We start from the raw sequence: 72,089 nt of genomic DNA on the forward strand, positions 1-72,089 counted from the left end.
AGTGTTAATTAAGAGAGCTAGAGAGGGTACAGAGGGAGTGATTGGTGATGAGCAGTGTGGCTTTAGGAGAGGGATGGGATGTGTGAATCAGGTGTTTGCTGTGACAGAAGTGTGTGAAACGTATTTAGCGAAAGGCAAGGATGTGTTTTGGGCATTCATGGATTTAGAGAAAGCGTATGAGAGAATTGATAGGGAGGCTTTGTGGACTGTTTTAAGGTTGTATGGACTTGATGGTAGGTTACTAAAAAGGGTGAAAATTTTTTATGTAAATAGTTGAGCATATGTAAGACTGGGAAATACTGTGAGTGATTGGTTTCCCGTGAGCGTGGGGCTGCGGTAGGGATGTGTGATGTCACCTTGGTTGTTTAATAATATTTTGATGGTGCTGTAAGGGAGGTGAATGCAAGAGTTTTAGGTGAAGGTCTGAGTCTGGTCAATGTTGACAGTAGAGAGTGGAATCTGAAGCACCTGTTGTTTGCAGATGATACTGCACTGGTGGCTGATTCAGAGGAGAGATTGAGACAGTTGGTAGAGGAGTTTGGAAGGGTGTGTGAGAGGAGAAAATTGAAAGTAAATGAGAATAAGAGTAAGTGATGAAGTGCACGAGGTCGGTAGATGGTAGGAGGATGAATATAGTTTTGAATGGTGAGTTGCTCGAGAAGGTAGATTGTTTTAAGTATTTAGGGTCACATGTTGCTGTAGATGGAAGAATAGATGCCGAAGTGAAGTTTAGAATCAATGAAGTAGGAAAGGTGCTGGGAGGAACGAAAAAAATGTTTAGATGTCTTTCGCTTATAATGGATATAAAAAGAAGGCTGTATGAGGGTGTTGTGGTGCCGACTGTGTTATATCGGGCTGAAACATGGAATATGGGTGTAGCAGAGAGGAAAAGTTTGAATATAATGGAGATGAGGTGTCTGAGGAGTACGTGTGGAGTGACACGTATGGATTGAGTGAGAAATAATGAAGTGCAAAGTAAAACAGGAGTTGTTCGGGATATGGCTGATCGAGTTGAGCAGAGGGTGTTGCGATGGATTGAGCATATGGAGAGAATAGATAATGAGCGATTAGTGAAAAAGATAACTAGATCTGATGTGAGAGGTGTAAGGCTGAGAGGGAGACCACGAATAGGATGGATGGACAGCTTGAAGAGAGCGTTGGATGCGAGAGGGATATCTGTTGAGAAAGGAAGAGTGGCTATGCGTGATAGAAATGAATGGAGAGAAATTGTGAATGAATAAATGATGACACAGCCCTGAGGGAATATTCTCCTGCATTAGGTCTGATCAGCTAGTCAGGTCAGGTGCAGGTAAAAGGATGGGTGTATTATGAAGTGGTATGGGTAAACCAGCTTTGCTGTTGGGCCCGGCTGCGGATGTCACTGATTGCACTGCACAGTTGACCCTCGTGCGGTGTGGTGCGGTGAGGAACTGTCCTTTCTCCCCTTTGGGGCTAAGATATGATTGAATGTGTTTGAGTGGATGAGTAAATTGGGAGTGTGTCATCCTGTCTCGGCTACCTCCCTTTCATTGAGGGAAGCAGCCTAGGTATATAAATAGATAGTTATATAAAATTATTACCATCATCATCATCTAGTCTCGTGTTGTCCCACGAGGAGTGTAGGAGTCGGGGACTAGGGAAGTTGCTCGTGTCATTTATGATGAGAGTGACCAGCCTTACTCATCCCTGAGTAGCACTACGTGAGCAATAAACCTCAACCACTCCATGGATATAAACCTGCACAGGCTCAATTCGCTTGTAGTGCGTTAATTACCCACTAAACCACCAGGCACCATAATTTAGTTATATAGTTACCACCCAGCGTAGTAAATGGTTTCTTGGTAATCAGTTAACACAAGGGGTGCTGTGGTTGAACAAGTGTCGCTTATTGTAAAGTATGCTTGCACCCAGTCGGCTTCCACAGGCCGATTACACTTGGTTCATAGACTACACACACATCCAAAGCCACTCGAACACTACAATTACACTTACAAGCACTTCTCACCCTACAAACAATCTCTACTAGACAGCGTAAGCCACTTGGTAGAGATACATTGGCTGTATCGTCCCTACTTCGGTCGGGATAGGCCGGTCCTGCAGTGGATACTCAAACGGCAGATGATGATGATGATGATGATATATAAATATATGGATATATAGATATATAGATAGATAGAAATATATAGATAGAAATATATATATATATATATATATATATATATATATATTTCAGTACATCTATCTGTCTATCTATCTATCTATCTATCTATCTATCTATCTATATATATATATATATATATATATATATATATATATATATATATATATATATATATATTAGCATATCTATCTAATTCTCCATATATATATATATATATATATATATATATATATATATATATATATATATATATATATATATATATATATATATGGAGCCTCCCGGATACAGTGGTAGAGTGTGCATCTCGCACGCAAGTGGACGCGGTTTCTTCTCCCGCCAGAGTTTAAAACCTTTGGGAAGCGTTCACCGAGCCACTTTCCGCTTTGCCGGACATGAGGGGTGCTCTGATTGAACCAGTGTTGCATACTAGTATGCTTGCACCCACTCGGCTTAAGACAGGCCAATTACACTTGGTTCACATACTCCACACACATCCAAAGCCACTCCAATATCACAGTTACACTCATAAGCACTTATCACCCTACATACAGTCTGCACCATTGAACCTAAGTCACTGGGTGGAGATACAATGTCTATATTGTCCCTGCATCAGTATGGATAGGCCAGTCCTACAGTGGACACTCAAGAGCTGTTGCTGATATATATATATATATATATATATATATATATATATATATATATATATATATATATATATATATATATATATATATATATATATATATATCATTGGGTCTATGAATGTTTGTTGATGTAGTACGATTGAGGCTAAAAGGGAGGAGATTGAGAAAATGTTTGTGAGAAGAAAGTTGGATGTGTTAGCTTTGAGTGAAACGAAGATGAACGGGAAGGGTGAGTCTATGTTTGGAAGTGTGAATGGAAGATTGTCAGGTGTTGATAGAGAAAGGGCATGAGATGTGGCCTTGTTAGTGAGTCCGGAAGTACAGCATCGTGTGATTGAATGGAAGGAAGGGTCATCGAGACTAATGTGGGTGAAAGCGAAATTTGAATGTGAGTTGTGGGTGTTTATGAGCCCATATTGGTCCGGTAGTGAAAGGGATGAAGAAGAGAGGGAGTCGTTCTGGAATGATGTTGATGAGTGTCTGCAGAGTTTTGGAGCGAATGTGAATGTGATAATGATGGGAGATCTGAATGCTAGAGTGGGAAATGTAGCAGTTGAAGGTGTAGTTGGTATGCATGGTGTGCCTGGAAGAAATGAAAATGGGGAACGAATAATAGGAATGTGCGTTGAGCGAGAGATGGTGATTGGAAATACCCTGTTTGAGAGGAAAGATATTTATAAGTATACATGGGTGAGACAGGATGGTGGAAGGGTTGTTGATAGAGCATTGATAGACTATGTGGCTGTGTCCAGGAATGTAATAGGAAGATTGTTGGATGTGAGAGTTCTGAGAGGGGAGGGTGGAGGTGTGTCTGACAACTACCTGGTGAAGAGGACGTTAAGAGTAGGTAAGAGATGGGTGAGAGCTAGGAGAGTTAGGTGTGGCAGGGAGGTTTTGAAAGTGAGTGAGTTGGATATAAGAGAGAAAATGATAGAGTTTCAGGAGAAATTGAAAGATGAGTGGAATGCAGTGAAAGATCAGAAAAATGGCAGTGTGGAGGAGGAATGGCAGGTTTTGAAGAGTGCTGTGGTGGGGCATTTAAAAAAGGTGTGTGGTGTGAGACGTGTGGGAGGTGGTGTAAGAAAAGGAAATGAATGGTGGTGTAAGGAAGTGAGAATGCCTGTGGCAGAGAAGAAACATGGATATGAAGTGTGGCTGCACAAGAGGAAGGATGAGGTGTCATATGAGAAGTATAAGGAAAAGAGGAATAGGGCGAGAATGGCTGTGTGTGATCCTAAAGTGGCAGCAGATGAGAGGTGGGGTAGGCGGTTGACTGAGTATTTTGAACAGAATAAGGAAATGTTTTGGAAGGAGGTGAAAAGGGTGTGCAAGGGAGAGTCTGGGACGGAAGAGCGAGTAAAAGCAGAGGATGGAAGGATGTTAACTGAGATGGATGCAGTAAGGAAGAGATGGGCAGAGTATTTTGAAAGATTGTTAAATGTAGAGGAGGAAAGGGTGGCTGAGATTTTGGCGGATGGAAGGGTGCAAGGAATTAATGTGTTGGGAGAGTTGAAAGATTCTTTGATCTCGAAGGAGGAAGTACAGGAGGCAGTGAAGAAGATGAAAAAATGGACAGCTGCTGGTATGAATGGGTGTGCTGTAGAATGGCTGAAGGGTGGTGGAGCAACTATTGTTGACTGGTTAGTAAGATTGTTGAATGTGTGCTTTGTGAAAGCTATTGTGGCAGTTGACTGGGCAAGTGCTTATGTGGTCCCGTTGTATAAAGGTAAGGGTGATAAGTATGAATGTACTACCTTTAGGGGTATAAGTCTGTTGAGTGTTGTAGGTAAGGTGTATGGCAGAGTGTTAATTAAGAGAGCTAGAGAGGGTACAGAGGGAGTGATTGGTGATGAGCAGTGTGGCTTTAGGAGAGGGATGGGATGTGTGAATCAGGTGTTTGCTGTGACAGAAGTGTGTGAAACGTATTTAGCGAAAGGCAATGATGTGTTTTGGGCATTCATGGATTTAGAGAAAGCGTATGAGAGAAATGATAGGGAGGCTTTGTGGACTGTTTTAAGATTGTATGGACTTGATGGTAGGTTACTAAAAAGGGTGAAAATTTTTTATGTAAATAGTTGAGCATATGTAAGACTGGGAAATACTGTGAGTGATTGGTTTCCCGTGAGCGTGGGGCTGCGGTAGGGATGTGTGATGTCACCTTGGTTGTTTAATAATATTTTGATGGTGCTGTAAGGGAGGTGAATGCAAGAGTTTTAGGTGAAGGTCTGAGTCTGGTGAATGTTGACAGTAGAGAGTGGAATCTGAAGCACCTGTTGTTTGCAGATGATACTGCACTGGTGGCTGATTCAGAGGAGAGATTGAGACAGTTGGTAGAGGAGTTTGGAAGGGTGTGTGAGAGGAGAAAATTGAAAGTAAATGAGAATAAGAGTAAAGTGATGAAGTGCACGAGGTCGGTAGATGGTAGGAGGATGAATATAGTTTTGAATGGTGCGTTGCTTGAGAAGGTAGATTGTTTTAAGTATTTAGGGTCACATGTTGCTGTAGATGGAAGAATAGATGCCGAAGTGAAGTTTAGAATCAATGAAGTAGGAAAGGTGCTGGGAGGAACGAAAAAAATGTTTAGATGTCTTTCGCTTATAATGGATGTAAAAAGAAGGCTGTATGAGGGTGTTGTGGTGCCGACTGTGTTATATCGGGCTGAAACATGGAATATGGGTGTAGCAGAGAGGAAAAGTTTGAATGTAATGGAGATGAGGTGTCTGAGGAGTACGTGTGTAGTGACACGTATGGATTGAGTGAGAAATAATGAAGTGCAAAGTAAAACAGGAGTTGTTCGGGAGATGGCTGATCGAGTTGAGCAGAGGGTGTTGCGATGGATTGAGCATATGGAGAGAATAGATAATGAGCGATTAGTGAAAAAGATAACTAGATCTGATGTGAGAGGTGTAAGGCTGAGAGGGAGACCACGAATAGGATGGATGGACAGCTTGAAGAGAGCGTTGGATGCGAGAGGGATATCTGTTGAGAAAGGAAGAGTGGCTGTGCGTGACAGAAATGAATGGAGAGAAATTGTGAATGAATAAATGATGACACAGCCCTGAGGGAATATTCTCCTGCATTAGGTCTGATCAGCTAGTCAGGTCAGGTGCAGGTAAAAGGATGGGTGTATTATGAAGTGGTATGGGTAAACCAGCTTTGCTGTTGGGCCCGGCTGCGGATGTCACTGATTGCACTGCACAGTTGAGCCTCGTGCGGTGTGGTGCGGTGAGGTTCTGTCCTTTCTCCCCTTTGGGGTTAAGATGTGATTGAATGTGTTTGAGTGGATCAGTAAATTGGGAGTGTGTCATCCTGTCTCGGCTATCTCCCTTTCCTTGAGGGAAGCAGCCTAGGTATATAAATAGATAGTTATATAAAATTATTACCATCATCATCATCTAACCTCGTGTTGCCCCACGAGGAGTGTAGGAGTCGGGGACTAGGGAAGTTGCTCCTGTCATTTATGATGAGAGTGACCAACCTTACTCATCCCTGAGTAGCACTACGTGAGCAATAAACCTCAACCACTCCATGGATATAAATCTGCACAGGCTCAATTCGCTTGTAGTGCGTTAATTACCCACTAAACCACCAGGCACCATAATTTAGTTATATAGTTACCACCCAGAGTAGTAAATGGTTTCTTGGTAATCCGTTAACCATTTGGCTTGTCACTCAGTGTAGAGTCACCCATAGAGGGAAGGAATAGGAAAAAACGAAGGAAAGACAGAAGAGGTAGGAAGGAAAGAAGGAAGGAAGAAAGGAAAGGGCAGTCACCCGAGAACAGCGCTACATCCAGTGAATGGATGGTGAGAGTCCCCACCTACCATATATATATATACATACCTAGGATGTTTCCCCCAAGGAAATGGAGGTAGCCGAAACAGGACGACACACTCCCCATTCTCATCCATTCAAACACATTCATTCGCATCTTAGCCCCAAAGATGGAGAAGGGGCAGATTCTCACCGCACCACACCGCACAAGGGTCAACTGCTCAGTGCAATCAGTGACATCCGCAGCAGTGCCCAACAGCAGAGTTGATTTACCCCTGCCACATCAATATACTTCGTAGACCCATCTCTCTTACCTGCACCTGAACTGACTAGCTGATCAGACCATATGCGGGAGAATATCCCCTCAGGGCTGTGTCATCATTTATTCATTCACAATTTCTCTCCATTTATTTTTGTCACGCACAGCCACTTTTCCATGCTCAACAGACATCCTTCTCACATCCAGTGCTCTCTTCACACTGTCCATCCATCCTATTCGTGGTCTCCCTCTCACCCTTACACCTCTCTCATCAGATCTAGTTATCTTTTTCACCAATCACTCATTATCCATTCTCTCCATATGCCCAGACCATCTCAGCACCCTCTGCTCAACTCTACCATCCATCTCCCGAACAACACCAGTTCTCCATCGCACTTCATCATTTCACACTTGATCCATACGCGTCACTCCGTACATACTCCTCAGACACTTCATCTCCATTACATTCAATCTTCTCCTCTCTGCTACATCCATGTTCCATGTTTCAGCCCCATATAAAGCAGTTGGTACCACACCACCCACATACAACCCTCTCTTTACATCCATTCTAAGCGAACAACATCTAATAACTTTTTTCATTCCTCCCAGCACCTTTCCTACTTCATTCATTTTAAACTTCATTTCTGCATCTATTCTTCCATCAACAGCAACATGTGACCCTAAATATTTAAAACACTCTGCCTCCTCAAGCAATTCACCATTCAAAACTATATTCATCCCCCTTCCTTCTACCAACATCGTACACTTCATCACTTTACTCTTATTCTCATTTACTTTCAATTTCCTCCTTTCACACACCTTTCCAAACTCCTTTACCAACTGTCTCAATCTCTCTTCTGAATCAGCCACCATTGCAGTATCATCTGCAAACACCAGCTTCTTCAGATTCCACTCTCCACCATCAACATTCACCAGACTCAGACCTTCACCTAAAACTCTTACATTCACCTCCCTTACAACACCATCCATAAAAATATTAAACAACCAAGGCCACATCACACATCCCTGTCGCAGCCCCACTCTCACGGGAAACCAATCACTCACCGCATTTCCCACACTTACACACGCACTACTATTTACATAAAAAAATTTCACCCATTTTAGTAACCTACCATCAAGTCCATACAATCTTAAAACAGTCCACAAAGCCTCCCTATCAGTTCTATCATACGCTTTCTCTAAATCCAAGAATGCCCATAACACATCCTTGTCTTTCGCTAAATACTTTTCACACACACTTGTCTCACAGCAAACACCTAATCCACGCATCCCTTCCCTCTCCTAAAGCCACACTGCTCATCACCAATCACTCCCTCTGTACCCTCTCTAACTCTCTTAATTAACACTCTACCATACACCTTACCTACAACACTTAACAGATTTATACCCCTAAAGCTAGTACATTCATACTTATCACCCTTGCCTTTATACAGCGGGACCACACAAGCACTTGCCCTGTCAATTGGCACCACACCTTTCACGAAGCACACATTCAACAATCTTACTAACCAGTCAACACTAGTCACTCCACCATTCTTCAGGCATTCCACGGCACACCCATCCATATCTGCAGCTTTCCCTGTTTTCATCTCCTTTACTGCCTTCTCCACTTCCTCCTTCGTGATCAAAGAATCATTCAACTCTCCCAACACATTTATTCCTTGCACCCTTCCATCCGCCACAATCTCAGCCACCCTTTCCTCCTCTACATTTAACAATCTTTCAGAATACTCTGCCCATCTCTTCCTTACTGCATCCATCTCAGTTAACATCCTTCCATCCTCTGCTTTTACTCGCTCTTCCTTCCCAGACTCTCCCTTTCCCACCCTTTTAACCTCCTTCCAGAATATTTTCTTATTCTGTTGAAAATTCTCAGTCAGCCGCATACCCCATCTCTCATCTGCTGCCACTATAGCATCATGCACAGCCATTCTCGCCCTATTACTCTTTTTCTTTTACCTCTCATCTATCTGTCTATCTATCTATCTATCTATCTATCTATCTATCTATAGCATTTCCTGTGGCACCCCACGGGATGCATAGGGCCTCGATGAACTCCCTCCACCAAATATTGTCTCTTGCCATCTTCTTCAGGTCCCACCAACACTCCTCTCCCGCTTCTCTTTTCATTGTCCTCAACCAGGTTTCCCTTGGCCTACCCCTTCCTCTTCTTCCTCTAGCTTTCCACTCTGGCACATCCTGTATTAAACTGTCTTCTTTTCTATATATGTTCCCCAGCCACTTCCAGCGAGACAGTCTCACATATTCATCAACTTGTTCCACTCTCATAATATCCCTTACTCTTTCATTTGTAACTCTGTCTTGCCACTTTACCTCAAGAATCCTTCTCAGTATTTTATTCTCAAATCCTAATACTTTCTGATCTGTTGCAATTGTACTGCACCATGACTCATGCCCATAAATTAAAATTGTTCTAACCATGGACTTATAAGTTTTTACTTTAGTATGCACCGAAAGCATATTATTATTCCAAACAGATATCAACACTCCAACAGCTCGCCAAGCCTGTCTAATCCTCTCCTCAATTTCATTGTTTAATGATCCATTAGATGATACAATCGTTCCCAGATATTTAAAATTTTCTACATTCTTCACCACATTATTTCCAATTACACAATCGATTTGGTTCTCCACGTTCATACTAATAATTTCAGTCTTTCCACAATTTATTACTAATCTAACTTTTTCTCCTTCCTCCACCAGATAATCAAGCACCCTCTGCATCTTATAAATACTTCTATAAATCAGTACAATATCATCAGCATAGTTCAAATCCATCAGCCTCTTATTTTCATTCCAGTTAATTCCTGTACCTGTTCTCCTTACAACCTTTCTCATAACATAATTCATAACCAAAATAAACAGCAAAGGCGAAAGAACTCCCCTTGAATCACTCCTGACCTAACTTCAAATGGATCACTCAAAGAACCACCCACCATTACCTTATAAAATGTACCTTCATGCAGGTTTCTAATAATATTTACAAACTTTTCTGGTATACCGTAGAATCTCATAATTTTCAACATAGCTCCACGTGAAACACTATCAAACGCCTTTTTAAAATTAAGAAAACACATACTAAGTGGCATTTTCATCTCATTAGCTTGTTGCATTAGATGCATTGCAATAAATATTTGATCATTACAGCCTCGACCAGTTCTAAATCCCGCTTGTTCTTCTCTTAAAATTTTATCAATTACTGGCTCTATTCTGCTCAACAAGATTTTGGAAAAGACTTTCGCAACTATAGGTGTCAAAGTTATCCCCCTCCAGTTTCCACACAAATTTAAATCTCCTTTTTTTTTTTGTATTTTTATAACCACTCCATTTTTTCCACTCTTCTGGAATTCCACCATTATCCCAAGCCACATTAAATAGTTTCAAAAGTGCATTCATCATCTCATCATTTTCCACCTTAAGCATTTCAAGAAATATCCCATCCTCTCCTGGGGCCTTAAAATTCTTTAACTCCTTTATACATTTTGCTACCTCTTCCAAGGTTATATCCCCTATTTCTATCTGCAAATCTCTCTCGGCTGGCAAAATGTCCATTTCAGCTAGGATTGGTCTGTTTAGAATCGACTCAAAACGCCCCTTCCACCTTCCTTTTATATCTAAATCTTTAGTCATCATTTTACCATTTCTATCCCGTACAGGTAATTCCTTCCTTCTCTTTTCAGTCCCAGTTAACTCCTTTATGGCCTGATAACGCTGCTCTTGTGCTCTGATCGTCATTTTTACTTAATTTCTGTCTCTTTTGCCTTTTCATCATACAGCCTTCTCTTATCACGTCTAATGAGTCTTTTTACTTCAGAATGTATACTCCAGTACTTTGCTCTAAGTACTTCAACTACCTGGCCATCGGCATGCTGTTCTTCACTTCTCAACGTCCCCTCTTTCCTTTTCTGAATCGCATTCCATGTTTCATCTGACATCCACTTTTTCCTTCTCGCTTTTCCCTTTTTCTTAATAGTAACCTTAGCACTCTCATGCAATACCTCTTTTACCTCTCTCCACATTTGATTAATATAATTGTCTTCAGATTCCATCAAAGTCCGCAGGACCAGAAACCTGTTCCTACACTCCCACTGAAACTTCTCCTTCGTGTTCTGATAATTTCTCAGCTCATCAAAATCATATCCACCACCTCCTGTACAATTACCATTAATATTTCTCTTAAGTTTTATTTTAATCTTTGACACAACAAGTTGATGATCACTATCTATATCTGCCCCCTCCCTACATAAACATCTTGCAAATAACTCCTATGCCTTTTGCTAATTGCAGTGTGGTAAATTTGATTACAATATTTACCACATGGTGAAATCCAAGTACTTTTATTTATTTTTCTATGCCCAGAGATGGTTCCATCAATTATAAGGTCATTTGCCAAACAAAAGCTTCCAAATCGCTCCCCGTTATCGTTTCTTATACCAAAACCCTCCTTACCCATACAATCTTCAAAGCAATCCCTACGACTGCCAACAATCGCATTAAAATCACTAATGGAAACTAAAACATCATGTTTTGCCACTCTATTCACTACATCCTGCAGCTTCTCATAAAAGTCATGCTTCATTTCATCAGCAGCCTCATTCGTTGGAGCGCACCCTACCACCATACTGATATTACCATGGTCAGATTTTAAACGTGCATAAAGCAAGCGCTCATTAACTGGCTCAAACTCATAGTGCCTTGCAAGCATCTCCTCTCAACAATAAGCCTACTCCTTGGTAATGATTTCCATCATTCCTACCAGAAACCAACAAAGTAATACCATCTTCCAAATTCATTCCAAGCAACCTCTTTTCTGTAAGAGCACAAATATGTTTATTGTATTCCTTCAACTCTGAAATAAGTTCTTCCATTTTACCAGCCTGATTGAGAGTTCAAACATTCCAATTTCCTATTCTTAAGGTTCTTTTTGGATGTATAAAGGTACTCCTACGCCATGGGTTTCTTAGCACCCCCTGCCCACTTAAGGACTGCACATGGGGACATCACACAACCTTGTCACACGGCCATACTGATCATCAGTCATTCACTTAGCTGCCCATTTATTCTTACACCTGCCTCACTACCATCATAAAAACTTGATGGCACCTAGCAGCTTACCATCTACACCGTTCATGCACAAAACCGTCCACAATCCATCTCTGTCTACTTTGTCATATGCTTTATCCAGATTCAGAAATACCATAAACACCTTGTAGTCCTTCTCATAAGTCTTCTCCACTGTCTGTCTCACTGCAAAATATTTCATCCACACATCCTCTGCCACTCCTAAAGCCAACTTGTTCATCACTCATTAGGAATTCTGATATCACTATACCTTCCCCTGCCTTCCCTACAACACTCAAAAAACTTATGCTGCGATAATTCTTGCACGCACTTCGCTCACCCATAATTTTGTACAGGGGTACAATCACAGCCTTTTTCCACTCTGCTGGCACAGTTTCACTCATCCATGCCTTCTTACTTATCTCCAACAAGCACTTGATTCCGCTCTCTCCACCACACTTAATCATCTCTTTATACACTTCATCAACCCCAGCTGTTTTCCTGTTTTTCAGCCGCTTCACAACCTTTTTCACCGCTGCAAGTGTTACATTTCCACGCACTGCATTCCTTCTCTGTACACCCCCCAAACCGATGATGTTTACAGCGGCTTTGCTCTCTCTATTCCCAGTCATCAGGCTTTCAAAACATTCTTTCCATCTGATCCTTACTTAATCCCCATGGGTTAATAATCTATTTCTTTCTGCTGTCATTTCTGCATTTCCGCACCTCTTTCCTGAATAACCTCCTATTTCCAGAGAAATTTGCATATATTTTTCTTCCTAGATCATCATTTACTTTCTTCTTTTTCCTCTTCACTAGTCTCTTTACGTCTTTCTTGCTCTCAATAGATTCAGTTATTTCATTTGAATCCCTGTCCTGTAACCACTCTAGCCACGTCTTCCTCTTTTCCTCCACTGCTCTCTTAACCTCATCCCACCATGCCATAACTTTCTTCTTCTTTGTTACTCATGCCACACCACATATCGCTTTAGCTTTCCTAACTATGGAATCCCTATATGCATTCACAGACTGTCCAGATTCATTTCATTCTAATTGATTGATTCCAACTCCTCCACTACTTTGGTCCAGTATTCATAAGCCATTTCTTAGATCCTCAGCTTCTTTCTCCTGGTCCACCTCATTCCTCTCAGCTTGATCTTCCATACCATAATCACGTGACCTGACAGACCTCCACATCGTTCTCTCACGGTCCTTGTGCCAGTAACCATTCCCAGTATCGACCTCTTTACGAGCACATAATCATGCAGGCTCCTTTCAGCACGATCTCCGTTCCCTCTATGCCATGTATGTTTATGTGCATCTTTGTGTCTAAAATACGAGTTACAAATGCTCAACTTCCTTTCCTGACACATATCCTTCAGTCGCTTCCCATTATCATTTTCTCCAGGTACTCCATTACAACCCATTATGTCATCCTCAGGACCAGTGCCTACTCTTCAGTTCATATCCCCCATCATGATCACCTTATAGCCCCTGGGCATTTCTCCCACTGCTTCACCCAACTCATCCCAAAACCTGTCTTTCTCTCTCACACTCATGTCATCACGCGGTGCATACACTACAATCACTGCCACTTTCATCTCAGATTTGAACATGGCATACATACATCTCGAGCTGACACAATCGTAATCTCTCATTCCACAATGCCACACCTCATTCATCTACAAAGCAACTCCTTCCTTGCATCTTCCTTTCCCACTCATGCCTAATCTTACACATTTCACACCCTTCCACTCCTCCACTTCACACCCTTTCATCTTTGTTTCACACAATGCCATCACGGCATGTCTCTCGCTCTTGAACACATTCACCACTTCCACCCTCTTGCTTTCCTCATTCACACCTCTCACATTCCACATGGCCATGATAATCTGCCCATTTGGTTGGGGCCCTGGGTAGGTACTCAACCCCCCGAGGCTCTCCGAAACTTTTGCCAGATCAAATAATTTTAGATAGGGGAATCTGGGGAACACTTAACCCTGCCAAAAACCCCGGTTATATGGTTACCACTGGGCGTAGTAAATGGTTTCCTGGATGCAGGAATCTATTTGGCTTGTCATTCAGTGTAGACTATAAGGCATATCCACACTGAGTGAGTGGATGATGGGCGCCCCCTCCTACCGCTCTCTCTCTCTCTCTCTCTCTCTCTCTCTCTCTCTCTCTAATCATTTATGTAAATAAATGCATATAAGTATTGCGCATTCTAATTGATTATCTTATGACATGCATATACAGTATCTTTGGTGTATTATGTTAAAAGACAGCAAAAGAGTTCAGGAAGTAAAAAGAAAGAGAAAATTGGGAGGTAATAAAGAGTTGGTGAAAACAAAGAATGGTTTAAGGGTTGAGTTTGACAGATGACAGTCGCACCGACATCTAAGCCCCGCCCAGGTCAGCTCTGAGGGAGAGGGCAGAGCATCGTCTATGCCATGACGCCACTAATCTGTGCAGTAGACAAGGGTGGAATGACTTTGTAGTCGTTTGGCTATGATGTTTACATACACGCTAATGCTCCACAGTCACAAGGTCATAAACAGAAATACAGTCAGAGGAGTTTATCGATCCCAAGTTTATAGGCAGTGAAATTAAGGAAGTAAACCAGAGAAAAATAACTACAGCCTTGTACTGTACCTTAACTTGCCCCAGATTTTCGTCCTTTTGCAGCCTATTTCACTTACTGTCACCTCAGCTAGAGAACGAGGAGACACTACTGCTGCTCTACAACTTCCAATAGCACTTCTTCATAACTAGCACCATACTGTAGTTCAAATCTGTTATTACAACTTAGCATTCTACATAGAGGAATAGCAGTTTTAGGCCATGTTAGAGTAAAAAGGATATAGTACATATGAATATCGAACTCTACCAATACATGCTAAACTTAACACTTTAGCTGGGGTGCAAATATGTGAGATGATGAAAACCGCTTATCGTAACCAGGAATAAATTACGAAGCTCTATAGTGCTAATAAGAACATAAATCACACCAAATTAAACATTTTTGGTGCTCCAGGGTTCTCTTGAGTATCCCAAAATTGTCTGATATTAAAGAAAAAAATGCAGTACAATGTAGTTTTTTTTTTTTTTTTAAGATGGCACAGAGCTAACATTGAATAAAACTATTGAGCTTTTTATTTCAGGTTAGGGACTGGGTTGCAGACTCTCACTCTCTCTCTCTCTCTCTCTCAAAATTACTGTTGTACTTGAGGGAAAACTCTGTTACTGAGAGGGTTAACAAAGTTCTAACTTCTTCAGTAATTGCTTTATTTTGGAAATTTCATGAGATATTCTGCTCAGAGGGATATTTAGGAATGGAGGAGTTATGTTGTTATATTTATTACTTTTATTTGGTGAATATAAAGAGGTCTTCATGGGGTTAAACATAAATATAATTACAAGTACACTGCAAACAAAAAACAAATGAAGCACCGCAAGTCAACCAACCCATAGTGCTCCCGTGCTATTTTAGTGTGCTTCACCCTGCTTCAGTAGACTTGACACAACCTTCTCCAAAACCAGAGCAAGGCAGGATACCCCACAGCCTAGGCCAAACACCACAAACATCCCCTGAAAATGTAAAGAATAACACATGTGAATCTCTCTCTCTCTCTCTCTCTCTCTCTCTACTGCCTACTTTATATTTTTTTTCGGCTAATGTCATGTTCTTTCAGTAGCCTATATCATAAAGAAACCAAGGTACAAAAAATAACAAGAACCCTATACAGATAGATAGACAGATAAATAGATAGATAGATAATGTGCTAAAATAATTAATTGATTGACTGATAGACAGATAGATAGATAGACAGGTAGATAGACAGATAGACTGACAGACAGAAGTGAGAGAGAGAGAGACCAATAGGAATCTAGTGCCAAAATGCAGCACAAAGCCTGATCATCGGCTACAGGCTGTGTACGCTGGGTGGGCCGGGAGCACAGACAAGGCGTCGTGAAAGAAAAGGGTCAATGAAAGAAGTATATCATATCTCAGATAGGGTTACTGAAAGGAACGGAATTTCATGTCGGAAAGAAGACCAATGGAGTTAAGGATGGACAATATTATGGAAGGAAAAATGCGGTGATTCTTGGAGAAAGTCTGCAAGAAGGGGGGGGGGGGCGTTGGAGGTGAGATAGAGATGGAAACGAAATACGTCGCTGTACAATGTAAAAAGGACAATCAAAGAAAATATGGCGTACAGAGAAAATAGTACTGCAACGAGTACAAAGTGGGGGGCGACCACCAGACATCAAATATGGGTGGGCAAGTCTAGTATGACCAATTCTAAGACGAGCTTAAGCAGTCTCCCACCCCCTATTACGGTGGCAAGGGATTAACCATGGAGAAATTAACGGTTTAACAACTATTATTATTAGTGAAAATTCCCAGTTAGACTGCCACCGATGCTGAAGGAAGGAAGATAACGCAGGAAGAATATCAGAGACTGGAATGAGGAATGAATGAGAGGCATATCTGGCAACAGCCGTGCGAGCCAACTGATCAGCACGTTCATTGCCCACGATGCCCACATGCCCTGGGACCCAACAGAACTGGACTGTTTTACGACGAGAGGGTATACGGAACAACCATTCTAAGATACGAAGGACTAAAGGGTGAGAAGCAGAAGGTGACTGAAGAAGGGACAGAGCAATATATGAATCACAGCTTGTTTGTTTGTTTGAAATATTCGCCCCGCACTAATGGGGCACGGGCAAACTAAGAGCCCGTCAGAGTTATGGTAGTAATAAAGCTCCCAGACGGGAGCATAGCTCGGCTGACAAACCAATTGGTAACGAGCAAAAGGCGGCAAAGGCAGGGGAAGGTGCGGCGATGGGTGGTGGGGTGGTTGTCCGATGGTAAACGAGGCAGGGCGGGGCCGACGGTGGATGATCAGGCCAGGCTTCACGATGGTCTAAACGAGGGTAGAGCGGGACGAAAGCCGGGTAGACAATGCGGCGCCGATGGTCGAGGCGCCGACGAGCTCAGGTAGACAACGCCCCGACACTGCCCTCAACCCCCTTGCCCATGATGGAAAGGGCGAAACGACTCGCCCAGCTCTCCAACAGCAGCAGGTGGAAGCGTAGAGGGGAGGCCCAGTCCAGGTGGGCACAAGGGCACAACCCCGGTCAAGGTATTGGCGGAGGAAGGGTGGTCGGCCAGGTATAGGGCGAACGAGCCTCAACCTCCTGGTGGGCAAACCGGGGCACTCCCTTAGGTGGAGAGGACAGGCCCGACCCTCGGCTGATACAGCTGCTGTGGAGAGCTGGTCCCGCCGGGAACAGCGGTGGAGGTGTTGCCTAGGCGAGAGGTGGGCTGCGAGTGAATCACAGAATATCACAAATGAGGGAAAGAAGGCACGACAAATATACAGCAACGCAAACAAGAGGGCATACAACTCTGCTGGTAGAAAACTTGCATAAGCAGGAAGGCTAATATGATAAAAAGGTGTCATGAAAGAGAATCGCGAATCCAACACCCGTTGGGGTTCTTGAACCATCAGTGTATATAGGGACTGCAGAAGAATGGTGGGTGACATGGTCAGAAAACCGGGAACGGAGAATGAATGAAGAAGAATTGGACTTGGAATAAGAGAAAATGGAAGGACAAACGTGGGGTTGCAGAAGTAGCCACAGGGTAAAAAGACATATGCAGAAAGAGAAAACATTACTAACAGTAATGGAGGAGTGCGAGAGGAGAGTACGAGTTTGAACTGCAAAATGTGGCTTGGTCCTAGGAGTGGAAAACATGTCTAAGTCAGGACTGGGAGGAAGTTGAGAAGGAGTATGAGGATAACAGTGCAACTTAGCTTAGGCACGAAGAGAAAGTAGAGCACGCTGGTGGAAAAGTGATGGAACTCCTGATTGAGTATACAGACTCACAACTGGGGAGGACTTGAAAGCACCAGGAGCCAGATGCAAATCGTGATAATGCACAGAATCAAGTTGCTGGAGGACAGTGTCCGAAGCAGAACAATAAACTTGGCAAGCTTAATCAAGTTTGGTAAGAACGAGAACAATATGGAGACACAGGAGAGTAGTCCGATCAGCACCCCACAGCACATGAGACAAAGTTTGTAAGAGACGGAGGCATTGCAAGGCTGAAATTTTTAGTGAGGTAATATGATCCTTCCAAGTAAGACGGGAGTTGAAATGAAGGCCAAGAAAGGAAGCGGAGGTTTTGTATGGAACAGGAGAGCCATACAGAAAGAGAGTTGGTTGAGAAATAAAGTAAGAACGAGTAAAAATAATAGCATGAGACTTACAAGGAGAGAACCGAAAGCCATGAGAAGTAGCCCAGTCTGAGGCACCGGAAACTGCACGTTGAATAAGAGCACCAAGGGCAGAGATATCAAAATTTGAGGCATATATTGCAAAATCATCTACATATAAAGAAGAGCAAACACCAACTGGGAGACAAGAAGCAATCCCATTAATTGCCAATAAAAATAGAGTAGGGCTAGGAACACTGCCTTGGGGGACACCTTCATATTGTGGGAATGGATCTGAATATGTATGCTGAACAAAGACTCTAAAGAGACGAGCTGATAGAAAATTCTTTAAGAAAACCCCAAGATTACCATCAATACCACAAGAGCGAACTGTGCGTAAAATATGGTAGCGCCAGGTTGTGTCATAAGCCTTCTCAAGTTCAAAGAACACTGCGACAAGAGATTGCCGAGTGACAAAGGCCAAGCAGATGTAAGTCTTGAGATATAGGAGGGGAGTTAAGGTGCCGTGAGCTTTTCAAAAACTAAACTGTGAAGATGACAAAAGCTGTTTGGATTCTAAGAGCCACGGAAGACGATGATTTATCATACGCTCGAACAGTTTGCAAAGACAACTAGTAAGAGCAATGGGGCAATAATCTTGAGGGGCATGGCCTTGCTTTCTTGGCTTAAGAAACGGGAGAATGACAGCGTCACTAAAAGAGGGAGGAAAGACATCCTCCATCCAGATACGATTATGAATAGTTAATAATAAGGCCAGGGCCTGGGGGTGAAAGGCTACGGAGCATATTATAGAGTATGGCATCAGCACCCTTGCAAGTATTCTTACGAAGACAAAGAGCAGAGGACAATTCATGGAGCGTGAATGGCGCACTATACGACTGACTAGACGTCTGCTTGAAGACAACCGGTGTACATTCAGTAGCAGCTTTAAGGGCATGGTATTCAGGTGAAAGATGAGAGCCGCTACTAACATTACTAAAATGAAGACTTAAGCCATTAGCAACTAGATGAGCATCGGCAACTGACTCCCCATCCAAATGAAGGACAGGGGAAGGCATGGGAAGATGCTTACCGGCTATTTAGCGTATACGTTTCCAGACGGAAGCAATGGGTGTATTAGTAGTAATGGTGGACACGTATAATGTCCAGCTATGGCATTTAGCCCATTTAACAATCTTACAAAGAAGAGCGCGGGCCTTTTTAAACAGTAGAAATGCGTAGGTAACTCTTCCAACGAGCACGTTTAAAGTGGAGTGCCACAGTAAATTCCGAATCCCACCAAGGTACACACTTAGACGTAAAAGGACGGGATGACCTACGAATCACAGTCAAAGCTGCACTTAGAATTAACAAATTAAAAAAGGTGAGCATATCTAAAACAGTAGAGAAGGAAGAAGGGGGTATCGATGAAACAGTTAAAGAAGTACATAACGGCCAGTCAGTTTCCGAAAACACCATCGAGGGGGTCTGGGTACGAGACAATATGTATTAAGAGTACAGTAAGTTTGAAAGAAAAGTGATCACTGTATACAACGTCTGAAAGAAAAGACCAATGGAAATCTAAAGAAAGAGAAGGGGAGCACAAGGAGGAATCTAGACAGGAGAAAGTACGAGTTTTAGCATCAAAATGCATTGAAGCTCCCGTATTCAATAAGAATAAATCATTATTAAAAATAAAAGACTCGAGGCCGCGGCCATGCCAATTAGTAATATCATCGCCCCATAAGGCATTGTGACAGTTAAACTCTCCCCTCAATAAAATTAGGGTGGGTAACTGTGATAATAAAAGAGATTAGGCAGGGAAATCAGTAGGCTTGGAGAGAGAGAAATATATAGAAAAAGCCGTAATCTAGTGTCCAAGAAAAACACAAATAAAATGACATGTAACCGTGGTGTGAAGGGATAGATGTTCTAGAGGGACTGTGTAGTGAACTCAGATAGCTGAAACAGGAAGAGAAGGAGGAGAAAACAAGAAACAATAGTCATGTATGGGTACTGGAGGGAAGACAAACGGGGTTCTTGTAAGCAGGCTAAGGAAGGACGGTGAAGCCAAAGAAGATAGTGAAGGTCATTATGATGGGCCGTGAAACTTCGAAGGTTCCACCATAAAGGAGACATACTAAGATTTATAACACTATTAGTAAAAAAAAAAAAAAACTACAACAAATTACAAAGGATAAAATAATATAATACATAGGAAAATGAATTTACAACAGACGAGGATCATACATCACCAAGTTGGTCTGATAGTAGGAATAGGAGCAGAGGGTGGAAGAGGCAGACGAGAGGGACAGTCATTATAGCCCGGTGGCATAGGGAGGAATATAGGAGAGGGATTAGAATAAGAAGAGAGGGGGGTGGGAGGGGAAGGAGGGATGGAAGTGGGAGGGAGCTCAGAAGGAGCCGAATGGACTTCAGCCGTATGAGGCACTTTTTCAGGACCCATGGGTTCCTGTAAAGGAGTTGCCAGAAACTCCATGATGTCTGTTAGGGTTTCACTCTCAGCAACTGCTGGGAGTGTCGTCTGTGGTGTCGACAGGGGAGTTGGAGCAGGTTGTAGAGTGGCCTGTGGAGTTGAGATAGGGTTGGGACCAGATCATGGAGTTGAGACAGGTATCTATGTTGGAGTAGGTGTCATGGAGAGTGAGGGACAGGCAGTACACATCTTGTGAGTAGGGGGAGAATATGACGGTTTTGTGGAACCCTTGGTATCCGATGCAGTGGAGGGCAGCCCACGTTTGCCACAGGGAGGCGGACAGTGGGCACCACACTGTGGCGGAGGGAGTAGTCGTTGGTGGAGAGAAGTGGAAGAGCGAGGGGGAGCAGCAGAACCTGAAGGGCGATGAGGGGAAGAGAGAGGAGTGGACAATAAAGGTGACAGGGAGTAGGTAGGAGTGAAAGAGTCTAGAACAGAGAAAGAGGTGGAAAGAGAAACAGGAGGGGCCTGAAAGCAGGAAGCAGAACAAGAAGGGGGAGAAGGGAAGGAGGATGAGGGCAGAACAGAGACAGAGGGAGAGGAGACAACAGTGACAGTCAGAGGGTTGGTGAGGAGGAGGTATGAGTAGAGACAGAAAATGAGGCCGAGACAATAGAGGAACTGGAGACTGGCGATATCAAGGGGGCAGGTGTGTCAGATAGGGGGGTGATTGCAGAAAAGGAATTAGAGGTTGTAACAGTTGCAGTGTAACCGGACTGAGAAACAGCAGAGGTAATGGGGACAGGATGGGCTACTCGAGCGTAAGTGAAATGGAAATTGAATCCCAAGTCCCGGGCACGTTGGTGGGCTGCATGGAGGGAGAGACCTTCTTTCCAGCGGATCCTGGAGACTTAAGTTTCAAATACGTATTTCCAGGACGAGGCAGCATGAGAGCCTTGGCAGTTTGGGCAAACTTGTATCTCTGCTACTCAGGCTGAGGTGTAACCGGGTTGGGCGCAGGTAGGGCAGACTGCCTCTGACCTACAGTATTTGGCTGGGTGGCCATAACACCAACAGGAAGAACACTCGAGGACGAGGCATGTATTCCTTGACCCGGAGACGTATGCCACCAATAATCACAGAGGTGAGAAGATTGAGGTTCTTGAATATGATTTTGGCAATGTTAGCTGAGTATTTGCAACGCCCCTGAGGAGGAAGCATGTAGCACTGGACAGAAAGTACTGCGAGGTGTTGGGCAGACAAGATTGCTTGGAGATCAGCAGAACATTCTGAGAAATTGTGGTCTCCAATGAATATATATGATGGGATCAGAACAGTTCCAGTGGTAGAGTTAGGGTGGACATCTGGAACTGCCGAGATAGGGTGATCAGATGGGTTAGTAAGTGACAATGCCTTCTCAGCCTGTGCAGCAGTTTGAACTGTTAAGAGGCGGTCGCCATTAGGGCATGACGAGAATGTGACATCAGGGCCTATTTGTCGGAGGAGAGGGAGATGGAGAGTGGGGTCGTTCGTTGTCGGCTTTATGTTGAAGTACTTGCGCCATGTCTGGCGGCCGAGAATTGATGATATTGATGGAGGATTCGGAAAGAGGGGGGAGGAAGGAGATGGGGGGTAGGGGAAGAAACAGAAGGATAGGAAGAGGAGGAAAGGGGTTGAGAAGTAGGAGAGGGGGGATCTGCCTGACCAGGAAAAGCTTTTGGAAGAGAATCACCCGTTGCTCCCTGGATGAGAAGAGAAGCTTCATTACTGGCCATGGTGAGCCTAATTGTACAAAACGGGAATTAAACTGGTCCGCTCCTGAGAGCCCGAGTCAGGAGAAAGGACGAAAGATACAAGGGCTACCGTACCCATGGTTCCCTGAGGCCGTTCGCGACTGACACAAAAGAGAGAGTCTTGCATCCCATCAGCACGGCTTTCACACCTTAGGGAGGTGAGAAGCAAAGAAGATAAAAGAACAGAATGGAAGAAAAAAGATCAAGCAAAATCAGTAGGGTCAAGGACTGGGACCAAAGGGCGGGGCAAGAAGTACATAATGACACCACCCACGCCATTAGGCCCCAGCCAACGACCCCAGAGCCCACCACGACTGCAACGGGCTTGGTAGTGGGGGAGAGAGAGAGAGATAGATAGATAGATAGATAGATAGAGAGGGAGAGAGAGAGAGAGAGAAGTAGACAGACAGATAGATAAATAATAAGATAGATATAAAATGAAAAAGTGAGATGGATAGACAGATCGATCGATCGATAGATAGATAGATAGGCAGACAGACAGAGAGGTAGACAGATGGATACAGAGATGGATAGATACTGAAATAGTGGGATAGATAGACAGATATAGATAAATGCATAATATACATACATACGTAGGCTACGTACATACATACATGTAATCAATGCATCTCGCATCAGTAACACACAAGAAACATTACCTTACCTGGTACACATACAAATCAAGAAGGATGATCTTCGAGAAAGGCTCTTGTGGGTGCATTCTCGTCTCTTAAGAAGGCTATATAGCATTTCTGACATACGTGTTCTTTCGGCATGCAGCGTGTTAATAACTTCGTATGTTATGTCTAAAAAAAAAAAAAAATACAACTAACAAACAATAACCTAGAAAAATAGGTTTAGTTGTAAGGTTTTCTCAAATGGAGAGGTTAGAAAGCACACAAGTTTACTGCACAAGCTGACCATCCTTTTCACTTGGCCCAGATTTTCGTCCTTGTGCAACTTATTTCACGTAGCTTCATGGCTAAAAAAACACAGTGCTATGACTCTATATCCCGATCCCTAGCGTTTCTTCGTGATTAGCATCTGATTATTACAACTCAGCATTTAGGATGAACAGATGGCAGTTTTAGGCCAAGGTAGAATAAAAAGAGTATCTAAAACATCTGATTCTGGTGCTATTCTGTCGCAACAACTCGGCAGTCAGGATGGAGATATGACAATTTTAGGCCAAGTCAGAGTAAAAACAAACTCATCCCATTTCTCTCCAACTCTCAGATCCAAAAATCAACCGTTACTCCCAGTCCTTCATGTATGCAATATATCAGCTCTTGAACTGTCTCCATCTGTCTGTATTTCCTACTGCCTATGATCTCCAGCCTTTCAAATGCAGTGCGTCCAAGCATCTCGAAATGATCGGATCTTGAATTTGGCTCTTTGTTATCATGTTTTTGGTTTTTGCTTGGAGTGAATGATTATGCGGGCTCCTGGCCTTTGGTTTCTTCTTTCTTCCAAAAAAAAAAAGGGGGGGGGGAATTAATAAGACGCTCGCCACTCACCCTGAAATTGGTGAGGGAGAGGACAGTAGTGACGGTGATGATCATGGGTGTGTTGATGCAGGCCGTGGTGTTAGGCAGGGAGTACTTCATCCACTTTTCATATAAACCCGATTCCACCAACACCATGGCACTGCGAAGAAGACCAGGAAGAAAAGAAGCGGAGAAGAAGAAGAAAAGAAACACCATCAGCAGCATTAACCTCAAGATCATCATCGTCATCATCAATATCAGCATCAATATCAGCATCAATATCAGCATCAACATCAACAAAAAGTAGAAGACGACCACAGTTATCATCATCATCATCCATATCAAGATAAAAAAAAAAGTAGAAGAAAGATGAAGAAGAAAAAGAAAATGAGAGAAAAAAGAAGAAAAATGGAGAAAAAGAAAGAACAAGAGCAGGAGGAGGAGGAGGTGCAGGAGGAGGAGAGGAGGAGGAGGAAGAGGAGAGAGAGAGAGAGAGAGAGAGAGAGAGAGAGAGAGAGAGAGAGAGAGAGAGAGAGGGAGTACACAAATCAAGTAATTCCTTCACTGCAATGACATTATTCATTTCCACATGATACTACAAAGCGACCTGGGTTATATATGATCTTTAAAAGTGAATGAGTTGATGATGATTATCTATCCCTACAATTTCGAACAATCTATTGAACGGTAAATAAAACATCTTGGGGCAGCGAGAATATAACAGTCATCATAGTAGTGATTAGAAGACAGGTACACCTCCGGACAGAAATTCGTGATACACGATAATCTGCCACTAAAGGTCAGGTTAATCGCACATGTCTACCCCCCCTAACTCCCCCTCTGTACCCCAACCAAAACACTGATTTATTAGACGGATGGATCGGAGATATGAAGCTTCGCTCACTTTCACGTCTTGCCGCATGTAATGTTACTTTCATTTATCTTACTATTAGGTGTATTATCAAGTGCATAGATCCATCTTCAGTTCCATGAGAAGTGATTATATCGAAGTTTTAGCAGATTTCAATATATTGACCTTAATGTATAGAGTCTGGTTTCCAAATAGTTATCCAACGTGTTCTAAGCGATACACTAAAATCCAAGTAACAGTTAAAAGTTCTATGGCCAGATAAGTCCTTCTCTTGCCTTGTCATGTGGACAGCCACATATACACTTACCTACTTATCCACCTACTCATTCAACCCACGACCTCATCCCTGCCACCCACCCAGCCCATCGTTCCCTGCTATCCATCCTGCTAACCCACGAGTGCCACACACGAAGTTCACCCAACAATGACACTCAACTCATTTACTCATTCACGTCTCCACCCGGAACCCATCCAGCCATCCAACCCACCTACCCAATTAGATCATCACGACCACTCAATCGTCTCAGCCACCCTGGCGACCAACGGTGCCCACTCACCCTGGCGACTCACTTTGCCTCACATCCCGACAACCTAGCTTGCCCACCGACCCCTACCACCCACTCCCACCACTCACAAATTCCACCCACCGTTCCCACTCATGAATTCCACCAACCCTGGTCACCCAACAACCCCATCCATCTCATCCATCCACACAACTCTCCCACCTCTCCCTGAACACTCTCAGCCCACCTCACCCTGCACATCCACCCATCCTGTCCACCCACTCCTCTCACCGATCCATCCGCCCATCCACCCTTGTTACCAAACGCCATTCTCTCCGCCACCCCATTCACCCATCGGAACCCGACTTATCCATCAAACTCATCATATCCAAACCTAACGTACCGACCCCTCTCCGACAACCCACACATCGAGCCACCTACCCACCTAGCCCACTAAACGCATCCAGTCACTAAACAATTACCCCTACAAGCCACCCAAAACCACTCCACACACCACACCCAACAATTGCCCCCCCCCCCCTCCACCATTACCATTGTCCACTCACCCTGGCGATGCACGGAACTAAAACACCCACCAACTCAATCTCATCAACTCCAACCACCCAACCAACTGACTCACACACACACACACACACACACACACAAACTTTGTTCCCCTATTCAAGAGAGGAAATAAACAGAATCTACTCAACTATAGACCAGTATCTCTATCAAGTGTTGTATGCAAGGTACTAGAAAAACTAATGAGAAAACTTTAGGTAAACCAACTGCAATAATACAATATGATAACAGAAAGACGGTTCGGTTTTAGAAAAAGAAAATCATGTGTTACAAATCTATTAAGCTAGTATGATAGAGTTGCAGAAACACTACGGAAAAGAGAATGATGGGTGGACGGTATCTATTTTGATATTAAGGAGACATCTGACGGAATACCGCACCAAATACTTCTATGGAAGCTGTACCATCAAGGAGGAATCCAAGGTAATCTGTTCTGTTGGATGCAGGATTTTCTCAGAAAAGGAAAATGAGAACAGTACTAAAGAGTAATTACTCATCATGGAGAGATGTGACTAGCAGATTTCCACAGAGCTCAGTGATGGCACCGATTATGTTTTTAGTATATATTAATGATATAGGCTAGAGAGGAACATTTGAATGGGATGCTATCTAAATATGGTTGGTGATGCAAAAATACAAAGAAGAATTAGAGACTCTTGGAGAGAGCTACAAGAAGAGTTAAACAAGCTTCATAAATAGAGCAATAGATGGCAAATGGAAGTCAATGTGGACAAATGCCATGTAATTAAATTTCGTAAAAGTGGAAAAGGACCAGATCAGGATTATAAGATAGGAAGTTCAACCCTACACATATCATAAAAGAAAGAGGACCTAGGAGTGCTTATGAATAGCAGACTTTTTCTCCGGAAGACCACATAAATGAGAAGGTACGAAACAAGCACACACTGCTTGACAATATGAGAATAGCACTCACATATATAAATGAAGGCATGACGAGAAAGATAATTACCTCATTCATCAGACGAACCCTCGAATTTGCATCAGTGGTCTGGAATTCTCATCTCAAAAAACACATAGATAAGATTGAAAAAGTACAATGGGCTGCTAGAAGATGGGTACCAATCTTAAAGGATCTAAGCTATGAAGAAAGACTAGAAAAACTGAACCTACCAATACTACAAGAGAGAAGGAAGAGGAAACATGATGACGTTATATAAATACATCTCAGGGAAAGAAAGAATAGACAACAGTGAGTACATAACCTATGGGGAAGCATCAGCAAGAGGACAATGAAAAAAAAATGCATAAAAAGAGAGGTGAGAAAGACGTAAAATTCAGTTTTCCAAATAGGGCAATTATTGATCGGTGGAATGAGCTACCGAATGAAATAATGCGTGCCAAAACTAGTAAAAAATTTAAGGATATGTATGACAAAAATGGTTTAATACACGGGACAGTACGAACTTGACTCTTTCCTATAGACATACAATTAGGTAAGAACAATTAGATAAGAACAGATATATGCACACACACACACACACACACACACACACACACACACACACGTATGCTGAAATGGTGAAAGTAAAGAAAGACTTAGAAACAAGGGTGGAGGAAAAAAGCATTAAACAGGAAGTGAAAAGAATAATCCTAAACAATCCAAAGTTAGTCAGAGATTCAGTAGATATAAACAAATCTATAGTAATCACTGGTATAGAAGAGGAAGAAGTAAAAAACAAGATCACAAGAGACAAAAAGAAGATGGCAAATGTAATGAGCTTACTGAAAGAAGTATCAGAGGAAATCTGTAGTAAAGACATAGAGGAACACAAAAGGTTAGGGAAATACGAGAAAAGCAAGACAAGACCTCTAAAGGTGACTTTCCAGAGTGTAAACACTGTGGAGGAGATACTAAAAAATGCAAAGAATCTTATGGAAAAAGAGGAGTTCAAAAATGTATGGATAAAAAGATGCCTAACACCAGAGGAACTGGAATTACTGAAAGAGAAGAGGGAGGAAGCAAAAACAAAAAATGAGGGAAGATCAGAAGAGTAGAAGAACACATTTTTTTACAAAGTAATAGGATTGCAGGTACGAATGTGGTACACAAACAGGAGGGAATAAAAAGGAGGAAGGTAGTAGAACCATGTCATGACAAGTATATAAACAAGATGATAAAGTTGATGTACTCAAATGTGGATGGAATGGTATCTAAATTATTAGAGATGAATGATTATGTCAGAGAAAATGAACCACAAATAATATGCCTAACTGAAACAAAATTAACACCAAGGATATCCAATGACATACTAAACTTAGAGGAATACAATATATGGAGAAGAGACAGAAATTTAAAAAAAGGAGGAGGAATTATAATATTAACTAAGAAAAATCTAAAAGTCAATGAAATAAAACTAGATATACCATCACAAGTAGAACTGATTGCAGTAGAGATCAACACATCTGAAGGGAAAGTAATTGTAGGCAATTTGTACATGGCACCCAGATCAAACACATGGGAAAGAGACGAATATGAGGACCTGGCAGAGAGTATAATTCAGAGTATAAGATCATTACTACATAAAATGGAAGAGAAATCGGAAAGAATTATACTAACTAAAGATTTTTATACAAATATAAATTGGAATACTTTAGATATAATTAGCCAAGAAAGCTGTTGGGACCAAAAGCTCCTGGATCTCGTGCAAGAGTTTTTCCTAACGCAACATGTGAGGGAAACCACCAGAAAAAGAGGACTCGATGTACCTTCAATGCTAGATCTAATATTTACTAGGCAAGAAAATGATATTGACAGTTTAATATATCACCCTCCACTCGGTAAAAGCGATCATGCAGTACTAAATTACAACTTCAGGATTGCATATGACATAGTTAACAGCAATGAAAGTTACAAAAAGAGCCTAAACTATAAAAAGGGAAATTATCAAGACCTAAAGAAGTATTTCTTAGAAGTTGATTGGGAAAATGAGCTTAACGGACAAGATTTAAATGCTGTATATAAAAAATTCTGTGAATTTTATGAAATAGGTGTCCAGAAGTACATCCCACAGCACAAAGAAGCAGATAAGAAAATACAGAAATGGTTCAATACAGAATGTAAAAATTCAAAAGAAAGAAGAGATTTGTTGTGGAATAGATACAGAAGACAGAATAGTGAAAGGGCGTATAATAATTACAATCAGGCAAGAAACGATTATACAAGAATAAGGAGGGAAGCCCAAAAACAGTTTGAGGAGGATATAATAAATAAAAGTAGTGATCAACCAAAGCTGTTTTACAGCTACATCAGAAGCAAAACCATGGAAAAGATATAATACAATCCATTACAGACGAGGGAATCACTTACACACAAGAGAAAGATATTTGTGAAGCACTGAATAAGAATTTCCAATTAGTTTTTACAGAAGAACCAAATTTTGAGAGGGACTATGTGGAAAATGCATGTCCACACATACTACCAGATATACAAATATCAGAAAAAGTAATACAGGAGGAGCTAAGTAAATTAGACAGAGGAAAAGCAAGTGGTCCTGATGAAATTTCATGTTGGGTACTACGAGAATGTGCAAAGGAGTTAAGTAAACCATTATTTTTAATTATCCAGAAATCCTTGAGTCAAGGTAAACTACCTGATATTTGGAAGAAAGCAAATATTGTCCCCTTATTCAAGAAAGGAAATAGACAAAATCCACCTAACTACCGACCAGTATCACTGACCAGTGTTGTAAGCAAGGTATTAGAAAAGATTATAAGAAAAGCTTGGGTAAATCATCTAGATTTCTAGAATAACACAGTATGATAACAGAAAGACAGTTTGGTTTCAGAGAAGGAAAATCATGTGTTACTAATCTGTTGAGCTACTATGACAGAGTAACAAACACAATACAGGAAAGAGAAGGATGGGTGGACAGTATCTATTTAGATTTCAAGAAAGCATTTGACACAGTACCACACCAAAGACTTTTAAGGAAACTGTACCATCAAGGAGGAATTCGAGGCAAACTGTTTTGCTGGATGCAAGATTTTCTCACAAAAAGAGAAATGAGAACAGTACCAAGAGGAAACTACTCATCATGGAAAGAAGTGACTAGTGGAGTACCACAGGGTTCAGTGCTGGCACCAATCATGTTTTTAGTGTATATAAATGATACAAAAAGTAACACTGGAAATTAGAGCTACCTGAATATGTTTGCAGGTGATGCAAAAATACAAAGGAGAATTACTAACACAGACTCTTGTAAAGAGCTACAAGAAGAATTAAATAAACTTCATGAATGGAGTAATACACGGCAAATGGAATTCAATGTGGATAAGTGTCATGTAATCAAGTTTGGTAAAAGTGGAAAAATACTTGGTTGGGATTATAAGTTAGGAAATAAAACCCTATACACATCAGAAACAGAGAAGGACCTAGGTGTGATTATCAATAACAGACTATCTCCGGCTGACCACATCAGCGAGAAGGTACGGAACATGTATACACTGCTTGCAAATATGAGAATAGCATTCACATACATAAATGAAGACGTGCTAAGAAGAATAATAACATCATTCATTAGACCAACCCTGGAATATGCAACAGTAGTCAGGAGTCCTCATCTCAAAAAACACATAGACAAGATTGAAAAAGTTCAAAGGGTCGCTACAAGATGGATACCAAGCTTAAGGGACCTAAGCTACGAAGAAAGACTTAATAAACTGAATCTACCAACACTACAGGAGAGAAAGAAAAGAGGTGACATGATAATGCTATATAAGTGCATATCAAGGATGGAGAAAATAGACATAAATGATTACTTAACATATGGAGAAGCATCAGCAAGAGGACACTGCAAAAAACTGCATAAGAAGAGAGGTGATAAAGACGTAAGGAAATTCAGTTTCCCAAACAGAGCAATTGATCAATGGAATGCACTAGCGAATGAAATAGTGTGTGCCAAAACAATTCACAAATTTAAGGATATGTACGATAAATATGGTTTAAGACACGGGACAGTACGAGCTTGACTATTCCTGTAAAGATACAATTAGGTAAGAAGACACACACACACACACACACACACACACACACACACACACACACACACAGATCCAGAAGGATGGGAAAGGAGGGAAGGAAGATTTGGGGACGGTAAGGGAAACGGATGATATGTAGAAGTGTCTTGTTCTGTTCTAATAGCAGCTTGCACAGTACATTAACTCGTATCTCCGACACATACCCTTTAATTCAGCTATATTATGGATATATTTCCATTAGGATTTCATGATATGCCATCCAATTGGCAATAATTTTACTGAGCGAATACTTTGGTAAAATATTAAATATCTTAACTATTCTAGTTTCAGTATTACATGCTGTTCATACTGTTCAATGATTATACGATCAAAGATCAAACAGTAATTCGTAAGGAGTGGGGCCAATCTTCCTCGGGGATAAACAACCACTGAGGATGATTAATGAGTGAAGTTGTTGTGAACTACTCTCTCCCTTTGTGTGTGTGTGTGTGTGTGCGTGTGTGCGTGTGTGCGTGTGCGTGTGTGTGTGTGTGTGTGTGTGTGTGTGTGTGTGTGTGTGTGTGTGTGTGTCTGTGTGTGTGTTTTCCGCTGTCTGTTTATGCATGTCTTGTGTGTGTGTGTGTGTGTGTGTGTGTGTGTGTGTGTGTGTGTGTGTGTGTGTGTGAGTCAGTTGGTTGGGTGGTTGGACTTGATGAGGTTGAGTTGGTGTTTGTGGTAGCTCGGTGCATCGCCAGGGTGGGTGGACAGTGGTAATGGTGGAGAGGGGGGGGGGACAGTTGTTGGGTGTGGTGTGTGGAGTGGTTTTGGGTGGCTTGTAGGGGTAATTGGGTTAGTGAGTGGATACGTTTGGTGGGCTGGGTGGGTAGGTGGCTGGATGTGTGTGTGGTCGGGGAGGGGTCGGTAAGGTAGGTTTGGATAAGATGAGTTTGATGGAAAAGTCGGGTTCAAATGGGTTAATGGGGTGACGGAGTGAATGGGGTTGGGTAAGAGAGGTGGATGGGCGGGTGGGTCGGTGGGAGGAGTTGGCGGACAGGATGGGTGGATGGGGATGGTGAGGTGGGCTGGGAGTGTTCCGGGAGAGGTGGGAGAGTTGTGTGGATGGATGAGATGGATGGCACTGTTGGGTGACCAGGGTTGGTGGATTTCGTGAGTGTGAAGGGTGGGTGGAATTTGTGAGTGGTGAGGGTGGGTGGTAGGGTCGGTGGGCAAGATAAATAGTCGGGATGTGTGGGCAAAGTGAGTCGCCAGGGTGAGTGAGCACCTTTGATCGCCAGGGTGGCTGAGATCATTGCGTGGTCGGGATGATCTAAGTGGGTGGTAGGGCTGGGTGGCTGGACGGGTTCAGAGTGGAGATGTGAATCAGTAAATGAGTTGAGTGGCATTGTTGGGTGAACTTCGTGTGTGGCATTCATGGGTTAGCAGGATGGCTAGCAGGGATCAATGGGCTGGGTGGGTGGCAGGGGTGAGATCGGTTGGTTATGTTGGATGGATTGAGTGAGTAGGTGGATAAGTAGGTGAGTGTATATGTGGCTGTCCACATTACAGGGCAAGAGAGGGACTTATGTGGCCATAGAACTTTTAACTGTTACTAGGATTCTAGTCTATCTCTTAGAACACGTTGGATAACTATTTGGAAACCAGACTCTATACGTTAACCTGCCCCGTCCCAGAGACGTGAATTCTCGTCCTCACATGATGTGCACTCATATCCCGGAGACGTAAATTAACGCAGCAACATTGCAAGGTCCCTAATTTGCACAATTTTAAATTTTTGCGAGTGACTTTTGGCACGTATACACGGGACACCTTCCTCTATTCCTCTACAAGATGCCAAGCAGGGACAATGCCTTACACCGCATAACCTCTCCCCCCCCCTGCGTGCCATTGTCTCGGCAATTCACCTGTTACCAGTGACCTGGCCAATAAAGACATTCAGGGCCAGAGTGATTCCCTAATCGATGACAATGTGGAGGACAAAGTTTACATAGTATTAGAGGAAGAAACAGTCAGAAATGATGATCAGGTAATATGGCAAAAAAAGGTCAGGAATGGTGATGAGTTAGTGAGTGAAACAATGCTTATAATGCCTATATTACCGTTTGAAAACCAATATACTCTCGTACTACATATAAATTTGTACCAAATAAATAAATAAATACCGTTTATGAGTGGTTTGGAATAGTTATCCTCCCACAGAACTCGTTTTCTTTGTAGCCAGCCTGATAGAAAACCCTGTAAGGTAAGGAGGTGCTCCTACCTGGATCGAGTATTTTTAACCTCAGATGAGCGATTTCTCTATGAATTTTCGATGTTTCTCACCAAAAGTGGATGTTTGAGCCAAAAAAAAAAAAAGGTCCAAAAATGTTGGGACTGGGGAATACCACTGCCCAGAAACGTTGGGATGGGGGGGGGGGGTTAAGGTCATTGTATTGAGATCTGCTTAACTTTGATATAATCACTTCTCATGGAACTGAAGATGGATCTAAGCGCTTGATAATGCACCTAATAGTAAGATAAATGAAAGTAACATTACATGCGGCAAGACGTGAGAGTGAGCAAAGCTTCATATCTCTGATCCATCCGCCTAACAAATCAGTGTTTTGGTGGGGGTACGGAGGGGGAGTTAGGGGGGGTAGACGTGTGCGATTAACATGACCTCTAGTGGCAGATTATCGTGTATCACGAATTTCTGTCTGGAGGTGTATATAAAACATCTTGGGGCATCGAGAATATAACAGTCATCATAGTAGTGATAGGATGACCAACAGTCGAAAGTAATGGGTTGGCAGGTCACTGGTCACAGGCTAGTGCACCTAACTAAATGTTACAACTTAATCATATATACCTACAACTCTCAGATGTTCCATTGGCCAGGCTTTAGAGTTTGTGTTAAACTACCTTCCCATGTGTTAATATCCCTTCTCACATAGTAAGAGTCAATACGTGACGACTGGCAGTTGCTCGGAGTAGATTGAAAAATCATTTCGTGAGTAAAATGCCTGAATTTAGTACCTGTGAATCATATGTTTTGTATTTACCTACACTGTTAATTATAGTACATTCTTACAAACAGGTATACTCGTATCTTGTACCGTACCTATCTACCTATCTATCTATTGTTCCGTACCATGATATTTAAATATTAGGCTACCATGTCAAATGTATGCATGTTTCTGTGCTCATTCATGAAATACCTGCATGGCGGGGTGAGCCCTGCACCACCACTCCAGGAGGAGAGTACAGGGAGGTGACCCCCACCCCACGACGAGATGACGGGGAGGCTGTTTCACCTCATGAGCCTGCCAGGCAGGAGCTGCATATCTCTCCCACGACCCGACGCTCATCTTCTCTGCAGCCAGACCACCAAGCAGTGTGCAGTGTGAGTGCACTTCACTCCAGTGGAGGAAGCACTCACCAGAATCAGGGTGGGACTTCTACATACAAAGTCCCAAGCAAGCCCTCGGACGCCGTGTCCACCAGATTGGCCTCTATAAAAGGGGAGGACTCTGCTAGAGCCTCCAATCTTGTGACACCCCAGGGAAGCAGCGGCATAGTAGCGCCCACTGGGTCTACTGTGGGTGGAGTGAGTGACCATCGGTTCTCAACCCTCTGCCACCCACCTTCGGGAGCTGGCACGTCCTATGGACGACCTTCGGCGGGACTCCTCAGGAGGGAGGTGGGCCCAGGGATAGACTCTACCCGAGCTACTAACTCAGAACAGATCACCGGTCGTCTCCCAAGCTGCTCTGGTCACGACGGCTGGAGAACAGACTCCATCGGAGCTGCGGCTTAGGCCAGGAGAGCTCACCGGGCCTCCCCCTCCCGTCATCCCCGGGACAGGTGCCCCAGTCCCGACAGCAGAAGAGCAGATGCCATCGGAGCTGCAGGAGTAGCTAGGAGAGCCCACTGGGCCTCCTCTTCCCTCCGTCACCAGGTTCCATGGCACCTGGAGGAGTTCCCTCAGGTTCTCCCTCCGTCTCTGTCTCAAGTAGGAGTTCAGGCAGTACCTACTGGGTCTCTCCAGGCGAAGGAGTGCCCACTGTGTCTCCCTCTTGCACCCTGGTTCCGAGTTCCAGTAGGGACCGTCAGGCCCACCAGGCTGGGGAGCAGACCACCAGTCGCCCCCACCCATGATCCCTGGAGTTCCTACTGAGGGCAGCACCTCTTGCTCAGCCCGCCCTTCCTGTGGCCGAGCGAGGCGCCCCTCTCCCTGCTTCCCTCCTCCAGAGGGTGGGTACTGCTCTCCCACAGGTACCCTGCCAGAGACCAGCCAGGGCGAGACGACCCTGAGGCCAGGTGTTCTATTGCTGCAGCCCCTACTTCACCACCCCTGGGTGCTGCCAGACTCCCCCATAGCAAAACACCACAGCCGACTCCTGACGGCCTACTCCCCCAGGCAAGACCACAGCCCTTGGAGCCGAAGCAGCACCTCTGACACCCTACGCAGTCGCCGGACCTACCCCGGCATAGGTGGCTGCAGCCCGCCCCTGACTGCCGTCCCTGCTGGATGGGACAATGGCCCAGCTAGGGTGCCACCCTCTCCTCAGCCGACCCTCGGCCCAGGCCCAGCCAGGTTCGCCCCCATGACTCTGACATGCACGCCTCCTGGCCCTATTCGGCCCTAGTCCAGAGGGCCCCACCTCACCCAGGGCCCCTGCAGAAAGAGGGCGCCTACTCCGCCACCCACCAGCTCCCGTAGGACCCATGGCAACCTCACAGATGACCTACACCCAGACTATACTCCTGAAGCCACGCCCCCAATGCCTGGCCACCACCTGCAGCTACCGGTGTAAGGGCCTCCTGCCCAGTGTGCCCTAGCGTCCCTCTCAGCTGGCTCCGTGAGTAGAAAGACCCAGAGGTTGTTGTTTGTCCCTTAGTGACCAAAAGACAGGATCCCCAGTGAACCAGCCCCCCCCCCCCAGTGTTCCTCCCTTTTCCCTCCCCCGATGTGGAATTAATGAACTTGCCGCCTCAGGGAAACTCATGCAAAGTGTGAGACGAGAGGCCCTGGGCTGTCCCAAGGTGTGAACTACCCCCCCCCAGTGCTATACACAGTGGACTCTCTCACTCAGTACCAGTGCCGTGCCCCCCCCTTTCTATTGTCCCCATAGTTGTCGTATGTTCTCCTCCCCCCCTTGTCCCCCCTCTGGACCAGTCTAAGTCCAAGTATGCCGAGTGTATATACGTAAGGTATGCTCCCTGTGATTGGCCCATGTAGGGGTACTATACCACAATAGCCCCCCCTCCGTCCTTGTCACTCAAGTAGACAGTAAGTGATATATTCTTCCGTTCTCTGTCACGTGCACGTAACATAAGGGTAGCTAGGATATCGTCCATGTCACGTGGATGTGTACAACTAGCATAGGGTGCCATTCATGTCACACGAACGTGTATGAGAATTGGAGTATACTGCCGTACATGTTACGCACTGTATATACTGAAATAAACTGGATTGTAAATGCCATATACACGGGAACAGAGCACACCTGGTATATTGTATGAGATGTATGTGTATCACTGTGGAAATTGCCCTGTACAAGAAGAGGTATATTACTGTGTGTTGCTCAAACTCTCTGAACTAGGTAGAGATATTTAGTGTAGGACATAGTCTTCCAAGTCATAATACTACTTTGTATCACTTAGGTTTTGATCACGGATGCAACTCCCTAAGTTCGATTCCAGATTCTCTGACATATACACCTACGTGTCCATGATCAAAGCTATACTAGATATAAAAACGACTGCAAGAAGATAGCCGTTACACTCCCCCACCTTGGAAAAATCGTTTCAAGTATTGCCACGAAAATAGTCCCGGAGTTGAAATGGGACCAATTTCAACAAATTGTGACACAGGCTGTCACCCCCTGACTAGGGAAAGTCGTCATTTTTTCCCAGCTGGATGCACTGACATAATGGGAATGTAGATACCCTCATCCAAACTTAACGTCTCGTCGCCACTGCCTACCTGGAGGCAGATACCCAAACCCAGGACCAACATGTGTTCAAGACTCTCCTCAGGATACTTACCAGCATCGTTAGGGAACACTTCACCATATACAACCTGACTGGGGATATCGACAGAGACATCCAGCTGGTGAGGCGCCTACTCGCCGCCCGCACCACCCATCAGCAAATAGGGGCGGTAAGTAGAGTCCCCACCTGCAAACCACCCCCCACCAAACCACAGCCGCCCCTCAGAAACATGTCGCCTCCGGAGCCTCCCGCTTCACTAAGAGTCATACCCATCAAAAAACACCTCAGTCCCATGGAGACGTCCAACCTCATCTCCATTAATCCCTGGGAGTTCTCTGCATGCAGCCACCACTGCCCCATATAGGGTATCCAGGAGCAACTGAAGGCTGCCAGATGCAAGGCAACCAACCAGGGGCATCGCAAAGTGTCGGCCATCGAGGATGACCAACCAGACGAATCAACCCTCCCCACTGACGACCCCGACACTGAGAAGGCAGAACTAGGCAGCGAGAAGGAGGGCGCCTTACCCCAGCTAGATTTTTAGGACTGCCCCCACACCTCCCCATGGTGGCGGTGACCACCTCGCACTAATATCGCTCCCCCAGCCTACGATAAGCTCAGGCTGAATGGGGTGAAAGCTCGACTGCTGGTTGATATGGGAGCAGCCAGATCATGCCTGTACCACCACTTCTACTCCCATCACTCCAAAGCCTTCGGCCCTCTCCTCCCCACCTCAGCCTACCGCGTAGATGTGGGAATTGGCCCCCTGCCTATCCATGGGGAAACACAGGCCCTCCATGTCCAGACACACCAACAAGCAACCTCCCAACATCAATTCTTTATGTTCGACTCTACCTGCCATGCCTACGACTGTTACCTGGGGCTGGATTAACTACAGAAACTCCAGGCCAACATAGATTGCCACAGATGGCTGCTGCACGTCATTAAACCACCAAATCCACCCCTCACAGCCCCTCTGCACGTGCAACACCACGACACCACCACCCTCACCAGATACCACATACCCCCATCTCCCTCTCCCCCACATAGTGCAACCCCCCATCCCTCCATCTCATCCACCTTCCCCGCTACAATCGTCTCCACTGTTACCATTCTCCCCCACCACGAGGCCTGGCTCCCCTTGCGCCGACCCACCGGAGACCTTAAAGTATTCTCCCCGACTCCCCAGGCAGGCGCCACCACCTCCTGCCTTCTGTCCCCCACCTTCCTCCCTCCCCCCACCTCGCAGCAGTCAGTGTGGCTAACCGTTCCACTTCACCCCTCACCCTCCCTAAGGGACTGGTGGTAGGAGAAATGGAAGAGGCTGAACCCTGTGCTGCCCCCCTCAACCACCCATCCCTACCCCCCCTCTCCCCAACCACCTCTCACTCCAACAATCAGATGACCTTAGACACCTCCTCCTGGACTTTCAGGACAACTTCTCGTCGGGACCCACAGACATCGGCCACACCACCTTCCTATCCCACGAGATACACATGACAGGACCCCCTTTCCGGCAACCCTCACGCATGAAAAATCCAGCCCAACGGGCTGAAGAAGACCAGCAGGTCCAGGACATGTTAGATGCCGGCGTGATATCACCTTTGACCAGCCAATGGTATAGGACTACATAATAAATAGATAGATAAATAGATAGATAGAGAGACAGATAGAAGCAGGAAGTCAAACGATGAGAAGGTGTTGTGTCTGCGAGAAGCGAGCAGCGCTAAACGCTTACACGGGGGAAAGCTGACGACAGCGGCCAGTAAGATGATTCAGTTAGCTGTCAGCAGTCCTCTCGTGAGAAAGTTCTGTTGCCACGAGGAAGATACGTGACACACACACCCTACTACACGAGATGTGAGGAAAGAGAGTTTAGAAGGAGACAAGCGACCCTATAGAGAGGTCGAGACGGAGATTAGCTTGAGAACAGAGAGAGAGAGAGAGATAGCGAGACAGGGAGGTAGCTACCCAGGACTTATACTATTATACCTGTTTAATATTTCCAAGACAAATAAAGATAGTCCCATACTATTCTTTACCTCTCCCGTCACTACATGACATCTGGTGGGAAAACTACTACAAGATATAAAAGCCGCTCAACCACAAGTCTAACATATACTTCTCTACAATTAACTACAAAGTCTTTATGACATTTGGTAGCAGCGAACGTATACGAACCTCGTCTACGAATCAACATTAAATTCCTACAAAATATCAAGATTGACAACAACCAACAATATCAGCTCCTGCCCCCTCCGTCTCCCAGATCATTACGCTGATGCAGAGGTCAAGAGATCACTCGACGCCTTGCAAGTAGCTTAACGACAAACCAGCAAATCTGCGGACATCGTCTCCGAATTAAAAGCAAATTTCTACAAAAGCAACCGAGACTACAAGGTTAGCTTCAGTTCTACAAAGTCTACAGCCATCTACAATCAACTACAGCCATCTACAATCAACTACAATTAACAACTCTACGAATAAATCACTAGAGAAAAGGACAGAGAAAACTTCCACATAGAATAAAGGGAACAAACAAACGAAGAGTGAGACACGATTTACGACTCATCACGATTTACAACGATTTACAACTCATAAATCACTAGAGAAAAGGACAGAGAAAACTTCCACATAGAATAAAGGGAACAAACAAACGAAGAGTGAGACACGATTTACAACTCATCTTACTCACTCGTCTTCACTCAAGTTACTCATCGCTACTCATTCACTCACCACAGCTACCAGTGTGGGAAGCCGACGTCACCATGTGCTGAGATGACATCACAACGCGAGTCTGCCATGCCAAGCAACGTGTGACGGACACCAGGCACTTCTCACCCACTACTCATTACTCATTATTCACATAGCTCCTACTCATATTCACTTATTTTCACAGTTAAGTTGGAAATTCGACGTTCTATGTTGAGGTTTGCCTGGGACAGCCGTTAACCACTACAAATACCAGGCCATGGAGTTTCCTGAGTAATATCGTCCATCAACACACCACTAGAATTATCAAGAGATCTTCAATCAAACCTGTATTTTCTTCCGAGATCGACTTTGGTATCGACACACCTCTACGATCTGTATCAAGTGGGTAAAATTATACTTGCTCATTTCTTCTCAGTGCTAAAATTAGCTATATTCAACTTATTTAATCATCTAGTTTGCTAGGACATAAATAAACAAGAGGCATATTTCATAACATCATATCTTAATGACAGGAATATTTTCGCAACCACCCACGTTAATACCAGATGACACACAAATTGCCACAACATCAGACTCACAATTAAGAGACAGCCCACCCATTGTACAACCCACACCACACGTTATAGATAAGGAAACAAATACGGGAGTTTCGGATGATGAGTGGGAAACCCCTTCAGATGTTGAGAGTATCGACTTCGCAGCTGCCTTAAATACGTATGCCAATATACTTAACAGGGTTCACCGGTCCGGTCATACATATTCTACCATTCCCTCACATAACGATAATCTCGTACAAGTTGAAAATAGAGAGGTCCTCCCCCATCATCTTTGTAAAAAAAAAAAAAAGATGGGACTCTATGCTTTTCCGTAGATTACCGCTACCTCAACGATGTGATGATCAATGACGCCACCCCATTGCCTAGAATCGACGACTCCTTAGACTCCCTGTATGGGGCATCTTAGTTCTATACCCTAGACCTCCAGTCATGATACTGGTAGGTCCTCGTCCACCCCGAGGACCAAGGAAAAATGGCATTCTCCACCAGCAACAGGAAGCACTACGAGCTCAACGTGCTCCCCTTTGGCCTCTGTAATGCCCCCGCCATGTTTTCCTGATTGATGGAGTCTGTACTCAGTGGACTTACTTGGGAGATATGCCTTGTCTACCAAGATGACATTATCATCTTTAGCAAGACCTGGGCTGACCACCTCCAATGCCTATGCCGAGTTTTCTCCAGGATACGTCAAGCAGGGCTTAAACCCTGCCCATCCAAGTGCACCTTGTCCCAACACTCAGTCTCTTTCCTGGGGCATGTCATTTTTAGGGAAGGTATATACTCCGACCCCAAAAAACTCAGGGCCATAGCTGAATACCCCTCCCCCTAAATGTGCATGAGGTCCGCGCATTCATAGGCCTTGCCTCCTACTACCGGCACTTTGTGAAAGAATTCGAGACCATCGCCAAGCTACTACACGACCTCACCAAAAAGGGGGAGCCTTTCACATGGACAGAAGATTGTCTTCAGGCCTTCTGTGCTCTCAAGGACAAATTAATCATGACCCCTATAGTGGCATTTCCCAACTATGCTATCCCCTTCTGCATTTTTTTTTATGTGAGGAAGAAGGAACCAACGGCCGTGAGCCTGCAAGACTGTTCCTTCCAAGAGAGAAACAAAATACGAGAGTGAGCCAAATTCAAGATCTGATCATTTTTAGATGTCGGGACACACTGCGTTTGAAAGACTGTAGATCATAGGAAGCAGCAAATACAGACAGATGGAGACAGTTCCAGAGTTGACCTGTTGCATAAATGAAGGACTGGGAGTAATGGTTAACTCTTGGATTAGAGAGTTGGACAGAAAAGGGATGAGAGTTTGCTGCTAGACGGGTGCTACATGCCCGTCGTAGAGGTGGAGGAAGGCATGCAGACAGTTCAGAGGAGCAGTGACCACTGAAGTAGCTTGCACACCGATGTGTCAGTAGTGGCCATTGGCACCGTTCTAGCCCAAGTACAAGATGGCAAGGAGCACATTATTGCCTGTTCCAGCCACACCCTCAATCAGGTGGAATGCAACTATGCAGCTACCAGGCAAGAATTCTTAGGCATGATATGGGCAATCAAATATATCCGAGCTTACCTGGCTGGAACCCATGTTACCATTCTCACGGATCACCAATCCCTACAATGGGTATGCCAATCTGACACAGAAAATGCGCTGATGATCCGCTGGAGAGAGACCCTTGATGAATTTAGTTTTGACATCGCATACCGGCCCAGCAAACACCACATTAATGCCGATGCTCTCTCCCGCCTCCCTGTCAATGCCATCCAGGCCACACACACTCTCATGAAAATGCTGGGACCTCCCCAATTGGATGCCCACCCAGCTATTCTCCAGGCTACAACAGCACGGCAATTTCCTGTACACCCACTCCGGCCACATCGCCCTTGACCCCAATGCCATCCTGGACACTCTCACACACCTCCACGCCGATAAGGGAATCCACCTTGGCTCCAAGAAATTGTTCCAAGTTTTCAATGACACCTTCTGGTCCCCAAACCCCTCCAAACTCGTGCAACAAGTCGTGCAATCCTGCTGAGCGTGCATCCTGGGAAAAGATACCACTAGAACACCAGGCCTGTCCGGCCACCTCATGGCCAACAAGCCCTGGCAACTACTATCCGTGGATGTTGTTGGCCCCCTCCCACCTAAATCAGGATACAGGTATATAACTACATTCGTGGACACGTACTCCAAATTCCTGATCGCGTGCCCAGCCAAAGAACATCACTTCCTCATTATCGCCGACACCCTAACCCGCCATATATTCCCGTGTTTTGGTATCCACTCAGACAATGGTCCAGAATTCATGGATAAAATCTGGCCCAAGCTATCCAATCTCGGGTACAACATCTCCCACTCCTTGCCATACTGGCCCCAAGGAAACCGCATCTGTGAATGCAGTCATTGCACCGTACTCAACCAAGTGCGGACCAGGATCCAAGCCACGCAAAGCGATGACTCGCCAGCGCACGTCAAAATAATACAATGGGGCATGAACACCTGCCCCTGTGAGGATGGAATCAAACCCCACGAATGGGTATTCAGTGAGGTGCCCCTGCGTCTACCCCTCCGACACCACTTACAGGCCCCTGTCAACCCCACCTCGTCCAATCCCCTTCACCACCTCAAACAACAGCTCCACCACCTGCAAACTACACAAGACCTAAGCCCCAATGCCGCACCTACCAACCTCTACAAGCCGGGCAACTTCGTCATGGTCACCACAGTAGCAATTCCACACAAGCTAGCCCACCGTTACACAGGTCCTATGAGATCGTGAACATCTCCTACCCATACCAGGTCATGGTCAAGTATCACAACACCACCCGCACCTACTGAAACCGCCACGTCCGTCGCTCCCCAGCACCATACACACCACTACCCCCACCACACCGCCCGCCGACTTCAACCCCAATCTCCTCACCGGATTCAGACAACTCCTACTCCTGCTACCTTTCTCCCTCCTTTCCCTCCCCCAACACCCCCACCATGTCCACCATCCCCACCCCAGACACCCCCCCCTCGCTCACACCTCAGCCGCCAACATCCTCCCCTTTATCACGCTCAACCCCCATCCCACCTCCACTCTCGAGCCCTGCGCCCTGCAGACACCCAACACCCCAGCCATCATGCACTCCTCCCACCTCCTCCCTGCCGCCCTCTCCCACAACCACTGTCATCCACCCTCTGCCCATGTCCACCCTCGTACCCGGCCCTGTCCCCGACGCTCACCCCCAGTCCCACAGCACCCCTCCGTCGCACCCACACCCCCCACCACCTCTCCCCACCACGCCATCCACTCGCCCATCCTCAGCCTCCTCCTCCCCACCAGCACCATATCGGGTTGAGTATCCCGCCCCCCAACCTGATACACCCACACACCCTCCCCACCATCAACAACTACCCCTAGCACCACTTCCCTCATCCTTGAACCACGCCATTCCCCATGGAATATCCAAATTACCCGCCCCACTAAGCCAATTAACCGGAGACGGCCTCTTAAAAGCAAGGCAGCCTCACCTCTCTCCAGTCTTCAACCGGACACCATCCATCGCTCCTATCCATCCCTGCCACCCAAGATGATGATAGAACATATTTTCTGGACCCCAAGCCTAGGGCGCAAGCGCCGCCTCAAGGGCACTGCGCAGCTCCTCCACCTTCTGCGGCACACACCCCTACTATCCACCCTCACCATCGTCTACTCCGTGTTCCAGCAGCCCAACCAGCAAACACTCCACTGGACGACCCTCCTACACCACCTCACGTCCTCGCACCGCACCCCCATCGTCGACTTTTACCAACTCCAGTCACGGGGACGTGACTTCCACCCCCGTGGTGGTGGTGAAATACCTGCATGATGGGGTGAGCCCGCCACCACCACCACAGGAGGAGAGTACTAGGAGGTGACCCCAATCCCACAAGGAGATGATAGGGAGGCTGTTTCACCTCATGAGCCTTCCAGGCAGAAACACCGCATCTCTCCCATGACCTGACGCCCCCTCTTCCCCGCAGCCAGACCACCGGGCAGTGTGCAGCGTGAGTGCACTACACTCCAGCGGAGGAAGCACTTGCCAGAATCGAGATGGGATTTGTACATGAGTACCAAGCAAGCCTTCAGATACCCTGTCCACCGGATCGGCCTCCAGAAAAGAGGAGCACTCTGCTAGAGCCTCCAGTCTTGCGACATCCCAGTGGCGCAGCAGCACAGTGGTGCCCACATGGTCTACTGTGGGTGGAGTGACCACCGGTTGTCCATCCTCTGCCACCCACCTTCGGGAGCCGGCAGTTCGGCACGTCCTATGGACGACCTTCGCCGGGACTCCTCAGGAGGGAGGTGGGCCCAGGGGTAGACTCCACCAGAGCTACCAACTCGGGACAGAACACAGGTTATCCCCCAAGCTGCCCCAGACACGACAGCCAGAGGACAGACTCCACAGAGCTGCGGCTTAGGCCAGGAGAGCCCATTGGGCCTCCCCCTCCTGTTGTCCCTGGGACAGGTGCCCCAGTCCCAACGGCAGAAGAGCAGACTCCACTGGAGCTGCGACAGTAGCCAGGAGAGCCCACTGGGCCTCCCCTTCCTGCCGTCACCAGGTTCCATGGCACCTGGAGGAGTTCTCTCAGGTTCTCCCTCTGCCTCTGTCCCCAATAGGAGCTCACGCAGTGCCCATTGGGTCTGTCTGGCCGAAGGAGTCCCCACCGGGTCTCCCTCTCGTGCCCTGGTCTGGAGTTCCAGCAGGGACCGTCAGGCATGCCAGGTTGGGGAGCAGACCACCTGTCACTCCCCCTCTGCAACCCCCTTAGTTACTACCAAGGGCAACGGCTCTTGCTCAGCCTGCCCTTACTGTGGAAGAGTGAGGAGCCCCTCTCCCTGCTCCCCTCCTCCAGAGGGTGGGAACTGCTCCCTTAATGGTAACCCACCAGAGACCAGCCAGGGCGAGACGACCCCAAGGCTAGGTGTTCTGTCACCACAGCCCCACCTCCACCACCCCCAGATGCTGCCGGACTCCCCCAGAGCAAGAGGGCTGCTGCCCACTTCTGACGGCCTCCTCCCCCAGGTGAGACCGCAATCCCCGGAGCCAAAGGAGCACCTCCAACGCCTGCTGCAGCTGCCGGACCTCCCTCGGCGTAGGTGGCCACAACCCATCCCTGACGACCACCTCTGCCGGACAGGACCGCAGCCTAGCTAGGGCGCCGCCATCTACGTAGCCAACCCTCAGCCCGGGCCTAGCCAGGTCTGCCTCCAGGACTCCAGTCACGATGAAGGACCAGTGTCATGCTGCGTGCCTCCTGGCCCTATTTGGCCCTAGTCCAGAGGGCCCCACCTCACCCACAGCCCCCGCAGAAAGAGGGCTGCCTACTCCGCCACCCACCAGCTCCCGTAGGACCTGTGGCGACCTCACAGATGACCTACACCCAGACTACACTCCTGACAGACTGCTCCTGACGCCCGGCCGCCACCTACAGTTACCGGTGTAAGGGCCTCCTGCCAGGTGCGCCCTAGTGCTCCTCTCCGCCACCCCCATGAGTTGAAAGACGCTGAGGTTGTTGTTTGTCCCCTAGTGACCGAAAGACATGATCCCCAGTGAACCAACCCCCACTGTGTCTCCAGTGTCGCCTCCCCCTTTTCCCTCCCCCCGTGTGGAATTAGTGAACTTGCCGCCACAGGGAAACTCACACAAAGTGCGAGTTATGAGGCCCCAGGCTGTCCTCAAGTGTGAACTACCTCCCTCAGTGCTATATGCAGTGGACTCTCTCAATCAGTACCAGTGCCGTGCCCCCCTCCTCTTGTCCCCATAGTTGCCGTATGTTTTCCTTCCCAGATTCTCCCCCCCCCCTCCCGACCAGTCTAAGTCCATGTATGCCGAGTGTATATGCATAAGGTATGCTTCCTGTGATTGGCCCATGTAGGGGTACTATACCACAATAGCCCCCCCTCCGTCCTTGTCACTCAAGTAGACAATAAGTGATATATTCTTCCAGTTCTCTGTCACGTGCACGTAACATAAGGGTAGCTAGGATATCGTCCATGTCACGTGGATATGTATAACTAGCATAGGGTGCCGTTCATGTCATGCAAACGTGTATGAGAATTGGAATATACTGCCGTCCATGTCACGTGCTGTATATGCTGAAATAGACTGGATTGTAAATGATCTATATACAGGAACAGAGCACACCTGGTATATTGCATGAGATGTATGTGTATCACTGTGTGCAAATTGCCCTGTACAAGAAGAGGTATATTACTGTGGGTTGATCAAATTCTCTGAACTAGGTGGAGATTTTTAGTGTAGGACATAGTCTTCTGAGTCATATTACTACTTTGTATCACTTAGGTTTTGATCACGGATTGTGGTGTGTAATTGGTTAGTGTCAATATATCCGTGTGCCTTTGACCAGTCGTGTTTGGACTTCCCTTCCTTGTCTGTGACTGACCCGGTCGGGAATGAAGAATCCAAGGCAGCACCATACCTGAACCCGAGAAGTCGGGGCACAGAATACGCAGCGTAACAATGCATATATATTTTTTCTAATTAGTACAACTAGTACATTAAGGACTGTTACTTTCTAGGATGCATATCGCAGCTTGATTCTTTAGCTCAAGTTTGCGTTCTGCGCCAAGCATCAAGAATGAAGCCTATGCAAGTAAAATATGGCAAAAAATTATCAAAACTAGATGATATTTCCTTCTAACCGTTATATTCAATGTTTATGTTCTAGCAAGATTGGAGGAGGTGACCGTCATGTCTGTGCCTTGCCAAGTACCACTGCAAATTGGATTCCTGTTCTAAATGGGACACAATAAAAGAAATAAAAATAAATAAATAAATAAATAGCAATATAAATTCTTTTCCATGAGTTACTGGACCTGAGAGGATGACGAAAATGTATGTCATTAAGCCGTTACAATTTATGGCAGTTTTCCTGCCGTTACACACGCCTCCACCAACCTTCAGAAGTCACTCTGACAAATATTTCATTCTTAAAAGATGAGTCACCTGTGTTTGTAATAAAGTGGAGGGATGCACTGACATACTGACTGATTGAGTGATTGACAGGTAGACAGACCTTTGTTGTCAGCACACTTACACTTTATCCATGGCAGGAGCGAGAGGGCTATTCTTCTGGGCCAACATACTAAATGGCAGTGGTAAGTAGCTGCTCCTGCTCATGTAGAAATCGCACTGACCTGTCGACAAATAGCACCATGGCCGGTATTCTCATCTACTAAGGAAGCACCATATTACCTCTTCCTTAGCGATTTATTTTTGGATATGGCTGACTGATAGCTTTTGGCATGTTATCTATGCAGACCATGGCGATATCAGAAAGATTTATGTTACACGCACAGGGACAATAATGTGTAATATGTAAAATAAGTTGCTTAAGAAAAGGTGCTAGGGAGCTTCCATAACTGACGAGAATACGAACCCATGAGTATTCTGGTATGTGATACTCAGACATACTTACGATCGATTCCCCGTCGTAACTTAGATATGGATTTGTAGTAAGAACTACTGTAGACAAGATGTTGCACTCCTTTCCCTGATCTTCCTGGAGAAAACAGTTATAATCTGCAGTAATTTTCGTGTCGCAGCTAGGATTTATGAAGTTAGAACAAGACACAGAGGAATGTTCCACAGCCTCCCTGTCCTTCCTGCAGATCTGAACCTGAGTAAGGACAGGGGGTTGATCGAAAGTGCGTTAGTGTATCCGGGCCTTTTTCATGAGAATCGATTTCAGCCTCCAGTAATCAACCGATATAGGCAATTATAACCATGGCAGCTCTGCACTGGCTGAGCATTAAATAACAGTTTTCAGTGGCATATTCTGCAATGCTCTCAGATTCCTTATTAACACATTTTCGTCTGTACTACTTGATGTTTTCTTCCACACGAAAAGATGTTACAACACGTCTCGTATCCTCTTTTAAAAAAGAAGCTAATAACACTTTATGTACCAGTGTCTTTCTCATCTCTGAAGGTACACCTCCGGACAGAAATTTGTGATACAAGGTAATCTTCCACTAGATGTCAGGTTAATCGCACACGTCTTCCCCCCCCCCACCTACCCCTCCTTACCCCCACCAAAACACTTATTTGTTAGGCGGATGGATCGGAGATTTGAAGCTTCGCTCACTCTCACGTCTTGCCGCATGTAATGTTACTTTCATTTATCTTACTATTAGGTGTATTATCAAGAGCATAGATCCATTTTCAGTTCCATGAGAAGTGAGTATATAGAAGTTTTAACAGATTTCAATACAATGACCTTAATGTATAGAGTCTGGTTTCCAAATAGTTATCCAACGTATTCTAAGCGATAGACTAAAATCCAAGTAACAGTTAAAAGTTATATAGCCAGATAAGTCCTTCTCTTGCCTTGTCGTGTGGACAGCCACATAGACACTCACCTACTTATCCACCTACCCACGCAACCCATCCAACACAACCTTACCCCTGCCACCCACCCAGCCCATCGATCCCTGCTATCCACCCTGCTAACCCACGAATGCCACACACGAAGTTCACCCAACTATGCCACTCAGCTCATTTACTCATTCACTTCTCCACCCTGAACCCATCCAGCTACCCAATCCAACCACCCACTTAGATCATCCCAACCACTCAATCGTCTCAGCCACGCTGGCGACCAACAGTGCCCACTCACCCTGGCGACTCACTTTACCCGCACATCCCGACTACCAATCTTGGCCACCGACCCCTACCACCCATGCTCACCACTCACAAACTCCACCCACCCTTCCTACTCAAGAATTCCACCCACCCTGGTCACCCAACAATGCCATCCATCTCTTCCATCCACACAACCCTCCCATCATTCCCTGAACACTCCCCACCCACCTCACCCTGCCCATCCACCCATTGTCCACCCACTCCTCCCACCGACCCACCCACCCATCCACCCTTCTTGCCGAACCCTATTCACTCCTCCAACTCATTCACCCATTTGAACCCGACTTATCCATCAAACCCATCTTATCCAAACCAAAGTTACCGACCCCTCCCCGACCACACACACATCCAGCCACCTACCCACCCAGCCCACCAAACGTACCCACTCACTAACCCAATTACCACTACAACCCACCCAAAACCACTCCACACACCACACTCAACAACTGCTCCCTCCCCCCCTCCACCATTACCACTGTCCACCCACCCTGGTTATGCACCGACCTACCACACTCACCAACTTAACCTCATCAACTCCACCCACACAACCAACTGACTCTCTCTCTCTCTCTCTCTCTCTCTCTCTCTCTCTCTCTCTCTCTCACACACACACACACACACACACACACACACACACACACACACACACACTGAGAGAGAGAGAGAGAGAGAGAGAGAGAGAAACAAAACATGCATAACAGACAGACAGACATACAGACAGACAGAAACACACACACACACACACACACACACACACACACACTGAGAGAGAGAGAGAGAGAAACAAAACATGCATAACAGACAGACAGACATACAGACAGACAGAAACACACACACACACACACACACACACACACACACACACACACACACTGAGAGAGAGAGAGAGAGAGAAACAAAACATGCATAACAGACAGACAGACATACAGACAGAGAGAAACTCACACACACACACACACACACACACACACACACACACACACACACACACACACACACACACGGACTGACACAGTAATGGCACGCCCACACGTGTGCTCCAGCAAGTGCTGGCAACATATAAGCAACACAGTAACGACCATGCTGCAAACAAGTTGGGAACAGCAGCGTCCAGATCATGTTGGCAATATCATGATGAAGTCTCAACTGGCTGGTATGGATCCATATATCCCATCGCCTCTCCTGCAAGTGTTCGAAGCTGCACTGAAATATTTTTGCATACGTCTATCCAAACACTGCTGCAAACATTTTCCCGAGCATGTTTCCTGCCGTGTTGCAATTTTATGTGTTTCCCGAGCATGTTTCCTGCCGTGTTGCAATTTTATGTGCGAGAGGACGTGTGGACTCGCCCTAAGAGAAACAAAACACACACACACACACACACACACACACACACACACACACACACACATGGATATGGAGACAGGACAACACGAGCATTCCTCAATTCCTGTATACTACAAATAGGTAAATACAAATAGGTAAACACACACACACACACACACACACACACACACACACACACACACACACACACACACAGGGAGAGAGTAGTTCACAACAACTTCACTCACTAATCATCCTCAGTGGTTGTTTATTCCCGAGGAAGATTGGCCCCGCGTCTTACGAATTACTGTTTGATGGTTGACTGTATAGTCAATGAACATTATGAATACCATGAAATATTGAAACTAGCATAGTTATGATATTTAATATTTTACCAAAGTGTTCTCTCATTAAAACTATTGCCAATTGGATGACATATCATGTAATCCTAATGGAATTATATCCATAATATAGCTAAAGCAAAGGGTTTATATTGGAGGGAGATACCAGTCAATGTACTGTGCAAGCTGCTATTAGATCAGTACTAGACACTTCCACATCTCATCCACCCCCTCACCGTCCCCAAATCCTCCATCCCTCCTTTCCCACCCTTCCGCATCTGTGTGTGTGTGTGTGTGTGTGTGTGTGTGTGTGTGTGTGTGTGTGTGTGTGTGTGTGTGTGTGTGTGTGCATATATCTGTTCTTATCTAATTGTTTTTACCCAACTGTATCTCTATAGGAATGAGTCAAGTTCGTACTGTCCCGTGTATTAAACCATTTTCACCCAAACATATCCTTAAATTTATGTCTAGTTTTGGCACGCATTATTTCATTCGGTAGAGCATTCCACTGATCAATTGCCCTATTTGTGAAACTGAATTTCCTTGCGTTGTTCTCACCCTTCTTTTTATGTAGTTTTTCTTTTTTTTCCATTGTCCTCTCGCCGATGCTTTCCCATAGGTTATATGCTCATTGATGTCTATTCTTTCTTTCCATGAGATGTATTTATATAATGTCATCATGTTTCCTCTTCCTTCTCTCTTGTAGTATCGGTAGGTTCAGTTTTTCTAGTCTTTCTTCATAGCTTAGATCCTTTAAGCTTGGTACCCATCTTCTAGCAGCCCATTGTACTTTTTCAATCTTATCTATGTGTTTTTTTGAGATAAGGATTCCAGACCACTGATGCAAATTCGAGGGTTGGTCTGATGAATGAGGTAATTATCTTTCTCGTCATGCCTTCATTTATATATGTGAATGCTATTCTCATATTAGCAAGCACTGTGTGTATGTTTCGTACCTTCTCGTTTATGTGGTATGCCGGAGAAAAAGGTCTACTATTGATAATCACTCCTACGTCCTTCTCCTTATCTGATACGTGTAGGGTTGAACTTCCTGTCTTATAATCCCGCTCTTTTCCTTTTCCACTTTTACCAAATATAATTACGTGGCGTTTGTCCACATTGTCTTCCATTTGCCATCTATTGCACCATTTATGAAGCTTGTTTAGTTCTTCTTGTAGCTCTCTGCAAGAGTCTGCAATTCTCCTTTGTATTTTTGCATCATCAGCAAACATATTTAGATAGCATCCTATTCAAATGTTCCTGTCTAGCCTATAGCGTTAATAAATACTAAAAATATAATTGGTGCCATCACTGAGCGCTGTGGAACCCTGCTAGTCACTTCCCTCCATGATGATTAATTACTCCTAAGTACTGTGCTCATTTTCCTTTTCTGAGAAAATCCTGCATCCAACAGAACAGATTACCTTGGATTCCTCCTTCACGGTACAGCTTCCATAGAAGTCTTTGGTGCGATATTCCGTCAAATGCTTCCTTAATATCAAAATAGATACGTCCACCCATCCTCTTTCCGTAGTGTTTCTGCAGCTCTATAATAGTAACTTAATAGATGTGCAACACATGATTTTCCTTTTCTAAAACCGAACTGTCTTTCTGTTATCATATTCTAATATTGCAGATGGTTTACCCAAATTTTTCTCATTAGTTTTTCTAGTACGTTGCATTCAACACTTGTCAGAGATACTGGTCTATAGTTGAGTGGATTCTGTTTATTTCCTTTCTTGAATAGGGGAACAATGTTCGTGTGTGTGTGTGTGTGTGTGTGTGTGTGTTTTGTGTCAGTAAGTGTGTGTGTGTGTGTGTTTTGTGTCTTACTGAGACAGTCTCTCTCTCTCTCTCTCTCTCTCTCTCTCTCTCTCTCTCTGTATGCTCCAGATTATGTGTGTGTGTGTGTGTGTGTCTGTGTGTTTATGCGTGTTTTGTTTGTGTTATACTGAGTCTGTCTCTGTCTCTGTCTGTCTGTCTGTCTGTCTGTCTGTCTGTCTCTCTCTCTCTCTCTCTGCATGCTTCAGTGTGTGTGTGTGTGTGTGTGTGTGTGTGTGTGTTTGTTTGCTTGTCCGTCTGTCTGTCTGTGTTTTGTTTTTCTGTGTGTGTGTGCGTGTGTGTTTAGGTCTGTCTGTTTATCCGTGTTTTGTTTCTGTGTGTGTGTGTGTGTGTGTGTGTGTGTGTGTGTGTGTGTGTGTGTGTTTCTGTCTGTCTTTCTGTCTTGTTTTGTTTCTGTGTGTGTGTGTGTGTGTGTGTGTGTTTCTGTCTGTCTTTCTCTCTCTCTCTCTCTCTCTCTCTCTGTATGTGTGTGTGTGTGTGTGTCTGTGTCAGTTGATTGGGTGGGTGGAGTTGATGAGGATGAGTTGGTGAGTGTGGTAGTTCTGTGCATGGCCAGGGTGAGTGGACAGTGGTAATGGTGGAGAGGGGGAGGGGGCAGTTGTTGGGTGTGGTGTATGGAGTGGTTTGGGTGGGTTGTAGTGATAATTGGGTTAGTGAGTGGATACGTTTGGTGGGCTGAGTGAGTACGTGGCTGGATGTGTCGGTGGTCGGGAAGGGGTCGGTAAGTTAGGTTTGGATAAGATGAGTTTGATGGATAAGTCGGATTCAAATGGGTGAATGGGGTGGAGGAGTGAATGGGGTTGGGTAAGAAGGGTGGATGGGCGGGTGGGTCGGTGGGAGGAGTGGGCAGACAGAATGGGTGGATGGGCAGGGTGAGATGGGTGGGGAGTGTTCAGGGAGAGGTGGGAGGGTTGTGTGGGTGGATGAGACGGATGGCATTGTTGGGTGACCAGGGTGGGTGGAATTCTTGAGTAGGAAGGGTGAGTGGAATTTGTGAGTGGTGAGGGTGGGTGCTAGCGGTCGGTGGGTAAGAAAGGTTGTCGGATTTGTGGGCAAAGTGAGTCGCCAGGGTGAGTGGGCACCGTTGGTCGCCAGGGTGGCTGAGACGGTTGAGTGGTCGGGATGATCTAAGTGGGTGGTTGGGTTGGATGGCTGGATGGGTTCAGGGTGGAGACGTGAATGAGTAAATGAGTTGAGTGACATTGTTGGGTGAACTTCGTGTGTGGATTCGTGGGTTAGCAGGGTGGACAGTAGGGATCGATGGGCTGCGTGGGTGGCAGGGATGAGGTCGGTGGATTGTGTTGGATGGGTTGAGTGGGTGGGTGGATAAATAGTTGAGTGTATATGTGGCTGTCCACATGACAATGCAAGAGAGGGACTTATCTGGCCATATTACTTTTAACTGTTACTTGGATTTTAGTCTTTCGCTTAGAACACGTTGGATAACTATTTGGAAACCAGACTCTATACATTAAGGTCGTTGTATTGAAATCTGCTAAAACTTCGATATAATCTCTTTTCATGGAACCGAAGATGGATCTATGCACTTGATAATACACCTAATAGTAAGATAAATGAAAGTAACATTACATCCGGCAATATTGAGAGTGAGCGAAACTTCGTATCTCCGATCCATCCGCCTAACAAATCAGTATTTTGGTGGGGGTAAGGAGAGGAAGTTGGGGGGGGGTAGACTTGTGCGGTTAACCTGACCTCTGGTGGCAGATTGTCGGGTATCACGAATTTCTGTCCGGAGGTGTACCCTGTTATTCACAAGCTACTCTCCTATTATAAGCCTTCACGCTGTCATTCACCGATATAAGGAGTTATATTCTACTTTCAGAAAGTATGAACGGGTAGCTTGGATTCCACATATAAACGTTTCTTACCGTAGTAACTTAGTAAGAGGAAACGTGCCATAACACACTCATTCCAGACTCTTGGCTAATCCTTGTATCTTTAATACTGAAGATTCTTCCAGTGCCCATAGAGAGCTTGCTCCTCGTTTCATGAAAACATCGTTCTACAGACAGTTTTAAAGGCGAGAGGGCATGAAATTTAAGTGTAGGCAAAAAGAACAACATGAAAAACAAGGAGAAACAGAAAATGAATCCTTTCAGATAATGTACTGACTGGACGTGCGCTAATATGGAACTGCCTAAAATGATCTGATATAATTTAACTATATTTTTTTCTATCTATTGTCAGACGCCTCAATGCCGTAAGGGATGGCACAAACAAATCGCCTCCCTATCGCCTTGTCCCCCGCCATTTCACTGCCCTGCTCCCAGCTCACACCCGCCTCTCTCATATACCTTTCCACTCCATCTCATCCTTGGCCTCCCCCTCCCTCTCCCTCTCTCCACCTCACAGACACACGCTCTCCTCGTCAGTCTCTAGCTCTCCATCCTCTCCATATGGCCAAACCACCTCAGTGTCTTTTTCCTAAAGCTTTCTATCATATCCACACCCGCACCACAACGCTCATTCACTTCCTCATTTGTCAGTCTGTCTCTCCATGTGACTCCACATGCTCCACTCAAATAACTCATTTCCACTCCTTTCACTCTTCACTAGTGTCCCTCCAACCAGGTCCAAGCTTCACTTCCATACGTTAGATTTGGCATCACAGTACTGTCATGCAGCGACATTTTTACTTCCATGCTCACTTCCTTGTTCCTTATCACTGGTTTCAAAGAACCAGCAACCTTTCGTCCTTGTTGTTCCCTTTCAAGCATTTCACCCTCTAAACCTCCAGCCTTACTCATCACACAACGCAAGTGTTTACGCGCACTCTCATTATCCATTTCCTCCACATCCAACCTTATTGTACATTTAGTGACCATTTCTCTCGATGACCATAACTTTACTTTTCCATACGTTCACCTACATTCACATTTATAATACATATGAGTACATATGACGAGCCTAATTAAATATACCCAAATATGCATTAAACTAGCGGGAAATTAACCTCTGTAGGCTAACAAGACTGAATCTAAATGGTTGTTAGGAAAAATAAATTTTCTTAAATGATCTGTATTGCCTGAAAGACAACCCACATCTTCCTATGATCAAATTGCCATTCTTCTAAAGCGCTGTTTCCAGACCTTTCCACGCCATGTGGGGTGAGGTAGGGTCCAGAGAGACAGAAAAAGCAATCTAATGAAACACTAAAACAAATTACCCAAATGAATAAGCCTCGCTCTCATTCACTCTCCATTCAAGCCACTGGAATCTTGACTCCAAATGACAAAAAAAAAAAAAAAAAAAAAGCAAGTAGCCTCCACCCTCACCTGCTTGAGAATTTATATATTATCATAAAAAATATTTAATGAACCCAGACCTGTTTGAGAAAAGTCTGCAGCCATGAAATTCCGAAAGCTTATATCGGCATCAAAGACGGCATGAGTGCCAGGTTTCGCATATTTGATAATGTCTGGCACTAAGTTGTTGTATGTGGTAGTTGTCACTCGCTCGGTGTCAAACATGTCTGCAAACTCACGCCACATCCCAGTTTCCACAGTCTGAAAAAGGAGTGACTCCCAGGAACCAAAGAGGAATAAAAATGTTGCACTACTCTGAATCTTTGGCTAGTGTACTTTGAATGTTAAGATGCAAGTCGAAATCAAAATATTGCAATATACTGAATCTCAAGAAGCAATGAGGAATCAAAACGTTCCAATACTGTGAATCTCAGGAATCACTGACATATCAAAATGTTGCAATACTTTGAATGCCATGAACCATATAGGAATAACACTCTTGTGATATCTCAGGAACCAAAAAGAAAAGAAAAAATGCTGCAATGCTTTGAATCTCAGGAACCACATACGAAGCAAAATGTTGCAGTACTTTGAATCTCTGGCTGCAATACTCTGAATCTCATGAAGGAAATAGAAATCCAAATGTTACCATACTTCGAATCTCAGGAAGCAAATAGAATTCAAAAGAATGAGATTCTTTTTCAAAATGAAGTGCAGGTAATGGAAGTGAGTTCAATAAAATCTCATAAAACACGGTCGAGTGCTTAAATGAAAGGAATGTGATAGAATAATGAAAGAGGAGGTTTGGAATATATCAGAATGGCTGAGGAATAATGAATTAACAATAAGTAACGAAGTGAGCGGTGGTAAGAGTGGTAAGGGATGCTCGGATACTTTTTTACAGTGCGGAAACCATGTAAAAGACTGTTATGTAGTTATGGAATTGTGGGTCTGAAAATATTACGAGAAAACTTTGTAGGAAAGGAATAGGGAATGTTTTATGTATTTATGGAGTGGAAGGAAAGCTGCTAATTGTTGTTTTTATGATACTAGTGAATTATGCATAAGGATCAGATAGATAAATAGATTGATACCCAGATAGAAATATAGACAGGTAGGTATGTACAGATATAGATATACTTCATGTTAGTAATGCCAATAACTACAGTTTCATATTGCTGACTGTAGTAGGAGTTCGATTATGCTTACTTTGAAAAATGTTGATTTTGTGGAAAAAGTAGTGATCAGCAATTTGATGTTTTGATCATCCAGGAAGTCTCTTAGGGTCTGGTAGGGATGGTCTATGTGTCTGACGGCCAGGAGGGACATGAGGTTGCCCACGTAGCTTTGTGTTAACACCACCATCATCAGCATCCACACCCCCTGCATCACCCTCTCCCACCACCACCACCCAGACGGCCTCGTTATGTCTGTTGAAAATTACATACAGTACACTGTACCGACAAATATTTGCCATAGCAGAGGATGCAAATGTAATCAGTATATATATATATATATATATATATATATATATATATATATATATATATATATATATATATATATATATATATATATATATATATATATATATATATATATATATATATATATATATATATATATATATATATATATATATATATATATATATATATATAGTATATATATATATATATATATATATATATATATATATATATATATATATATATATATATATATATATATATATATATATATATATATATATATATATATATATATATATATATATATATATATATATATATATATATATATATATATATATATATATATATATATATATATATATATATATGTATATATATATAAATATATATATATATATATATATATATATATATATATATATATATATATATATATATATATATATATATATATATATATATATATATATATATATATATATATATATATATATATATATTTTATGCGAGGAAGAAGGAACCAAAGGCCATGAGCCCGCAGTAACAGTTCCCTCCAAGAGAATAACAAAATACAATAGAGAGCCATACTCAAGATCCGATCATTTTGAGATGCCTGGACACACTGCGTTTCAAAGACTGGAGATCATAGGCAGCAGGAAATACAGACAGAGGGAGACAGTTCCAGAGCTGACCTGTTGCATAAATGAAAGACTGGGAGTAACGGTTAACTCTTGCATTAGAGAGTTGGACAGAAAAGGGATGAGAGTTTGCTGCCAGACGGGTGCTACGCGCCCGTCGTAGAGGTGGAGGAATGCAAGCAGACAGTTCAGAGGAGCAGTGACCATTAAAGTAGCGATAGAAAAGAGATAAAGATGCAACAGTGAGGCGAAGGGACAGAGGTTGAAGGAAGTCAGTAAGAGGAGGAGAGTTAATGAGACGAAAAGCCTTTGACTCCACCCTATTGAGAAGAGCTGTATGTGAGGGGCCTCCCCACACATGAGAGTTGTACTCCACATAGGGGCGGATTAAACCCCTGTATAGAGTCAACAATTGTGCAGGGGTAAAGAAAGAGCGGAGTCGGCTTAGCACACCCAATCTCTTGGAAGCAGATTTTACAAGAGATGTAATATGATCTTTCCAAGATAAGTCCCGAGTAATTGAAACCCGAAGCATGTTCAAGGATGATGCAGGATTAAGCTGAATATTATTAAACATTAGTGGGTATACCTGTGGAAGATTTTGTCGGGTTGATAGGTGTAAGAACTGAGTCTTAGATGCATTAAAAACAACCATATTGTTTTTACCCCAGTCAGAGATACGAGCCAAGTCAGACATTAGGTGTGCCATAGCCTCATCCCTTGTTTGTTGAAGTAACTGTTGAGATGGGCGTTGCGGGAACCGAATGGAAAGGTGAAGGGTGGAGTCATCAGCGTATGAGTGGATAGGGTTAGATGTACAGCTTAGAAGATCATTGATGAATAAAAGGAAGAGAGTTGGTGCTAGGACAGAGCCCTGAGGAACACCACTGTTGATAGATCTAGGAGAAGAACGATGGCCATCTACAACAGCGGCTATAGAACAACCAGAAAGGAAGCTAGCGATGAAGGCACAGATAGAAGGATAGAAACCGTAGGAGGGCAGTTTGGAAATTAAAGATTTATGCCAAACTCGATCGAAAGCCTTTGAGATGTCAAGTGCAATGACAAAGCTTTCGCCAAAGTCCCGAAAAGAGGATGACCAGGAGTCTGAAAGGTAGGTGAGAAGATCGCCAGTGGAGCGTCCATGACGGAACCCATACTGACGATCGGAAAGAAGGTTGTGATAGGAAAGATGCCTTAAAATTTTTCTATTAAGAATTGACTCGAAAACTTTTGAAATACAGGACGTTAAAGCAATTGGACGATAGTTGGAGGGTTGGGAGTGGTCACCCTTCTTTGGGACTGGTTGAATGAGAGCAAACTTCCAGCAAGAAGGAAAGGTACAAGTTGACAGACAAAGGCGAAAGAGTTTGCCTAGGCAGGGTGTAAGCACAGAAGCACAGTTCTTGAGAACAACAGGAGGGATCCCATCAGGTCCATATGCCTTGTTAGTACTGAGGCCAGTGATGGCAGAAAATACATCAACTGAAGAAATTTTAATGTCAGCCATGAGGAAGCCAGTGGGGGGAAGTGATGGAGGAACAGCACCGGAATCGTCTAAGGTGGAATTGGAGGAGAAAGTCTGTGTGAAGAGATCTGCTTTATCAGTAGAAGAAATAGCTACAGAACCGTCAGAGTAGAAAAGAGGAGGGAAGGATGATGAAGTAAAGTTGTTAGAAAGATTTTTGGCAAGGTGCCAGAAGGAGCGGGAAGAATTCGAGTTGGAGAGTTGAGAGCATTTAGTGTGGATGAAATTATTTTTAGTAGAGCGAAGAACAGACTTAGCACGATTCCGGGCAGAAACGTAAAGATGATGTGATTCAGGGGTGGGTTGGCTCCGGTACCTATTGTAGGCCTTCTCCTTGTTGCGGACAGCATTAGAACAAGCGTGATTAAACCAAGGCTTTCTTGCGTTAGTCAAAGGATATGAGAAAGGAATGTATGCTTCCATGCCCGAGGGAATAACCTCCGTAATGCGCAAGGCACACTCAGATGGCTCACGGCCATGGAAGCAATAATCATTCCAGGGAAAATCAAAGAAGTACTGCCTGTGGGCCTCCCAGTCCGCGGCTCCAAAATGCCACAGACGACGTTTCCCTGGAGGGTCCACAGGCCGTACCGGAGTGATAGGACAGGTTAAGGTAATAAGGTTGTGATCGGAAGAGCCCAACGGAGAGAAAAGATTAACAGAGTAAGCAGAAGGATTAGTTGTGAGGAAGAGGTCAAGTATGTTGGAGCTCTCTCCAAGGCGGTCAGGGATATGGGTAGGGTGCTGTACAAGCTGCTCTAGGTCATTAAGGATAGGAAAGATATAGGCTTGTTCACCAGGTGGATCCGTGAAAGGAGAGGAGAGCCAAAAGTGGTGGTGAACATAGAAATCTCCAAGAATGGAGATTTCAGAGAAAGGAGAAATGGACAGAATGTGTTCCATCGTAGAAGTAAGATAGTCGAAGAATTTTTGATAGTAGAATTAGGGGATAAGTAAACAGCACAGATATATTTAGTCAGAGAATGACAGGAAAGCCGAAGCCAGAGTGTGGAGAATTCAGAAGAATCAAGTTCAGGAACACGAGAGCAAGATAAGTCGTTGCGTATGTATACACAACAGCCACCTTTGGCTTTGAAATGAGTATAGAGAAAGTAGGAGGATACAGAAAAGGATTTGCTGTCAGTTGCCTCAGACAGCTGAGTCTCCTTTAGAAAAAGAAGGTGAGGTTTAGAGGAGGAGAGGTGGTGCTCAACAGAGCGAAAGTTAGAGGAAAGGCCGCAAATGTTGCAGAAATGAAGAAGAAGAGAGTCAGACAGTGGTTCCAGGCACCTCGAGTCGTCACCGGGAGAGGGGCCGACTGTGGGGGCATTAAGGTCCCCCCCTCTGGGGACTCCGAGGCTTGATTAAAAGACGCCATTTTTGTTGAATTTAGAATAGGAAGTGTAGTGTGTACTGTGCATGTAGTTTGGTGTAGATAGAGAAATTTGTACTGGAGAGCATGCTGGCCTACTCTCTGTGTAACTGATATATATATATATATATATATATATATATATATATATATATATATATATATATATATATATATATAATAAGAGGTTGTGCATCTTAAGGTCCCAAGCGCCATAAAAAAAAAAAAATTGCCAGAAATTGCCTCCTAGGGAGGTGATATTATAGTGTCTGTAAATTGCGTTAAGATGTAATATAACTATAATCTAGATGTAAGATTGGTGTAATTTAGTAATTAAAAACAATTTAGTATAAGTGTGAAAAAATGTAATCTAGTATAAGTGTATGATAAGTGTAGTATAAATGTGATTTTTTTTTTTTACATTGTAGAAATAAGTTAGGGGGTGGATAACTATGTATTATGTAAGTCGCATTAAGTATTACATCAGCCGACCACACTTCCTCCCTCTCCTTCCCTCCCCCCCTCCATAAAACACACTCGTAGCGGAGTTTGGCGAACATTTAAATTAGCCGAGTCTTCATAAAGTTCCAGTTGAGTAAAGTCAAAGATATCTTTCAGTCCTAATCCATTCTATTGATAGAAATACTAATTGAGAAAGTGCCAGAAGGGGAGAAGCAGTTCATGATATCCTGTGTATTGTTAATCTCAAAATATCAGTCGTTGTGCGCATTACCAAACTAAGCTTAACCGACAAAATAACTTCTGAACGTCATGACGAAAACTTAATATCAGGTGATGAAATCATTATCGATAATACTCGAATTTTTCACCATCGTCGTATAATCTTTGTGAGACACTCTAAGCTCTATCAAGGTCAATCCCAAAAATGAGTGATACAAGACATGCTTGTTAAGTAATAACTGTAACCGAAAGTTGACATCCTTGGATGCAATGGGACCAGTATCCTAGCTTAAATAAGACGAGAGCACACTATGAGTGCGTGACTCTACCATCAGTTCCCGGTCCATCTGCAGGTTAGTGATAAAACCCTTATATTCTCCCCCTCCCTTGTTTTCACATTGAGAGTTATGGAGGATAGAATAATTAATAGTTGTGTCCAATAGCAAAAATTCTTGCGTGACTCTACCATCAGTTCCTGTTCCATCTGCAGATCTTAACATCAAGCAAGTTATAATCTGCCAGTCACGTCACCATACTTACAGACTTTTCATACCCCGCCCCCATTCGTTGTGTTAGGCAAAAATCTAGATAACTGTACATTAACATAAGTCGGGGAGTTTTCTTTATTATAATTCATAAGGGGAATAATGTAATCAGAATGGATTTACTGGGATAAACTTGTGTTCTCATTCTAGGAAGATTTGTAAGCATTTAGTCAGGTCATCTACGTTTTACTGTTAAGTGTATTGAGTGGTTATGAACAGGTCTCACCAATGAATTGACATTTTATTGTTGTCAAGGGTACAGAGTGTATGATTAATTAAGTGGCATTTCATATTGTTTAGTATCGTCCCTTCCCGAGTCCGCCAGTGACCAAGGAGGACGACGCCCGATGTAGCCAGCAGGTCATTCTGATTAAAGTGATGTTAGAGGACATAGTAACGAGAGAAGTGAGTAGAGTTTAAACATTTGTAATATCATTAAAATTAAGGCAACATCCCAATTTGGGGTTTCCAATTACGTTTCTCTGATTAGCATGTTATGGGCGGCCCGCAAGGTGTAGTAGAGAGAAAAACAGAATCGTGAATCCGAGCCAACCTAAACATTGTGCTACCCTATTCAGCCCAAAATTTGATCCTGACTGTTTGGACACATAATGGGTAATTCATTAGTATCTACTTCGAAGTAAAGGGGATTAAATCGCACCAAATAGCTCGGACTTTACACTAAAACAAGCTCGATTCCTTAATGGCAGGCACGCTGGTAAGTTAAAAGGAATATTACAAGGTCAATACATGGCTGGCTTAGCCATAAGCAAGATCAAGCTACCACACCTCTCATCCCCCCCATAACCTGTAATAAATACCTTATCTGATCACTGATAACTAGAATTGTTCCATAACTTTTCGCTGTTTTACTCAATTCCCATTATCATACTGACCCTATTAATAGTCTCAACTTTAAATTCAGTATACTACCCTGGGGGCCGGTGGTGATATATAAGTTGTTTCTGCAATACATTGAAGGTGATTTAAATATTTTCTGAGCATCACACTGGTTGTATTAAGTGGCGTTACCCCCTAAAGTTAGGATCATTATACTGGTGGTCAGCGGTGCTATATATTTTATTTCTAGCAATACACTGGTGAGCAGTGACATTTATAATAAAAATAACAATTCGCGGCATTACAATTTCTGGTGTTTTTTGGCATGTCCAACACTTGAGAGGTGCAACCCCTGTTGCACGTCTTAACCCGTGGGTTACGAGCCACAGCTCAGGTTGGGTAATGTTGCATTGCGAGCCACAGCTCAGGCCATGCATCACCATAAACAATTCCACCACTATGCAAACTTACGCATGGCTCTACTCAAAGACGGAGAGAGAGAGATTATCTCTTTTCATCAGATGATGGCCTGCATGTTTATCTCCATGTTTATAATAAACAAAAACAAAATAATTTGTATTATTTTTTCACTACTCCCGTATGTAAACTTACGCATGGAGACGGAGAGAGAGATTTTTTTATCTTTTCACCAGATGATGCCTTGGATGTTTACCTTCAGGTTTATAATAAATGAAAACTAAAAAAAAAAAATGCTTCGTTTCTTGCGCATCATGGGGTGGGATAAAAAAAGGATAATTGCGCAATCCACGGGTTAAGGGCCCATCGTGCCATAAAAAAAATCGCCAGAAATCATATCGCAAGGAGATGATATCTGATTTTTTCTTAATGGTGCATTGGGCTCTTAAGATGTGTGACCCCTCATATATATATATATATATATATATATATATATATATATATATATATATATATATATATATATATATATAATCTCTCACCTCATCTCATCAGCCACTTGAGTGTTCATTGCAGGACTGGCCTATCGCAACCGAAGTGAGGACGATACAGCCAATATATCTCTACCATGTGGCTTAGGCTGTCTGGTAGATTGTATGTAGGGTGAGAAGTGCATGGAAGTGTAATTGTAGTGCTGGAGTGGTTTTGGATGTGTGTGTAGTCTATCAACCAAGTGTAATCGGCCCGTGCAAGCTGACTGGGTGCAAGAATACTTTATAGTATGCGACACTGGTTCAACCACAGCCCCCCTTGTGTCCCCCAAGCAGTTTGAAGAGCTCTGCATGCATCCTCTTGGATTTCCAAAGAGGATAGAAATACAGAGAGACAGGCAAAGAGAGATTATATATATATATATATATATATATATATATATATATATATATATAGATAGATAGATAGATAGATAGATATATAGATATGTATATATATAGATATATATATATATATATATATATATATATATATATATATATATAGATAGATAGATAGATATATAGATAGATTTACATATATAGATAGATAGATAGATAGATAGATTGATATATATATATATATATAGAGAGAGAGATATAGATAGATATCGATAGAATTATATATATATATATATATATATATATATATATATATATATATATATATATATACAATATCTATTTGCCTGTCACTATGTACTTCTATCCTCTTTGGAAATCAAGGCGAATGCATCAATAGTTCTTCAAACAGCTCTAACAGGTCACACTTTGCATGACGAATTTAGATGTGTATATTACAGTTACTAAAGTGACACACCTGATGGGCAATTTAGAACTAATTAAAAATCTTCAAGTCAACATGGTGGAATTTTAGTAGTCAGTTACCACAGAGGTTTTACTTCTACAGCCATGCCATTATTAGCTACAACGGGTCAGATGGGTGGACTGATTGGTGAGGTGGGTGCAAAGGGTTGAGTGTACAGGTGATATGAATGGGCAGGATGGGTGGGTGGGTGGGCACAGATGAGTACGTGTGTTAAGACAACGTGCGTAGGTGAGTGAGAGTGAGTGGGTAGGAAGGGTGAGTAGGATGGTTGGTGGGTGGATGGGTAGGGTAGGTGGGTTGGTGGGTGAGTGGATAAGCTGGGTGCATAGTGAGAAAATAGGTTCATGTTAGGAATAAGTGCATGGGGAATATATCCCTGGGGAAATGGGCCCGAGGAGGGACTTATATTCAGCGGGTAAAATAGTCTCAAGTGTCTTTTCCCACAAGGGAAATTGTCATTAGAGTCCCAGGCAATGCCGGTACTGCACAACCATTGGGCTTTACCCGGACAATGCAGGGAACCCCTGTTAGTGAGATATATATGTATAACATTCAAGATAAGCACAGTAAATGAATTAGAGACATTGTAATTAAGTTAGCACAAGCATTATTGCAAAGTCTGCAATAAGTTACAAGCCTCTATTCAGAAATATTGCTTTGGAAATACTCTAACTCTTTCTGAAAATATAATGCTAGACTACAGAATTGGTAAATTTTAACATCATGATAAACGCATGTTGGAGACGTCAATATGTAGCAATGTGTTAGCAGTCTACCTTAACTTTAGCAGCCAACATCTTGAGAAATTGCAATGATGAGTTGAGATCGAAACATAGTAACTGATGTTGAGGTCACCGTCCAAAAACCGATATCCCTCTTTTCCCTTCCTTCCCTCCCCCATACCCACAGCACACCCCTTCTCTCACTAAGGCTGCGCTCACATGAGCGGTTTCTCCCGCAGGGGTTCTTGTCATGTGGTTTACAAATACATTCAGTCCAGTGTAACCGTTCACACGAGGCGGGAGCGGCAAAATAGCCGTTACGGCAACCACCACCAACCGTCTGGATCGCTAAACTGCGGTGGCAGTAAAACTGCCAGTCAGGTTGGGAGGCCATGTGTTGCTATAGGTTCGTTCACACGAACCATTTTGCCCACGGCGGCAGTTAGGTTTCAGCTCTGGGACAAACAACACCCAACCAACTGCTCTGCAATATCAATAGCTGGCATGTACTATAATCGCACTTTTGTGTGTGTGCGTGATGTGAGGTGGATGTGCCAGAGACTGCTCCTGTAAACACTGTGTTTATAGCAAGATATAGAAAAAAAGGAAATAGGAAAAAAAAAAAGCAGATTTACATCAGCTAAGCATTATATTAAAGAGAGTTGTATAGTACAAATTCTGCAAGAATAAACAATTATATTCAGGATCTCTCAAGATGGCGACAGGATTCACAGGAGGACTGGAGCATACAGACAAAGGCAGTAGGGACATCTCAGGATCAACAAACAGGGAAATAGTTAAAGATAAGGACAGTGGTCATTATTACTGTCGAAAATGCTGTTAGCTATGTGCTGAGAGGTATGTAGCTTTTGGTTTCACATCATCTGTGAAAAGATTCCTAAGTCTGTTTACAATTATATGGTTAATGAGCAGTCCTCTGAATAGTTTCAATGGATATGCAGCTTATTTGATGTCAGATATGAGAGAATATGCAAGCATGCTATGAAGATAGAAAGGATGCAAGTAGATCTCAATGAACAACATGATAAATTAGCAACTGAGGCCTAGAACATGACTCAGACTAATCAACTACTACGGAGTGAAACATTTGTCAAAATAAAGGAGGTGGAAGATAATGCTTCTAAGTTTAAGGAGATGGAGGATAAAATTTCTTTATTTAATATGGATAAAAAGGGATCAGTGCCTGAAGGTCAGTCTCAGGAGAAGCAGTCACTTGAAGGCTTAGATTTGATTCATGAGCTGAATGAGAGAAAAGCATGTGAAAACAACATTGTGGTTTATAATATTAAACCCTAAATCACGGGGTTGTTTTGGCTCAACTTCCGAGTCCCGAGGGCATATTCGCGCTCCGATGGACTCTCAAAAAATATTTGCCAAAAATCAGTTATTAGTCCTAGAATATTATAATTATATATGCATATGGCAAATACCTTTAGCTTTCTCCTGCGATGTCTCCTTTGTCAAATACCATAAGACTTGTGGAGACTTCTGAATTTGGGTAACGAAGTCTCCACTTTACACTTCCTGACACCCCGTAATATGATTACCACAGTCGGATATTATCACTAGAAACACTATTCTATGATTTTCAAGTAGTTTGGAATCCATACTCAAAAAAAAAAAAAAAAAACACTGTGAGAGCAATGAAAATTACGAGCGCATATGACCTTCCCACTTGCGCTCGTTTGCCGCTGGTATTCTGTCATTTATTATTCATAAAAACACTCACACTTTATATTTCTATTACTATATAACACTTATATATATCTGCAGTCTTTATTCATAAGTTTCCTTCAGTAATAATAGTTTATTGTCACTGTGGGCATTCAATCTCTCTTTCAGTACAATAAGTAGCACTCACTTTCTCGTCCTGTATACTAGCATTGAGAACGAATCTGTCACTTTCACTTCCACTTTCATAACTCACAGCATTCATACATGCTCGAGTGAAACTTTCACTTTCATTACTCCTAGTATATATACTCGTATTCTTATATTACTACTCATTAACATTTCTATTTACATTCTCTATTTTATTTACATTATTTACATTTCTATTTTATTTACACTGTGTTATTCACTGTCACTTGCAGTAACTTATAAAACTATTTTCCACTGTTCATTTATATTTACATTCATTGCTTTCACTTGCTGTTTACACATTATTTACATTTCCACTTGCACTGTTTTACTCACCAGAAAGATCGTAGTCACTGTCCATCATTTTCATTGATAAATTACCCAGTTCACGTTCCACAGCAGTCACTTAGCCCTATACCCCTTTCCACTCAAGGTTTAGTAGGGGTAGAGGTCACAGGGCCCTTTGCATGGGGCTAAAAAGAGGCTGAATTGGACAGGCGCGAATCCGATGTGGTTTCACCTTGAAAGACGACAGTAAACTGAATGCTATGGTGGCCTAGGGGAATTCAACACTGCCAATGTCAGCGTGGTGACAGCTGCTAATATATACATTATGAAATGATTGGCAGGAAATTTAGACATTACATAAGAAATTAGGTAGTTCCAGGTGAATGTAAATATCACTTAGGCTTCTCCCTTCCTTTCTTATATATATTTTTATTATGAGAATAGATTATACGGCATAATTCAAGGGGAAATAAACAAGGAAAATTAGCAAACGAGTGCACATGAGGTGTTGTCAGGTGATAATTAGCCAATTCCAGGTGTATGGCACTATCACTTAACTTATTTCTTTTTTGTATATATTATTTGGTATAACAATAGGGCATAGGGCTTATTTCAATGGATGAAATCAGTGGAAAATTCCGGGGAAGATTTACTTAGTGCAACATGGCCGGGCAGGAGAGGAGAGGGTAATGGAGGGGAGGTAGGGAGGGGAGTCAAGAACGGGGAGAAATGGCTAAATTGTCAACAATGGATGGGAGTACAGATGAGATTAGGATCACAAAAGTGACGCCCCACGGTATGATCTCTTGCTCCCGAACATCACGAAAGTGACGTCCAGCAGTTAAGGGGTTAAAGAAAGCAATTCTACTGAGGCTTAACAGAGATTTCACCATGATCAGGAAGCATCTGAAAGGTTAATTAGATCCTGTAATACTGGTGTTGATAATATTGCAAGAGTTTCACAGCTTGGTCTTAGAGCTGCAGGGAAGAATAGACCTATGCTTGTGGTGCTGAAAAGTACATCAGCCAAAATGAATTATTTAGGAATGTGAGAAACTTAAAAGGGAAGCAAGAATGGGCAGGAGTAAGAATTTCTCACGATTTAACTAGAACCCAAAGGAAGGAGGAGAAAAGGTTATGAGACCCTGATCCGGGGGGGGGGGGGGAGTGAGAGGCATACGGCCCCCCTTTTTCAGAAGCCAATATATATATATTTTTACTATAAGGTTCCAAGATGGAGATAAAGGTATGAATATTTCTGATCTGAAATGTTGTTATTCAAATTTCTCAATTTTTCTGGCTCAAATTACACTGCCATTCTGATGCTTTACTGAAATTCGTTAAAATTTTTGGCCTCTAATTGTGTAATACTTATCCGTGGCAAGTCGAATTTCAGTATTGGCAAGAATGCAATATCCAGGAACAATATCGAGGTGATCTGCCGAATCCATCATGCCATTCTCAGGAGCTGAGACTATGGAAACACTACCGGGCAACAGAAAAATCGAAGCCACAAACTATATCAAACCCTTGAGAAGGTGTGTTCAGATGCTCTGCAGAAACTCTTCTCAAACGTTGTAGTTATACTTCACATTCTGCTTACTGTCCCCGTGACTAATGCTACATTGGAAAGGGCTAATTCTGCCTTGAGATACGTGAAGAATGTATTCAAAAGTTCCATGAGTGAACCTCGCCTCAATTCCCTGATACCATGTATATCCACAGGGATATAAAACTGGATTATGACAAAACCATTGAAATGTATGCTAGGAGACATCCTAGACGTATGCTTTTCATCAGTCTGTTGGGAAGCAAGTAGATCTTGATATTGATGGCTCAGTTTACTCATTGAATAGCCATGGATCTACACATTGATATTGTGGATGCTGTGATCATGAAGATTGTTTGTCAGTGTCATAGTGTAATTATTCATTCACAATCTATTTCTGAAGTTGGTTTGGTCACACAGCATCCTTCTGAAACATACAAGCATACACATTTCTGATGAAAACCCAGCACGCTATCATCTAATCAAAAGGATGATTTGTTAGTGAGCTGGATTGGTACGATGCATCACCGCACTGACACACACACACACACACACACACACACACACACACACACACACACACACACACACACACGCACTGAATACTCACGGTTGGGCAGGGGACTATATACGCACACTGCCCCTGGACCTGAAAATGCTAATCACGCCCCCCCCACCTTTATAAAATGCTGGATCCTGCCTTGGTTATGGTCAGAAGCCAGAGTCATAAATGAACAGGGTACGAGGTCATGGGGCCACCTTGGAGAAAAAGAGTCACGAAGATAAGGGGAGGAGGAGAGGTCAATCAGGAATAATTAAGAAGAAGAATATTGTAAATAGTGTAAATAAGTTATTTATGTTTATAAATGCAGATGTGTTAAGCTCAGATAAGCTAGATGAATTACGAAATAGGATTAGTGCAATGAAGAATAAGCCAACAGAATTTGCCATTCAGAAAATCAAGGCTAAGAACCAAATGTGTGAGAAGAGCATGGAAGAGTACCTAATTAATGGATATGTGTGTCTTGAGAAGAAAATACTCAATGACACAGGTAGAGGTCTTTTGATATATGTTGATAAAATTATTAAATTCAGGATAGTAGATCTGAAGTCCAGGTATACTGAATATCTGTGTAATTACTGGGAATTGATAGCAATGTGCTCTTTGCATCTATATATCGGAGTTCAAGTTCAAGTGTGGATAATAAGGAAGATCTATTAAAACTACTGGGTTGAAATATCTGAATTGAGAGTATGATATAAAGTGCTAGCCGGAGACTTCAACCTACCAAACATTGACTGGAGTAACTGGAGTCTGGAGGATGGAACACCAAAATTATGCTTTCTATGAAAGAGAATTTATGGAAAAATTAAGGGATGGTTTCCTAAGCCAACATGTATATGATATAACCAGGTTTAGAGGTACTGCTAAGGGAAATGTTCTAGACCTTTTACTGTCAAATGATGAAACAATAATCAGTAACATAATGATGGAATGTCCAGTTGGTAAAAGTGACCACACAGTTATCTATTTTAGCTGTGATCTGGAGGAGGTCAGAAGTGGAAGTAAGAAAACTGTATACATGTATGAAAGAGGTAATTATGAGGATCTCAGGATGAAACTGGACCAGCAGTGGAAAGAAAAATCATCATCTGAAAGAAATATAGAGGATAAATGGAAGGTATTTAAGGATATAGTAATAAGGACAACGGAGGAATGTGCACCAAGAAAGACGATAGAATGTGGATCAAAAGGTCACCTTGGTCATCCAAATAAAACCTTTCCCAGGAATAAAAAATTACGAGCAAAAATCAAAAGGAAACAGACGTTATGGAGTATTTTACGGCAGTTAAAAGAATCCCAATGTTCACAACATGACAATGAAGTTCTTTCCAAAATTGAAATGGAATATAGACGAATTCGAAATCAGGTCAGGAGACAAACACGAAAGCTGTAAAAACGAAGGAGAAGGGAGTAGTTAGTACGGCAAAGAGTAATTCTAAAGTATTTTGGAAGTATATACAGACCAGCATAAGATCAAGAGGGACTATAGAGGAATAGTACAATGGTGACGACATGACAGGAACAACAGTAGTCGACAAGGAGAAAGCAATGATCCTAGCAGACCATTTCAGCAAGACATTTTGTAATGAACCAGAAGGTGTAGTACCAGGAATGAACACAGGATATTGTCCAGTGAAAAGTAACGTACAAATAGGTGTAGGAAGATTAATGAAGGCAGTAAAGAATCTGAAGGTGGACAAGTCCCAAGGTCCTGAAGGAATACTCACAGATTCTCACAGATGTCTACTGGATGGAGGCTTCCTCTAATCCTGTATGTCCAGCTCACTACTACTTAGGCTAGTCATGTCAGCTGGGTGGTTGAAGCGGCTATACTCCAAACATGCTCTACAATTATCTTCTTTTATCCTGATTGGCCCATAATCTGTCTAATTTCTTTTCAGTCTGTCAATGACTCCGCTGTTACCACTGAATCAGGAAGACCATTCCATACATTAATTACCCTGTTACAGAAAGCATATTTGCTAATGTTCAGTCTTGCTCATTGTTTATAGATCTTCTTGTTATGTTCCCTTGTAGTCGAGTCTTGCCAGATAAAAATACCTCTGTACACCTCCTCATCGTAAAATCCTGATAAAATTTAAAAAACCTCTATCATATCACCTCTTATGCATCTATAAGCCAAAGTGGGTAAATCCAGCTTCTTTAACCTCTCCTCATATGACAAATCTCGTAGAGCAGGAATCAGCTTCGTCGCCCTCTGCTGTCTATTTTCTATTGCCTCAGTTTCTTTCATCTTATAAGGACACCAAACTTGATTGACATATTCAATATGTGGTCTAAATAGGGCAGTAAACAGAGGTTTAATGGTTTCTTCAATTAGAGCAGAGAATATTTTTCTTATGAGGCCTCCAATCTTGTTTGCCTCATCTATTTTCTCTGCCATATATTCTGAGACTTTTAAGTCACCATCAAGCACCACACCCAAGTATTTTTCGGAATATATATCTTTCATTTCTTCCTCCATCTTATATATTTTTTTTCAACATTTGTTCTTCCAGTCCCCATATAACAGCATTTTGAGGGGAGGAATTTCAACAGCCATTCTTGAGACCATTTTCTGATTTCTACTCTATCCTTTTGCATCCTGTTACAACCGGCATCATAATAAATTTTTGTAAAAATCTTGGTGTCGTCAGCATAG

This window comes from Coenobita brevimanus, chromosome 60 (genome assembly GCF_032717465.1).
Source record: "Coenobita brevimanus isolate Jiangsu-jjx chromosome 60, ASM3271746v2, whole genome shotgun sequence".
Classification (NCBI taxonomy): Eukaryota; Metazoa; Arthropoda; class Malacostraca; order Decapoda; family Coenobitidae; genus Coenobita; species Coenobita brevimanus.